Source organism: Puntigrus tetrazona, chromosome 5 (assembly GCF_018831695.1).
Source record: "Puntigrus tetrazona isolate hp1 chromosome 5, ASM1883169v1, whole genome shotgun sequence".
Classification (NCBI taxonomy): domain Eukaryota; kingdom Metazoa; phylum Chordata; class Actinopteri; order Cypriniformes; family Cyprinidae; genus Puntigrus; species Puntigrus tetrazona.
The window spans coordinates 26,810,833-26,881,712 of NC_056703.1; the positions used below are offsets into that span (position 1 = coordinate 26,810,833).

The window sequence follows — 70,880 nt, forward strand, 5'->3', positions numbered from 1 at the left end:
CATGCTTGTGGACTTTTTGATTTGGCCATCAGCATCCAATAAAGGCATTGTATCTACATCATCTTCATCATCCTCAAAGGCTCTCCGTCCTCTGCTGATATCCATACATGATTGTGAGTGCTTTGGACGTTGAATAGCTCGCTTGGACTTAGTAGGGGCATTTTCCAGACTGGTTTCAGATGACCATGAAGAACGGGAACCGGAAGAAGAGGAAGAAGAAAAGCTAGAATTGGAGAAATATGATTTGGAGGAAGAAGATGAAGAGGAACTAGAGGAGGAATCAGAAGAAGAGGAATCAGAACTGGATGAACTTGATGAAGACTTTGACATAGAACTAGAGGAAGACCCAGAAGAGTTTGAGGAAGTGACTGAAGCTTTAGAGTGAGTTTTCTTTTTTGCTGTGTGATGTTTATCCTTATGTTTATCCTGATGTTGTGGATAATGATGATGATGGCTATCAGTTTGGGGGTGATAATGGTTATAGTGCTCATGAATATGATGACGACCATTGCTGGCATCTGAAGCGCTACAGATAAAAGTGAAAAAAAAAATAAATTAGTGGATCTTACTAAGGTAATAATTATTACTACTACTACTTACTAAAACTACATTATTTATTAATGTATAAATCATCCCACATTCAATTACATATACTGTAGATGTAAAACTCATTTCTTTAATTTCAAAAGGGGCACTAGCAACTAACACTAGAGGGCCGTCTTTGTGCCTCTGTTGGCGAGCCCGCCTCCCTTGCTGGAAACTACAGTTGAAATCCCACAAGTAGAACCAGAGGGGTTATGTTGGTGCCGTGACTTGGACGGAGGTGAGGTTTAAGGGTGTGAGTGTAAAAGAGGCCAGCTAGTAAGAGCTGTGCAGGCAAACTTCAACTCCTCTGATCTCGAAAGCACAGTAACAACTAATGCTAGAGCTTGTGATCTTCACCAACCTTAGTAGTATGCAAACCTCCCATGCTGGAAAAGCCATCTTGAATGCTACTTAGTGTGTTGCGAACAGAGGTTAAGTAGGCATGTATAATACATAAAATCCATGTGTTTTCTTTTGATTTAAGTTAGTCAACAATTACTCAGGAGACTCTAGCAACAACCTAACAAAGCCCAAAGAAACTACCTATATAACAGCATGGCAACCACCCTGAATACCCAAGCAACTGTTTAGCAACAGCACTCACATTTTCTTAAAGCTGCAGTCCATATGTTTTGCCTGTTTGTCACCATGTTTGAAACCTGTAGTTGTAGATATTAACGGAATTATCTTTATGTGGGTTGTATCGGCACGGCTCCTCAGCACAGAAGAATGTAATGTTTTGAGGTTTATGTGAGGTCTGTCAGTCAACTCATCAGTGTGGATAATCACTGTACTGGAAATGTCTGCCAGTTTTGTTCTGACCAACAGGACAGAAAAATGTGCTACCAATGGTGCAGTCAGATCTACCAAGCAGATCACTCTTATTATTGTTATACTTTGTCCTCAAATTGTAAAAGTTAACAACATAAGCCTTGTGTGATTACATATATTTAGTGTGTTATAGTGTTATCTGTAGATTTCATTTTCTGTCATCAAAAGAAATTATTAATTTTACCAAAAAAGGAATGTGAAAGTTCCTTAAAACTTATTCTCTAATGTCAAGTTTCATTATTCTAGCTGCTGTAAGAAGAGGCTACAAATGATCTACCACCTGCAGCATTCACAAATCCAGTATAGCCTACTAGTGGGAACTCTTTCTTTTTATATACTCTATATAAACTTTTTTTTATTTACAAATATAGATTTTTATTACCTTTTATCCTCATGTTCCTCTGGCAGGTGTCCGCCATGATGGTGATGATGGTGACGATGAGATGAGTGGCGATGCTGATGATGAGGATGATGATGGTGTTGATGTATCTGATGATGAGCCATTGTCTATATTCTTGCTTCTCCTCAGAAAGACTATTTAATTCAGTTAAATTGTTCTTGCTTAGTAAAACTGTTTGTTTCCTGAGCAACAAATCATCCAAAAGTGTTATGGAAAATTCTGTGGGAATACATAATAGATACGGTTTAAAATGTAAAAATATGTTCTGCCAGTTACAAAGCAACAAACATTAGAATTAATGCATTAGAATATCTGACTGAATTACAGACATTTTATGAACTGGCATTTAGATTTTAAATCTAACAAATGGTTTTATACAATATACAGTATACTTGATCTAAGAAAAGTAAACAAGCGTTATGAGAAAATACTCACTAAATATTTAAAAATCCATTCCTCATTTTTAAAATAACATAAAATAAAAACTGTTACAGGTTTGCGATGTAATATTGCAGTATCTTACCGTAAAATGTTTCAAAAATGCCAACAGAGAAAAGACGCCAGAGTTCCTCAGAGGATTAAAATACAGTAAATATTGTGTAAAATCAATTTAAAAGCACAATTCCAATTCTTAATTATAAACAAACACAACTTTGAGCCAACAAATGTTGCTCCCCCGAAAGCTTCAAGAGAGATGATGAGAGCTCTGGCATTTTCACAACTTTTCTATCCGTGTCTGTCCAGCCCCTTTATCTGACATGGCTGATTTTCCAACAGTCATCAGCACAGTGTGAGCACCAAATGTCAATAATTCCTATCTCATTGTCTGAAGTGCCCAAGGCAAATTTGTGCAGCAATGACAATAACATCAATTCACAGCTAAAATAACGTTTGAAGGGGAGATTATTTTCCATGGTTTTCTAGGGATTATTTTCCCTCTTTTAATTTTGAGGACCATCAGATAAAACAACCTGCATGCGTGATGTTGCTCGATGATTCTTTTAGGTTTTTAGAAATCATTTTAGAAATCATTTATAAGTATAAATATAAACACTTGGTGAAAAATCCACAAATGACAGTCTCATCTTTTAATGTGACCTTACACAAATTTGTCATTTTAATAAAACTGATAAATTAGTAAACTAATTTCACTATGGTTTAGTTTCCTTTGCTTCAGGCCTGGATTTATATCTGTCATCACTATTGATGCATATGTTAATGCAACAGGGATGATGATTCAATCTGAGAACAGAATCATTGAGAATCAATTTGAATTTACAACATTAATCATAATACACGTTCACAGGCACATGTTTCCCTTACCATCCATGCCACCATTTAACAATGTGAAACATCCTAAAAAATGATATAAAAGCTGAATAGCAGAATATACTTCTGATTAAAGTTAACAAATATTTTTGGCATTTTGTAATTGGGTTGATTTCCATTGCATTACACTTTCTTGTGCTATACTGATATTGAGTACATTCTTAATTCTAATAAGTAAAATATTACTGTGCTTCTAGAGTTAGGGTTAATAAAAAAATATTCCAAATCTTTAACTGACAAGAATACTAGAATTCTAAAAGCTAACCGCATGAAACCGTGAGTATAAATACACGTTAACAAAGAAAGTATGTTGGCAAATATTCACCATTGTAAAGTCCACTGCTTGATATTCTTATATTTCATGAGGATCTTTCTCTGCAAGCTAGTAAGATCAAATATGGATATGTTCATCTCAGAGCAGTCATCTGGCATCCCTAAATAATCTGGAATAATCTGTAAGCCCACTCATCCATGCTATAATACCTAAAAAAATGTATCTGGAAGCCTTCAGTGTAACTGCTTTGACCTGACTGCAACGTATCTGAACGGCCATCTTTCTAAAGTTTCGTTACACTATGGCACCAAAAAACAATTAGAATATTTATGATTTGTTTTGTTCATAACGATAGGGACCACGTGTTGTGTCTAACGACCCTTTTGCTTAAATAATGCACATGAGGTTGTTTTCAAGTTAGACGAAAGAAAATATTTAACTGTGAAGCAGTTGTGATTATTATTCATAAAATTCACTTTTTGCTTAACTAAGCCATTACACGAGAAACACTTATATTGGGGGATAAAACGGGAAATTACTGTTAGAACTGTAGGGGTATCTCCAGGGTCTGTGGGTAGGTATGTATTTGTTCATTCCATTCCATGCTAGAAACCATCAATGATCAATTATGTAACACTGGCAAGGCACCCAAATGAAATCAATACCGTACTGGAATGAAGTTTGACCTTCAGAAAAAGAACAAATATGCACAGAGCCAATCACAGCTGAGTCCTAAATTAACAGCCATGCAAGGACGACCATTTCCTATCAACTTCCTCTTGTTATATAATAGCAGAATTCACACAGGGACATTACAGTATGTGAAATCACTGGCAACGTGTCTTCAGGATCCATTCACCCCTCATTGATTATTGTTGTACTGCTGTGCTGTAGTGCCATACTGGATTTGAGAAGTAAAATAAAAACGAAGTACAAAACTTATAAAGAAACTGATTTACCCCATCATTGTTTAACAACCTCTGCTATAGGTGACGTTTGCAGGCAAAATAACTGACACAACTTCCTACCTAAACAAGATGCATGCGCAAGTGAATCATGTTTAGTTACGTATAAGATATCTTTGTCATGGTCTAAACTATAAAATCAGATCATATAAAGACAAATTTTATATAAAATGTTCAAATGAAAAATGGGTTAAAGCCATCACTTGCATTCATCTGCCGCCAATCATGAAGAAACATACAGAATAGTAAAACCATTTAAATGATTGGCAAAGCAGCAGACACGCAGAACATGGCATGACTATGCCTCAACAAAGAGGGCTGACAAGGAAGCATGGCTGTGGACAGATGATGTCAAGGAGAAAATCCGCAAGGAATGTCTCTACTGCTCTTTTCTTGTTGTTAAGAACCATGAAATCTGTCAGAAGTATCACAAAGCTGAAAGCATAGATGGAGCAAAGATGGTCCAGAGGAGCTGGAGCAGAGAAAAGAATGAAGCTGGGTAAAGTAACTGAATCAAGGGATCTGGTTAAGACGTGGAATATACAGTGCTGCTATTTAGTTAAAGGCTAGCAATTTTCATCAACCAGATCTTATTCAGACAATTCAGCACAACCATGCCAATCTGGAAAAAAATGGCCAACCCCGCTGATAGTGTCAACTACCAAGAAATTTGATCGCTTTTATACCTTGTCTTTGAAGGGTCTTTGGATGGGTCCTGGATAAGAACATTTACAACGTTGTGCACCTCACAGACAACCAAGTCAGATTCATGAGGAACTGCCTTTCAATCCAGATCCTGTTTGAGAAGAATCAAGAGAAATGCTTGCCGCCTTTCTCAACCTCATAAAAAAATGGTTTGTCCACGTTCCCCATAAGGCCATCTGCCACCCGCTAAGAATCTGGTCCTGAGGAACTCAAGCTGCTACGCAAGGAACCAAAAACCTGAGTGCAGGTTTCGGCTTGGCTGAAGTGGCACATAACAACCAGCTTCACCTGCGATAAGAAGACCAGTGAAGACCGCATCAAGTCGCAGATCTGCCACATTGTCATCCCATGGTCCTTTATGGAGTGTTGGCCCATGAAGAGTTTAGAATGTCATCTCTATCATGATAATGGAAAAGCTGTGTAGGACCTCATGCACCACACACTTTAATTACATCTATAATGATATCTGACACGCAGCGTAAAGACCAGTATCTGGTGGTATGGCTATGTGCTCGACTCTCAAAACTGGCCTCCAGCTGGAAGTCAGGAGAAAGGGATGACCAAAACAATGGATGGCTTGCCATACTGCACAAGAACCACAAGCTCACCATCTTACACCAAGATCAAGCCGCCAACTACATTGAATGGTGCCAGCGATCCAACAAGGCAGACCCTGTCACCATGCAGAACAAACTACTGCATGGTTGTACACAGACATTAATATTGATACATTGAAGATTTATAAACAAAAAATGTGTTTTGTTTTTTCTTTTTCATTATATTTACTCTCAATACATTCAACTTATTTCATATTATTTCTGACAATTACTTCACGTCGGGCTTTACAGGGTTAATTTTACATTCCGGAAAACAGCTAAACATTTCTCAAGTTATTGCGTTTGCTGGATTAATCAGGAAACCGGGAAGCGCTTTAAATGAATGAAAAACAAAAATGACAAATTCCCTCACAAGACAATCAATCGAGAGAAGAGACCATGTTAAATAAGGCAAAATGCATTTATTTATTTTAGAAATATGGAGAGCAGCAAAGCTCAGATCAGCTGCAGCAGGCCTCTCAGACGCCTCGGCATGCACTGCACTCAGGTTCTGTTAGATTATTGATGGATGGATTGACATTGACATGCTGAACACACCGCATACCACAAAAAACGTTCAGGAACCATGTTGGAACAGAGTAAACAATAGATGCACTTAGGAGTACTGTGATAATCAAGTGCTCACTCTAGTGGTGAAGCACAGTATAATCACGTCATGCAGCGACGCTTGCTCTACATACTGAGCTCACTTCCCACTTAAAAGAACTAAAGCTCAACTAAGCTAAAAAGACCTAGGCAGACAGAATTTATGAATATAAAAAGGTGGAGAATTACATATTGTAACAGTGATCTTCCTGTCTGCCGCCATTTAATCCTAGAAAAAAATACTTTTAACAACAGGATTCACTTTCAACTCTGACAGGCCACTACCGCAAATGCTATTTATTAAAATAACAAGAGTTAACAAAACCCATTCAACAAATACGAAAATATAAACAAGGAATAAAAACCTTGTCATTCAGGGATTTACTGATGATTGTGGCACTGTGAAAAATGATCAGAACAACAAAACTGATCTCTTAAAGCATGCTTTTAGTTAAGATTTTGCAGGAGGAAACAGAGAAAAGAAATGAACAATTACAAAAGTGATGAGTTGGAAAGTATCCCACGTCCTGAAAGTGTCCTGCGTGTGTGTGTGTGTGTGTGTGTGTGTGTGTGTGTGTGTGGGGATCATTCAACAACCAGGTCAAAACTTTCAGCTTCCTCAAACTCAGCATTCATCTTTGCAGCAAGAACGTCCAACTCTGACATCTGAAAGAACAGGGAAAAAATACAACACTAATCAAAGGTAAAGGAGGCAACCCTGTTAGAAAATATAGTATAGTCTTAAAAAGCATTCATGGAATCTTTTTATTAAACAAAAGGCTCTTTCAATTGTTAAAACGTTCTTCACGTTAAAAAAAAACAAAACACACACAACACTCTTTTAAGAAATGTTCACGGAAAAGCTCTTTTTTGGTTCTTCGTGGCATCACTGCAAAAACTCCCTTTTCAAAACATTACTTTTTTAAAAGAATTTCTAAAAGTACTTTAAAAAATGGCATTCACTCGGTTTCAGCCCGTCCGGCTTGTAGATGGGATTTAGAGAGATTCTGCATGTCAGCAGAAAATAGGTGGTCAAAATGTCAATTTAAAGCTGATAAAAACATCAAAATAATCCACACCAATCCAGTCCACCAACTAAAACATTGTGAGGTAAAAACGGGCATGTTTGCACAAACTTGTGCAAAAGCTTTTATCATGGTATTATCACGACACTGAAAATCAGTTGTTATCCTCATTATACAACATACAGCAGGTATAACACCCTATTTTTCTTATAACAAAAAATATAAACATTTAAATACATTAAAGCAAGGCACAAAAAGTATAGTCAAGTTAAACATTTGGGCAAAAGACTTAAAACATCAAGTTATCACTTTATATCATTAATGCACTAACATTATCAGTGAACAAAAGATACATTTGCTACATAAGTTATTAATCTTTGTAAAAAAAATACAACTTAGTTTATGTTAGCTGAAGTTCGTTAAAACAAGCAGTTTACAATTAATGTTTGATGTTATTAAATATTTGAATGATCCAAGATTAATGATGTTTAGAAAAATGTTTGATTGGGAGTTCGTCCGTCTGCATCTTTATCAGAAGGGCATGCACGAGGTGAATGCTGAGAGCAGTAGTAGGTGCTGATAATCGATGGACTGTGTGGATTGTGCATTATTATGATTTTTGTTTTTTTGAATAAACCGATCTGATGAAAAACCAACTCATCTACATCTTCAATGACCTGAGATCGAGTACATTTTTAGCAAATTTCCACCTTCAATATCAAGATATCCTGACTCACGCTCACCTTTATCTGTTGCACGCGCTTCCGCCTGCTCGTCTTCTTCCCCAGACACACACCTGGGATGTTTAGATCAATTTCCAGGGGGTTTGACGCGCTTTCATCAGCAGCGGAAACGTTGAAAGAACCCAGCGAGACGGACATAGAGCCCAGAGGAGCTGCTCTAGATCCCTCAGCTTTACGCATCACCTCTGGAGTCTGAAGCCTCTCAAAACCAAACAGGGTCTCTCGGTTGTTGGGAGAAGTGGAAGGCGCAGGATGGGATTTGGGGCTTTCAAAGGACTTGTCCCCTATACTCAAGCGACTGTAAGAGCGTCGTACTTTTTGGGACCAAACGGGGTCCTGCTCCGATTCTTTGGGCTCAGCGGATGGAGATGAAGGAGGCAGGATGGGCGAGAGCACAGACGTCTTGGGTATTGTCACTACAGCTGGAGACGATGTCAAGACTCGAGACAGCTTTTTCGGCACTTCAGATAATCTTTCTACATTCTCCTTGTTACTGTCAGACAGGGCCTAGAGGGACATTTTTAAATGACAACATTGTTTTTTTTTTATAGAGTCCAAAAAAGACAAAAAAAACTAAACATGAACCGTATATTGTTTGTTAGAAATACCTGAGTTTTCCTGGGTGCAATTTTCCTAACAGTGATTGACCGCTTCACAACCACAGGTGGAGCCTTAAAAGTCAAAGACATCATAATATTACACATATATTATAAAAAAAAACCATTCCAATATATATATATACTCACACACAGACACATATATATGGAGCTGCTAGCAAAATAGGTTTAATTTCATGATATGAACAATAGAAAGGTACCATTTCATGAACATTATGGCCTCACACATTACCTCTAATATCTTCAGAACACAACTGTACACAATATGCATTAACATATACAGTTTTTAGCCATAATATATCAAAGTAATTAAACAGTTTTAGATCTATACGTGATCTATTTCAGCTGTTCGGTTTTAACAGTGAGCCAAAAATAACTAAACTGCATCAATTTTGTACAGACGTGATGAGCAACACAACCTTACTTGACATCTGACAACAGAATTCAGCTTGGCTTTTCATTCAGAGCGGCGAATGCCTCTTATTTCATTCATTCCTATCACTTCAGCAAACTCACCAGAACTCTCGAGGCCAGGCTTTGGTCATTTGCAGACAGCCTGCAGGACCTCCTTCGCGGTGGACTCTTTCCACTTGACTCTGGGTACAAACAATACACTTTTATAGAAAAACACAGCCGACACCAAATAGAACATACTTTAGCGCTAAAAAGCCATTTTAGCTGTCATTTTTTATTTATTATTCTTTCGTAATTCGCTAGCATAACAGCTAACGTTATTAGCCTTGCTATCAGCCTCATGTCATATCGTGCTCACAGTAATAACACTCACTTCTGACTTCATCGCTGCTTCTCCTCGACAGTGACCGTGTGCTTTTGTTGCTCATCTTGAAGGGAATAGATCCAGAATCTGTGAACAGCCGCTGGACGGGAGATGAAGCTAACACGACGAACACACGACAAACTAACGGAGCATGTATGCTAAAAGAGCTGGGTCTTCGTTTTACTTACACTGTCCAATCCGTTATATATTCGCTTGTGTTGATTTGTATAAACCAAGTAATACAAATAATTATGTCATTCAGACGGAAACGTATACGCTCTTCTTTCAAATTCGCCCGCCTTCCCATGCAGTAGCAGGAAATGGCGGATGCAGGGGTGGAGCTAAACCGACTACTTCCGGCGTGGTACACGTGTTTTCCTTTGGGCGGCGCTTCAAGGCTCAGAGAGACAGATCTACCGCTGAAACCTATTCAAAATACAGCACTCGAAATACAGTATTTCAAAGAATTAAATGTTTTCATTAAGTATAATATATTAAAATGGAATAGCGTATAACCCGTTTCTCACTCATTCATAGTTCTCGTTTTTATTCTTTTATTATTATATTATTTATTAAAAGGGCTTGGCAATCAGGCGAATTTAGTGACAAAACTAATGTTTTAATATACTGAATCTAAATCATAAAGCCTGAGATCAGATGTAATCAGTGTTAACTTAGCAAACGAGTTATGTGATACTTTTACTTTAGTTATTCATAGGCAATAACAGGCGTATGTAATAGCAGCCTGAACACAAGACGATTTCGTATTTTATCTTATAATATAACAAACAACGATTTTAAGATGTAATAAGGAAGCTATAAATATTTTGATACGTGGTTATAATTATTTAGGAGGAAATATGATGCAATTTTCATATTGTTCACGTCAGCCTCTCTCAACTGCCAACTGCAATTTAGTTTAAATTATGTTTTTTTTTTTTATTCCACAAGAGAAAAAAAATCAAACACAGTGGATGGTTATGATTGATTGACCAGGACCACATCAAACAATTTAAAAGGTATTTGAAAACAATGTTTATTGTAACTCACTGCTTCATTTGTCAGGCAGCTTCATCGTCAAAAAAACAGCGTCCGGCTCGCACAAGAGCCAAATAGCCCTATGTTTTCCTCAGACAGCTCGGGATGCTCTTTAGGGCCAGTCACACATAATTTTTTTTAGAGCAGCACATTGGCATTAACATACAACACAACAAAGAATATTTTTTTGCACTTGAAAGATATTTCTAGACGTTTATTTTCGAAAAAAAAAAAAAGTCCCCCTTTGATATTTGTACAAATAAATGTCTCACAAACAACCTGGGAAGCGTACGCTGACTTTGAAGTAACAAAAACAGCAAGATGGCGGTTCTTTTTTTTTTTCTCTCCGTTTCTCCAATTTTCCTAACAGTCGTTCTTAAAGATAACAAACGATCGCAGCACGCTTATGTGTTCTTTGTATATAAATCTTGATATTTTCACAATTCTAGAATAACTTACTCTTTATATTAATACTTCTCTCTCGGCATCCAAACTCGTTGATATGTGAAAGGCTGCTGAGAAGTCGAGCCTCCCTTCCACCGGAGGTCAGCACTGAAGTTCAAAGATCTGAAACCTTTCGAGAATATAAGAGAACCGTGGAATCTCCACCACCGTAGAAAGAATGAACATTCACTACAAGGTTCTTCCGAAGCGAACTTAAAACCCTCTTTCCACCTAACAGTCATTCAGTGCAATAAAGGCAGGTAAAATTGCCACTGAGTAAACTACGGATGCTTGCTTTAAAGTGACTGAAAGGTTTAGGCTTATACGGTGGTAAACACACAAGTGAAAAACCACACAAACTTACAATAGTCTTTTGTGCACTGTTTGATTCAAGGCATAGTATTGCGAGGACGAATGTTGAGGGATCGCGGGGAGCAGGAACCTTAGAAAGTTTGATCGTCGTTGCAGGACTCCGTCCAATGGCCGAAGACCTCACAGATGTCACAGTAAGGTCGTTCATCGTTGGGACTGCCGTGATAGGCGGTGTGCGGCGGGGAATCTAGCATCTGGTCCTGGGTGGGACAGTCCTCCGTGTCGTGTAGGTCGAAGCAGTCACATATGTCACAGAAGAGACGTGGAGGGGGTTTCTTTTTAATCGTCGGCTCGGCGTGACTAGGCAGAAAAGACACGGGCGTGAGATTCGGTTTTCACAGTTTTGCATTTCAACATCATAAAATGATGGATGAATTGATCTAATTCCAAGCAATACATTTTATGTATTATGTATTTTATGTACATTTTCAAGTTGAATATCTGGCAACCGCGCACATGAAAGCTCGTGAAGTAAATCAGCCTGCAATAACATTTTAGTCTCGTCTTTTTCTGTCAACAAAATTTAATCTTGATAACAGATATTTCATTTAGTGAACTTATTGCTGTCTTGTCTGCATCTCGTCTTAGTCGTAAAAAAATTAAAATAAACAGTCGATAAAATTTAGGTTTGTCAGTTTTCATTAACGAAACACTACTTGGGATTAAGTAGATACTTTTCTATATTTTAATGCACACAGAATGACAATGTTGTTTGAAGAACTGATCACAATCGATACGTCTACCCAAAATCAACTAATATAAAACCCTGTAGAGTAACATTTATGTTTGAAGAATAAATGTCAAGAAATAGCGTGATTTAATAAGAAAGCACCTGTTTTGGCTGTCCATTTCCGTTGCACCGTTTCCATTGATCGCTGCTTCAGCCATCTTCTCTAATTTTGCTTTTAGGTCTTCGTTCTTCCGCTGAAGATCCACAATAACCGAGTTCAGGAATTCAACCTTACCAAAAAAAAAAAAGGAGTTAATCAGCAAGTGTTTCTAATGTGCAGTTCATAAATGTGTGATCTCGTGAACCATTTGAGAAACAAATGAAAACAAAAAAATAACAAATGAAAAACAATAAATAAAAGGGTAAATTAAAACTAAATCTAGTCTCACTTAAAGGAATAGTTCACCCAAAAATTTTAATTTCCCCCTATTTTACTCATCCGAAGCCATGCCAGGGGTATATGACTTTCTTCTTTCAGATGAACATTGTGGGAGTTTTTTAACAATTTGTCCTGGCTCTGCCAAGCTTGGTAATGCTTGTGGATAGCGACCATTATTTACAACCTCCATAATTCGGATATAAAACCTAAAACTCACCTGTCACATATTTATCACATATCATCTGAAGCAGATCAATGGGTTTCTGTAACAAAAATATTTTAAAATTATAGCATAAACGACCGGCTGACTTCTGACTCGATGTACGACGTATGATGTAAGTTGTGTCATATATTGAGTCCGAAGTCAGTTATTTACATTATAATTTTTAAATTATAAATATTTTTGTTACAAAAATCCATCGATCTGCTTCAGAAGACATGTTTTAAACCCCCGAAGGCATATAGGTTAGTTTTACAGTGCAGTACTTGCAGATATATCTGATTTACAGAGCTTCAAAATAATGGCCACTATCTACGAACATTACCAAGCTTGGATTAGCCAGGATACATTTTTAAAAACCTCTGTCTGTGTTCATCTGAAAGAAGAAAGTCATACACACCCAGGATGGCTTTGGGGTGAGTAAAATATGAGGTAAGTTTCATTTTTAGGTGTACTATTCCATTAATAAGAGTCGACTGAAAAGTAAAGAGCCCAAAATAAGTTCAAGACAAATCAAAATACGTTTCAGAGATAATGGAGTCTGGTATAGGGGGTAAACAGGAAGATGATTACCCATTGACAAAAACCTGTGAGTGAGATAAGAACATAAAAGCCCCAAGGACCAGAGTCCATCTAACATCTCCACAAATGCTGGCTGTTCTTATTTAAAGGATGCCAGGGTTTGAAGATATGATTATTATTCATAGCTTTCATGTCACGTGACCGGTTTGAAGACCTGGAGGGCAAAACACTATAGAACTGCAGCACAAGCGAGGCAATTTTTCATCTGGTTCAACGCTTAAAACACTTAAAGTGTCTTAATATATTTAAAACAGTAACTATTAAATCGCTGTATTAATGATAGCTTACACAGGAAAGATGATGTGTGAATCTTTGCACCATGTGTTTTTATTCTGGCTTTATTTGCTTCCCTGTACAAAATATACATCATCAATAATGTTCACTGAATTTCACCTGTTAATATCTGCATTTTACTACATTACTTAATGCAGTCAGTGCAGCAAATCTATGCTGGGGAATTTGTATTCCACGTTGTTGCTGGTTAACCACAAACTCGTATGAAGCAAGGGCTCCAGATTAGAGATGAAAAAATTAGGGACCAAAATGAGTGTGGTTATCCATTGTATTTTTGGAAAATATAATAGAAATATTAAAAAAAACTACTCATACATGCACTGAAATGCACGTTTTATGTCACACATGAAAACATTGTCAAACACAAATAAGCTATTGGTTGGGTGACAATGTACCTTATCTACTAACATGTACTAGATGTTCAAACAAAATGAAGATAAAATTAAGTTATGAACTATGAATCTCACAATTCAGACTTTACATGATTATAAATTATAGGCATTTTATCTGTTCCATAAAAGTCTGCGTAGGCTACCTTATTATCAGCAGTTTTTTTTTTTTACAATGCACATTAACGTCTAAGATTTTCAATAAAAATGTGCTCTAACAAAACTGGCAGACAGGCTGAAAGAAAATAGTATCTCCATAACCAATATCTCTTATGGAAAAGCAGAAACAGAGCAGTTTCCTCAGTAACCTTCGTAAACAAAGCGCTGTTTAGCAGCTGAAAAGAAGAAGTTCATTCATCCTCACATTATTTCCTAGAATTTCTCTTTCAGCACTTTAATGAGACTTAAAATATGAATCAGTAATTCTGACCAGTCTTACTATGCATTCATGGTTATGGTTATTCATATACAGTATTGTACAGTATTTTTCTGTTCAGAATTTGCTAGTGGTGATCAATAATGGCTTCTGCTAGTTGTTAAAAATATATTTCAATTTGAAGGAATTCTGTTACACATACAAATATCGGTAAATGTGTTAAAAAGCCAGGTTTAATCATGGATGATTAAAGGTTCTAACAAAAATATCCTACACATTGGAATACAAATAATTATTGCATTTAATTGTGCAACTTTTAATTAGGCAAACCTGCAGACAATTTAAACCAAAAATGTTCAGTTTGTTAAATGCCTAGAAACTCAAAAAAATAATAAATTATATAAAAAAAACCTTTTTGTTTATAAAAAGGAAAAAAAATGGTTATAGCTTAACCGATTGTTTAGGGTTATTTAAATGAACAGATTTGAGTTTTTACACTAATTGTTGGAGTTGTGTATTGACATTATGCAACTTTGACCCTTCAGTTTCAGCTTCCATCTGGTATAACACGTCTTGTTCTAGGTCATGACATGACATGGCCTCTATATAATATCTTAGACTGGTATGGGCGCCGGGAGAATCTGAAGGAATGAAGATTCTGACGCACAAAAGATATGTGGCTAGTGATAACGTATGTGACAAACATGTCTGAAGTCTTTGTTTTCCTTGTTGCTTTTACTCATCTTGCCCTGTCCTTTCCTCTATAAATAAAGTGACTTGCGATCTGAGCTTCAGAGGCAAAGGGAGGCAAAAGAGAGAAACCTGCTTTTCTCCCGCTTGCAACCGACAGCGCAATCCTTGCAAGCTAAAAATCCCAAAAACTTGTCTTGTGTTTTATTTCGCCTTGAGTTGATCCTTCCTGGTAAAGAGCCGTTCGAGTGAAATAGTCTCAACACTAATAGTGCAATCTGTTGTATATGATGTTGTAGGACAAAATACAACAATATGCCATTAAAATGATGGACATTATTATAACTTGACACTCTGCATACCTGCCGTTCAGCATTTTCCTTTGCCTCCTTCCACACTTGTAAAGCAGAATCATCTGGTTGGAACATAAAATACACAAACTGTTCATGTAAATTAAACACAAACACAACACACTTATACGTTTAAGATTTAGACCAGTTTAAGGTAAGAGTTACAGTATATAGGTATTTCTAAGCATAGTTTGATCCCGAAATGCAACAGCAGAAAACACTATGCATACATTTTTTTTAATGCAACTTTATTAATTCCTCTATGTTGTTGTGGTGTGTAGAGCTGTACCTGAGGCATCATCTCCTTTGCTGGTGATCTGAGAGTCAGCTAAACTCGTCTCCAGATTCTTCACTCGCTCCTGCAACAAAGTATTCTCACTCTTGTGAGATTTCAGATTGGACTGCAGCACCTGCGTCGAATCGCGCAGACCTGATATCTGCTTGCAAGAACCACAAAAGAAAAAAACTAAAATCAAGCAAAACCGAAATAGCGCACACACGGCCTCGTTCAAACAGACGTTACCTCATTTCTCAGAGAGTCTAATTCCTTTTCCTTCTCCGAGATCAAGGCACTCTGTGTTTGGAGGGACTGCTGAAGTGCTGCTTTCTCTTTTTCGGTTTCTTTCGTTAAAGTGCTTTCCCTGCGCAGAACACATTCACTAATGCAGCAGAGTCAAGAATGTTTGTATTAAAACAAGAAAGCAAAAACCTCTACACACGGTACAGTCAAAATTGTATTAAATTTCTCACCTCATTTTTATCTTCTTTAACTGACTATTGAGGCTGTCGCACTCCTTTTTGAACTGGATTAAGAAAGAATATTTATGCAGAAGTGAATATAAATACATTTCCAAAATACAGCCTCCGGGCCATTTTACCGTGCTTCCCAATTTATTTATTTTGGATGTTAGCATTTTCTCAAACTGAGATAGTAACATCTACTCAAATATCCCACGAAAGTGTTACATAAGCGGCCACCCTACCTCATTTCTCAGAGAGTCTAATTCTTTGTCCTTTTCTGAGATCAAGGCACTCTGTGTTTGGAGAGACTGCTGAAGTGCTGATTTCTCCTTTTCTGATTCGCTTGTTAAAGTGCTTTCCCTGCGCAGGAGACAGATTGCAGGATGCGTGCATTATGCTTTCGTTCATTTGGGATTGCAGGTTTAGCACAACTACAGCTAGCTGAAATATTCAAACTTAATGCATTTTTTGTTGTTCCTTACCTCGTTTTCATCTCCTTCAATTGATCATTAAGGTTGTCACACTCCTTTTTGAGCTGTAGGGTGAGGGTGAAACAAATTTACCTCTCAGATCGATGCATTAATCATCACAAGATTGCATGTTTTGGCAAAAAAAATTGAAATTGCACAACATAGATCAGTTTCTTTCTTTAGCATTTAAAAATGACTGCTTTCGAATTTTTTAACAGGAATGAATTTAGCGTGAAGATCTAGATACTGGGTTATCATACATTTAGCAGAATGTTACTGTCTTTGTGGCTGTTGGCAAGGTCCACGGTTAGCTTCTCCTTCTCATTTTTCAGAGCCTCGACTGCCTGGGCTTTTTCGACAGCAGCTTGTTTCAGCTCCTCACTGAAGCACACGACAAGCGTTTATTCAAACAACATGGAGAGATTAAAAAAATAAAAAATAAATAAAAATCACAATGGATTCCCTTTCCACTTCTTAAAACAATTAATAATATGTAAATAAATCTCATACTACAGGTTTGATGACAGCAATTTACTTTACAATTTACTTGTGGGTGTCACAAAGGCATTATATAGTATATAGTACTAAAAAGGGGAGCATGTAAATATCAAGAGTTAATTTGCAAAAGCCAGCAACCGATTTTATTTTATTTTTTCAGAAATTTTTTTCAATTGCAGATTTCAAGTTATATCAATCAAACTGCAGTTAGGTTGTTTTGATTAAATAATAATAGCCTAAAGCTGCAGTCCATGAGCTTTGCCTCTTTGTGGTATCTACATTTGAGAACCTGGTATCACAGATCCTTGGGCAGTTCTATCCTCCGCAAAAGCAGATAAAGCCACCTTTCATGTTTTAGAGTAAAAATGAACATCTTTGTAAAGTCTTCAGTTGACAATGTAGATGCCTGTAGTTGTTGTTGTGATTATAGTTTATATGGATATGACAACATGCGATACAGTGGGCTTTTCCTTCACCATTGTAACACGCTGCTTTTACAAACTTCTGTGAAAACGTTTCAGCTTTCATCTTTTTAGGCATTAAGAACATCTCACAGGTTCATCAAGTTCATCGAAATTATCCATCCTCAATCACTTTTAGTCAGCTCTGATGAAACTCCTCTCCTTCTCAAAGTGAAGACATGCTTTTTTTTGTAAGTGCGTTTATCATTTTTTGCAAATTCATTCTTCATATATACATACACCCACATTTCAAAGTACACATTCAAAAGGATAGTTCACCCAGAAATGAAAATTCGGTCATCTTTAACTCATTTTGAAGAATGTGGTTAATACTGGTAGCCACTGACTTCCACAGTATGGAAGAAAATACTACGCAAGTTAATGGGGGTCCAGAAACTGTTTGGTTATCCAACATTCCTCAAAATATCTTGAGTGTGTGTGTGTGTCTGAGAGAGAGTTCAAGGACGAGAGGGGGAATAAATGATGACATTTTTATTACAGGGTGAACTATACCTTTAAGTTTTCCTTCCCTAGTATTACACATGGTTGAAGTACATAGTAAATTAAATATCATTAGGAGATCGAGACAAGATTTTAAACTGAGTGGAAGTATATCATGAATATAAAATCTAATACAAAAAAGAAATTACTTAAATTTCACAAAACAAAGAATAGCAATGTGGGAGAACGGCTGAAGACACTCACATCTCTTTACTGAGGCTGCTGATCTTCTGACTGTCAGAACTCAGGTTCTCTTGATACTCTGAGCTCTGCTGCTTCAAAGCATCCAGCTACGACAAATACAGAGAAAACCATTTAGAAACATCTCCTGATAGTCTAAATATATACACGTTATAGGACAAGGACCACCTGAAGGGGGCACTAAAAAATATGTTAAATTCTGCAACGCATCTAACAAGAGATCTGCTAGCTCCTGTTTTTAGGTAACAGACACAAAGACAAAATATAACTACATTTAGGATTAGTATGCACTTATATCACATTAGTCACATGTAACCATGTATATTGGTTAAGTTTTGTGCTATACCTTCAGTACAGTATGTAGTATACAGTCAAAATGTAATTGATTGTCTTTTTATTCTAAGTGATTATAAAGTTATTTGTCCATTATCCATAACTGCTTAATTATTTATTTTTTAGCTGTTACCTCATTCCTCAGAGAGTCTAATTCTTTGTCCTTTTCTGAGATCAAGGCACTCTGTGTTTGAAGAGACTGCTGAAGTGCTGATTTCTCCTTTTCTGATTCACTTTTGAAAGTGCTTTCCCTGCGCAGGAGACAGATTGCAGGATAAGTGCATTCTGCATGCAAAGAACTCATTTAACTTAAGTCATCATTTATTCGCCGTCAAGCCGCGCACTTTAGTGGAATGTTCACACTGCTGCTTTCTATGAAGTAAAAAGCATTTCAAATGACATATTCCTGCACCAACCGAATAACTGGAGATGAACAGGAATGCCACCGCATAACTTCTGAAGACACGATAGGCCAATTTTTGGGATACATTTAAAATCTTCTCTTTATACTCTCGTTGTATGGGAAAAAAGCAACTTGAACATTCTCCTAAGCATCTCTTTTTTGGTTCCACAGAAGAAAAAAATGTTTGTTATGAGGGGAGAGTAGATGGTGACACTATTCCTATATAATTTGAGGTTGTGGTAGGCCAATAACAGCATGGAACTAAAACTCAGACCTAAGTCTGTAAGACCAGGTTACTTACATACACACACACACACACACATACACATACATATACACATACATATACATATACATACATATACACATACATATACATATATATACACACATATATATATATACACATACATATACATATATATACACATACATATACATATATATACACATATATATATATATATATATATATATATATATATATATATATATATGTATAAAAAGCATTAATAAATTGTTATAGTAAAGATCAGTTATTAAGCACCATCACTGTCTGTACTGCCATCTTCATGATTTTGTAACAAATTCTCCACTGTACATACATTTCTTTTTTGTAAAAGTTAATTACCTCCTTTTCACCTCCTTCAGTTGGTCGTTGAGACTGTCACACTCCTTTTTGAACTGCATTAAAGTAACAGTCAAGAGAATTCAGGATATTAACAGAAAACAACACATAAATGAGAAAAAGATAATATTCAAATAAATAAAAAGTTCACTAGTTTAAGCAGCTGGATTTTGAGTACTTTCTGGTGTAAAATAAAACGGCAAAATATTAGACATTTTGCTGAACATACATTTAGCAGAATGTTACTGTCTTTATGGCTGCTGGCAAGATCCAGGGTTAGCTTTTCCTTATCGTTTTTCAGAGCCTCGACTGCCCGGGCTTTTTCAGTGTCTGCTTCTTTCAACTCCTCACTGTAATACACAAAATTATTATTTATGTTTATCAGTGCCTCTTTCCACTCTTTTAAACTGCAGAAGAACCACTGTTTTACCTTTTACTGTTTACTTTTATTGTGCGTTCGCAATTTTTTTTTTTTTTTTTGCGTCTGTGTCAATACCCTCAATTAATATTTACTATAACGATAGCCAAAAAATATGAGGAGAAAAAAAAAAAAAACGACAACAGATGCTGTTTTAACTGTGTCAATTATTTGTAACATGCTTGTTAACCGGCAGTTATTAAATCTCAGAAATGAACACTTTATCCCAACCCTAATAATAATTTGAATGAATAAACCATAGAATACAGAACTGCATCGTATACACTCACATCTCTTTACTGAGGCTGCTGATCTTCTGACTGTCAGAATTCAGGTTCTCTTGATACTCTGAGTTCTGCTGCTTCAAAGCATCCAGCTACGACAAGCAAAGAAAAAACAATGAGCAGCCTGAAGAAGACACTAGTAAATAGAAATTGTTCTACAGATATCTGAGAAGAAATAGCCTATATGCAGGATTTAAAAAGAAATGTGCATTAATTTGCATTTACACAAATTATTTAAAATGACCCAAACTGTACATTTGTATAAATTGTGACCAACTTTCCCAGGAAGCAAAATGTACAGTTCTTCCTCTCAGTGAACAGTACTTTAAGGATAGGTACAACGCATTTCTTTTTTTTTGTAGCGCTACACACTCGTCTGCTAAGCTTCCATTTTGTAATAAATACATTACTAATGTACTTCTCAATGCAATGACATTTAAAAAAAAAAAAAAAAAAAAACTAAAATAAAAAATAAAATTAACAGTAAACCTGTTTAATGAAAATTATTTTTTACCCCCAAAAATATTAAGCAGATTTTACAGGGCTATAAAATGTAATTTTTGTTAAACCTTTAACAAACTGTTGTTAGGTTTCATGATTTCAATTGATTACAGCTGCTTTTTGATTAACAAAATGTAATTTAACCGTTAAAAGGGAATCCAGAAATTTGGTAAATCTTGATACCAAAAACTAGAAATCTCAGATATAACAAGACTCTTCATCCCTTTTGTCCTCATTATGACAAAGGTGTAAAAAGCAACCTTGGAATAACTGTTCCCTAACCTCAGCATGCATTTACCTTGCTATGCATTTCTTGAATTGAGTTCTTGTGCTGCGTCACCAGAGCCTCAGCCTCAGACTTGTCTTTCTGAAGTTGTTGGTTCTCCTCGGTCAGTCTCTGCACTGCGGCCTGTGCAGTCTGTTCTGCTTTCTCTGAGATCTAGGTGGAAATTAACAGAAGGGCTAGAGTCTGAGATCACTCATTTGATTCTAATCAAGCATCAGGAGACATCAAGGAATAGTTTAGATGTTTTTAATTCAAATGGCTTTTATAATCTGTCAATTGATACTACTAATCATAACTAATCGTTTGACAAAATGAACCCCACACTCGTTCACAACTGAAGTCTTACTGTAGCTTTTTCTTTGAAGGTCTTCAACTCCTCAATCTGTTTTCTCAGCTCCAGGCTTTCATTTTGAGACACTTGAAGCTCCTGTTGCACTTTTTCAAACTTGCCGTTTAGTTCCTGCATTTCTTTTGTATGCTTTTCCGCAGCATCTGCGAGAGCTTTCTCTCCCGAAGAAAGCAAGTCTTTGGCTTTAGCCTGATTGTCCTCAGCACCTTTCTCCTGAGATGGCAATGGGGAAATGTCAATTTTCAAGTCGTAGAAAAGTGCACTTGATAAGCAGAACGTAAAGGAGGGGAAATTACCACAACTGGTAGAAAGGTTTGAATCAATTCAAATTGGATCAGAAATTTTAATAAATGTTAGAAGTGGGATAGTTAATCAAACTATGAAAATTTTGGACTTTGGTTAATCTTTGAAACAATACATATAAAGATATTTTAATGAAATCAGATAGGTTTGTAATGGCACTTTTCCACTGCATGGCACAGTACGGTTCATTTTGGGGGGTTTTCCACTGGGAAACGGTACCCCCCGGTTGGCCGGAGAGAATCACTTTGAACTAGCATGAGACAAACACAGAACCACTAGATTTAAATCAGCACAGCCATTCGCGATCATTTAGAACGAGAGCATCTTCTTTTAACAACCAAAAATGTAGTACAGATGTTCCTCCCATTGACAGCTGGGCAGCGGATCGAGCGAGACCTTTGATGGGATGAAAGCGTTTTCCAGGAGTCACGGCATTAGAGGTGGCGTGACTGTAACGACACGCGGTACTATACTGCAGTGGAAACACAAACTGAACAAAGCTTTGCCGAGCGGAGTCGAGCTGTACCACACAGTGGAAAAGCACCATTAGACAACTTAAAATGACTTTAAAAAGCTAAATCTGTCCAACACATCAAGTAATCGCATCTCTTTAAAAGACTAGGAGTAAACTGCTTGATTCATATGGATTCATTTTACCTTTGGGATCTTCTAAATTTTGATTACCTGGACCTTTAAATTCTCAGGTTTCATTAAAAAATTCTTACTTTGAGTTTTGAAGATGAACCGTGTGATTGGAACGACATGCGGGTGAAGAAATTCTGATCATTTGAATTTCTGGGTGAACTATCCATTAAAATCATTACACATTAAACTCCATAATCAGACAGTGTTGGGAACAAGAAGTATGTGACGGGTGAAGTTCAACAGTTCTCACCAAAAGCTTGATCCTCTCCTGCAGGCTGGAAAGCTCTGCTTGGTGTCTCTTCTCAAGGCTTTGGGCCTCATTCTCAGCCTGGACTTGCGCATGAGACTGTTTCTCCTCAGCCAGAGCTGCCTTCTCCCTCTCCTCTTCAAGCTGGTTCTGAAGTTCGTCTAGTCTCCTGAAATTAGACAGGATTTTAGAATCCGTTATTGATTTACAAGATTACATTTTTCTCTACTAAAATATAAGGCCCGAGAAACTAAATCAATCCAATACGTAAACCGAGGTAAGTATTTATTTTTACTTTCTGCATGGTTTTGTTTTTAGGCATTTTAATCAAGCATATTAAAGCAGACCTTTCTTTCTGCTTGATATCCTCATTCAGCTTTGTTATCAGAGTAGAACTGTCTCCCGAAGACTTTGTCATGTCCATAATGTCATTCTCAAGTTTAGTCTTGTCTTTGGTCAGCAGCACTATCCTTTCTTCGTTTGCTTTCAAATTTCTCTGTAAACCTTAAGATGGAATAACATGCCAATCATACATAATAACATTCGAATTAGTCTGTAATTCACTGATTTATATTTCATTGATGAGCTTGGTACTGACCAGCACACTGACTCTTCATATCCTTTAATTCAGCAGAGAGGGATGTGCATTTTTCCTCTTTATTCCTGAGCTCATCACATAACTCTGAAATAGGCAGAAAATCAGTCAGTTTAATAGGCTCTAAAAATATTACATATTTCTAGTCAGAACTGTGTAGTATGTGCACACACGTACCTTGATTAGTCTGAGCAGATTTGGCTTGATCGTTAGATGTTTTTTCAAGATTCTGTTTCTAGAAAATTAAGAATGTCAATGAGGATTATGGCTGAAACCTGGCTTGTATTTGCTTTCTTATTTTGTTGTGTTGTGCATCAGAGGATCTTGAGCTTCACCCCACCATCATCCCTGACACTAAATGATACCTCTTCACACTCACTTACCAGCTCACTAACTTCTTGCTCCAGAGAGATCTTTTCCTGCAACAGGCCATTCAGCTCTTGCTGTTTAGCCTCTAGTACAGAGTTTAACCCAGTGGCCTAAAGCAAGGGTGTAGCACCATAATGGAGGGAAATGACAGGGGGAAAAACATGAGGAATACCGCACACATTCATACCATGCCAGTCATACGCATTGGAACTTAAATGTGAAGGACTAAAACATCATGGAAAATAAAATCTCAGAACACTCGTAAATACAATGTTACCATGAATGTATAGGGCTACATGATATGGAGAAGAAAAAAAAAAACAATTTGCAAAAAAGTTTGTAATTGTATATGAAAAAGGCAATAAAACTACATTAATTATAAGAATTATTACTACCAAATAACAAAATTGAAAATGCCAAAAAAATAAATGTTCTTCATTTACAAAAGGTTTTTCATTTACAACATTAAAATTACAATACTAATATTTCTGGCTGTTTTAATTTCAATCCAACTTTTCATTTGAGTTCATTCTGAAACACGGCACATATATTTACTTAAATCACAGCTGACAATTTCACAATTGCAATACTGAATTTTTTTTTTTTCAATAAATCATGCAGCCCTATTATGCAGAAAGCACAAATGACATGATAAGACAATTGCAAACAATAGGAATGAATAACAATGAATGACTGAATGAATGAATGACCTGCAGTTTTAACTGTAAAATCATTGTCATGGAAAACCACTGATTTAAAATTTTGCACATTGCGCCGTCAATGTGTCCGATGAGATTTGACAAAATGATTCCTGTCTGTTTCTTATATGAAGCTATCATATGGCTTCAGAACAGCTGAAATGATTCTGGAATTCTTTTATAAAAGGCTTTTGTCACTAAGCTCCAGTTTCCATGCATTTATGTTGAGTAGAAAATGGCAACTTAGACATTTAATAAAATTAATTTTGTGTGTTTTGTAATTGCTAACCTAACTATTATTTCATCACAAAATGTCTTGGAAAATCTAAAAATAAAAGGAGTTTGCACTCCAAAGAACATAGCATTTGTGCCAAGTCTTTGGCAACTGCTGTCGATTCTTCATTATCAGCCTTTTTTAGATTCCTTTTTACGCAGGTTCTACATAAAATTGGATATTAAGGCCTACCTTTTCTTCCTGAGATCTGGATTGGCTTTTTGCCTCCTCTATTTGGGTCAATAACCTTTGCATCTCTTGGTTCCCTTGACTTTGCTGTGACTGCAGAGTCTGAAGGGCTGTTTTTTGCTCCATAGCTTCTTGTGACTTTTCATGCAACTGCTGACCTAACTTATCTCCTGTGTCCTCTAGCTCTTTTACCCTGAGCTCAGCACTGTGAAGTTTTCCCAAGACCTCCTCCATCTCCACCAGGTGCTGCTCCTCTACCTTCTCCAAATTGGTGCGTAGCGTTTCTACGAGCCGTTCTTTCTCTTCGGTGACCTTCAGGAGCTGTGCCTTGTGCTCTTTGGCTTCACCCGTCCACCCCACGGTTTCAGAAGCATGTCTGTTAGCAAGGTCTTCGAGATCCAGTTTTTGTTTCAATTTCAACTGTTCCAGAGCATTGTGTACATCCAGCAGCTCAGATTTGCTTGCCTCATGCGAGGTTTTGAGCTCCTCCAAGGCTTGCAGGTGTGAGGCCTCGACTGATGCTAGTTTAGCACACCACTCCTCGATGATATTTGAATTCTCCTCCTTTGATTTTGCCAACTGACCTAAAAGCTGCTCGTTATCCTTCGATAAGCGACCTGAGGATGACTGGAGCTGTGACAGAGATTCACCGTGTTCTTTTTCTCGAGTCGCAAGAATCTGACGCAAGGAAGACAGCTCTGCTTGGTGACTGTCACTTTGAGCGACCAGCTGTTTACGGAGGGAACAGAGTTCCTCCTGGAGTATTGCCATGGTGGAGTCAGTAACCCCATCCTGACCTGATAAAGCTTCCAGTGACTTATGAAGTGAAGCTACCTCCTTGTCTCTTAACGAAAGATCCCGCTCCAACTCCAGTATACGGGACTTCTCAGAGACTGTGGCCACCTAAAAGAAAAAAAAAGGTCTTTTATTTAACTGGTGTATGTGTGCTACATGGATAAGTGAGAAGTAATTTGAAGGTATGGATATGGTCATCTTTTCAGGTTAAAGTGGATCATTTTAAATATCTTTTTATAGAAATGTAGTTCATTTCAATATAGGAGCAGTGTTACCTAAGCCAAGTTTAAAAAAAGCCTGAGACATATTTTGGAGGATTATTTTCACTTTACTAGAAAGTGAACTACCACCAACCTCAAAACTGATCTAACTGGGTTCCCACACTTAAATAGATTATCATGATCTTGTCCGTAAATTGTTCATAGAAACTGTTGGGCAGCCAGTTTGTTTGTTTAAAGAGTTCGTTCACCCCAAAATGAAAATTACGTCATTAATTACTCACTCATGTCGTTCCAAATCCGTAATTCATTCATCTTTGAAAGACAAATTAAGATATTTTTGATGATATCTGACGTGGCTTAACTTGTGGTTTTGTGACACTACAAAATTTTTTATTTTTTTTTTTTGCACAAAGTAAACAAAAATAACAGTTTACTCTCTCGAGTTACATCTTCCACAATTTTAAGGAGTATCACATCGCACACTTTCCCTAGACATCAACAACGTTTATTACATTCATCGCAGCATTACTAAATGTCACTGTTTCACACTGATATAATTACCTGGGAACATTTCATTTGTGTGTGTGCGCTGTCTATGAAAGGTCAGAAAACACTCTGATTTCATTCAAAATATCTTAATTTGTGTTTTTGTGTTACGAGTTTGGAACTACATAAGGGTGAGTAATTAATGACAGATGAGGGTGAATTTGGGGTGAATTAAACCTTTAATCAGATTTAAATTTTAATAAAATTCAACCCTCTGCTTTACACAACCTTTCCCTAACAGACTGTGAGCGCTGATCTTGTTGACTGACAGTGTATGCTTGACTCGAAGTCAATTTAAAAAAAAAAAAAAAGAATCGTGATTTACAGCGAAGTCCTTTTGAACCTGGTGAAAAAAAAAGTACATCACCCATGATGTTCTAAAGAAAATGAAATTATTTTGTAATAAACATAAAAATATATTTTGTCTATATACACAGAAGTGGCCTGATGAAAAACACAAGTAAGCAGTAATGATACAATGCAAGAACTAAAAACAACTACTTGTTGTCTTTTAAACTCTAGCAGAGGAATATCCTCTCAAGACTTCAGTTTTGGCCACTGCATATACATATAAATTCATTTTTAATTAATTGTATTTCATAATACTTTGTTGAAGCCATTAAGCACACTGTCTTTACCTTTGTCTTTAAGATTTTTAAATACTTTTGCGCTTCAAATAAAAGTTAAAACATGTAAAGTTATCCTTCACTTTATAGCTGGTGGTTTTGTTCATAGCTTAAAACGCTTTAAAAAAAAAAAAAAAAAAAAAAAAAAAACACGTTTTAAAATCCCTATAAAAAACAATGAATGTAAAAAAGGCTTGCAGAACCAACCAATATACTCTAATATATATAAAGCCTTTATTTCCTATAGAACGTCCTAAGTTTTTATGGATTTTCTATAGGACTGAGGGTTCTCTATGACTGTGGGAACCCTGTTAAAAAACACATTCGTGTTCTTCTACACCTATATGTATATTAAGGCACCACAATGATATTACAGCAATTAGAAATTTAGTGTGTTAGTAATCATTCCTCAAATTTGTTATTAATTAGAATAATTGAACAACATGCAGTGAAGACCCCTTTACTGATGCCCTGACACAAAAAAAAAAAAAAAAAAAAAAATAGCTGGGGCATTGTATCATGTCTTCAGTGATCCTTGACCCACAGCCCAGGTGAAGATCCATTACCCTAGAGTCTTCTAACTCCCTCTGAAGTTTGTCAGCTTTGGTCTTTTCAAAGAGAAGACTCTGTTCAAGCTCCTTAAGAAGGGCATGCTCCAGCTGCGTCTGCGTCTGTTAGTACAGAAAGGGGAGAGGAAGAAACACAACCAGTGCCACCATCACATGCCAGCCTGATGCAGAAAGACGAGGGGGTGAGGAGGACAGTTGTGGAAATGTAACGCGGAAAATAAGGAGCAGGAAGATGTTGTGATGAATGCAAGTCAAATCAATGCCACAGCTGAGAAAAGTGTGAAGAAATATTGGAACGGAATATCGGTCGATGCTTATAGACATGCTGATGATGGCCAAACAAAACAAAACGGCAGACATTGCCAAACGCCATGCAGCATTAAAGTGAATGGGGTTAGGAACAGTAACAAAAACAGTACTTTGACCACAACAAAGAGAATGGGAATACTGAAGTTTGTGTAGATCTTCATGTAGGTTAGTGACTTGTTACAGCATTACAGATTAATTATGTGTTACCCTACCGAATAAAAAAATCCAAAAATATTTAAAGTCATGCTGTACATCGTGCGGGCTGGATGACCAACTTGACAAACGATCTTGAAGGTCGATAATGTAGTATCTGTTTTACACGGAAATTCACTTGTAAAACTACTGGCCTTGTTGACTTAGTATTGCTACGACTAAGCAAGTATTTAAAGCATCTCCACAAGAATTCATTGTCTAGGTTGCTGATTTGCATGTTTTATAACCTAAAATCATTAGCCAGCACTTTCATGAATTTGAATGGATGAAAATAACATGAGTTATTTTTGAAGTAGGTCGAGACATGAAAACAACTCAAATGTGCGATAATGAAGGCTGAAAACGATCAGTGAACCTATCAAGAGCGCTCGATTCATGAACAGGACAAGAGAACACAACACCAGAAAATATGAACTAACAGAAATATTACGGCACTTTCAATTTTCATTTAGCAGATGATTCATTCGGATATATTGAACTCAAAGTAGTGTGACTAAGTCGTGTGTAATATTTGAAAATGCTTATGTTTCAAGTTCTGCTTAATGGATACATAGTAACGTCATAGTTTGGTCAACAAAACACTAGCAGACCTTGCTCAATGTGGTAAAACTGGATCTTTATTTGGCTCAAAATTGAAATGAGGGAGTAGTAAATGTGAATATGATGCCACAACCCTGCTGCAGGACAGCACCCATCCTGCAGACTTCTGCTCCACACCTGCCTGTAATTATTAGTTATGCTGAACGCCTTGATGATCTGGTTCAGGTGTGTTTGACTAGGCTTGGAGCTGAATTCTGCAGAGGAGCAGCTCTCCAGGAGCAGCGTTGAAGGCTCCTTTCTTAGGGCTTCCGTTTTAAACAAGCAAGATGTAAATAACAGACACGGATAACATTGAAAATGTGAAAAATATACAATGTACTCATATACCTGCAGCTTTGAAGTCTGTGTTAGCGGTCAATCTGTGCTATTTAGAACCTCTATTGGTCAAGAATCTAGCCGTGTAAATTCAGTGAATGGATCGAAGTCTAGTGTGACCACAACTATGAGCCTGAATGTTATATCAGAACAAAACTTTTCAAATACCTCCAAATCCCCTTTGGTAATGCAAGCTTCCTCCACCCGAAACTGCAGGTCCTCCACCCTCCTGTTTGAGACAATAAAACTTTATCATTGTCAGTAATTACTTTCATTTTACATTCTTATTCCTTCATCAGCTGTGTTGTAAGAATCCTATTTTATATGTATTTATATTTTTTATTTGCCAGGCATGAGGCATAGAAATACACACACACACATATATACACATGTATTAATAATGTAATAAATATAGAAACTATAACTTAACTTAAAAGCGAGTACATGTCAGCTGTAAGTAACTCTAAAATGGATGTAAATGCTATTTTATGAAATTGCCAGAAAGAGAGAATTCAGAAATGCTGTTAAGAAAAATGCAAGCCCCCTCTGAACTCTTCATATGCCCCTGCATCAACAATATCTATATTAATTATCAGTGACCACTGTGTCCACTAGCTCTAAGGTTAATTATATGTCTTTTTTTAAACCGTTTCAGACGCTTTAATACGAAATCTTAAATCGATTTATTAATACTACACCTCTTCTCCTCCTCCAGCTGGTTGAGCAGTTCCACCTTCTCTCTGTCCGCAGCCTCCACAAGCGCTCGCAGCTGGTCCATTTTGGCATCAACCTCCAACACATACTACATAAACCATTCAAACCAATTACATTCACATAATTCACTTAAACCTATTAACTTGCATTAAAAATGTACTGAACTGATTAAATGAATAGCTTATTGCGCTAATAATATATAATATTTTACCCCTATCCCTTAAAAATCTCTTTCAAGAGGAATAGATAGGTGAAGGGGTATAAAATAAAAAGATGATTTTGCCTTACCGTCATCCACAATTACCCTGAGAAATATCTAGAGATATAGGTATAACATTATGGAAGTGCTGCTGTATTAGTAAATTCTGTAATCAATCCCATGCCAGTATATAAAGGCAGCACACTGATAGATAAAAGTGTATGACGTTCATGAATTAATTTTACAGCCACTACTTCTGAAACAGAAAGAAGGGGAAGAAAGGCTTTTATTAGAACCTCAGAGCTTTAGCACTGACGTAAATGAGCACTCGTTCTTCCTCATCATTAGCTTATAAAGGCTATAATACTTTTCATATGCTATAAAAGTGGAGTTTTTAGTATTTGAATATCTAATAAACATTTCATTCCACAAACAGAACTTTACCAAAAGCAGTTAAATCTTCTAAACTGTGCATTGAACTCTAGTTAAAACATGCATACTGCGTGCAAGATATCTGCAAATGATCCGAGTGGTGCGAACTGTACACCCACAAACTATTTCTATAACTGTAAGTTATCGTGGTGTAGTTCCCCACCTCACAGTATATTGATATAAATTAGGAATGTACAGTGAACATCGTCCGATAAGCCGGTTCTGTAATCAGAATTGTTCACTGACAAGCTGCACAAATCCACATTCATTATCAGCGTGTTTTTGCCCAGCTCGTCAGTAAACATTGGTTCTGTGTAGTAAATGCTGCTCATAAATAGAGCTGGCTTCACTGACAAAATGCACATTACATATCTGTTTATCGTGCATCCCCAAAATAATGTTTGTGATTAGTTGACTAACTGCTCATTTAGTTATAACTAGAAGAACATGCTCGTGTTTATATAATGCATATAAAAGTTAGTGACAAAATGTGTCTTTATAAACGTTCAGTGTTGTTACAGATTAAACGTAATGCGGATAACATTAATTAAACTTGCCAACGCAAGTCATAACTTGTAAACAGCTTAAGCAACCGACAATTAGTTTACTTATTTGTGAAAAATATTAGCAAAATGTTTATTTTTAGTTCATTTCATTTTTCAACATTAGGTAAAATGAAGCTAAATGAGGTAAAATGCATGCTTTCCAAAATATCGGATTTGCATGAGACATCAGTTTTTTGATTGATCACCGTTCATGAATTAGTCTTGCGTTCCAAAACAAATCCATAAACAATTTTATGTTATGCCTTGCTAATATTATCTCAAACATGGAGGGGGGCTGATGTTAATGATCTCCATTTATATTGTAATTGTCTGAAAAAATGGTCACCTCACTAATATTAATGCATTCCCAGAACTCTAACATCAATATCAGCTGTCCAAACTCTTCTGTTTCACACTCAAAAGTATCTACAGCTTGAGCACATTTGGCCAAAGATCATTTCCGGATGCAATTCAGAAAAGTACTCAGAATGGACGCACCTGATGAGCTCACTTTCTAAAGGCTGGTATACTCTACACAGCGTTTGCCTAGATTCTGAGTCTATTGAAGATGATGTTAGTTGCTGAAAGTCAAAGGCAATCTGCAGATTTGAGTTGACAAATGTCATAGAAAATGGCATTGTGTCACAGTTTGATTTGTTTGAATACTTCAGATCAGAGGATATCAAACGTGTTATATATTTTGGGCTGGTTTGGGCTGTTTTCATTGGTTTGACATTGATTTTAAAAGACGTGCAGTGTATTACAGAAATAAACTGCTAATTATATTTCAACAATGTATAAATAATCTGTACTTAGTAACTACAAGTACAAAAAAAATTACATGTAAAAAAACAAATTAAATGTAAAGCAGAAAGACAAAAAAAGGACCACATGACATTTCTAGAGCATTTTGCTAAATTTAAACCTGAAAAACGTCTTGAGGTGTGGTAACTGACAGCAGGCTGATTAAGAAAATTATTAAAAAATAACAGGAAAAAACACCCTCTTTGTGTTGCGCATTACCACGCAATATTTTTCTCTAATTCAATGGCCTGCCATCCATTGTTCCTTACTTGATGCGGAATAAATAAGCAGACAAAAGACATAGCTAGGTCTAACCTGCTCCTGGCCTTCTCTCAATATCGTAAGCTCCTGCTCCACTTCGCCCACATGGCTGGTTGCCTTGGCAACCTCGGCTCTCTCCAGGTCACGTTCTGCGAGGAGTTGCTCGATGTGTTGCTGTTTCTCCTTCAGGGCTTCCTGAAGTGCTGTCGTGCCAGAGATCTTCCTCGCATACCTCGTAGACGTCTCAGTCAACTTCAGAGAAAAAAAAATCATTCAGGATATTTAAGACTACAGATACACACACCGTCTTGAAGTGGGTGTTTAGGTCATATTACCAGCGCAGGCAGCAGTACAGCTTCTACATATTATGCTGTTGTCACCTACCTAATATAAAACACTTCGCAGACATAACCGACTGTGGTTTTCTTGTTGTTGTTTTTTTACATAAACTTTTGACAGTTTAAGCACAATAAGACATGAATGAGAACTTAACTGAGTGCTCACATGCTCATGTGCGCCAAGAAAACGGCGCATTTCTGCTTCCATTTAAAATAATAGAAATATATAACATAAATGATCTGTGGATTATTCCGAGCTGAAACATTCTGGGGAATTACATCTTGTAAAAAGGGGCGTAACAGCTGTCCTTTAAAAGCCATTTTTTTTCAATTATTTAATAAAATCACTTGAAACAATATTTTTACATTAAAAAAGCATCCATCAACTAGAAATATGGACATTTTCTAACTTTGACCCTCTGTTTTGAACACTCCGTACACAGTTTAAAGTACACAGCTCCTGCTATAATTTTGGTAACATCTTTACATATGAAATAAGTATTATGCGGCCAATCTGTTCAATCATTTACACAGATTTTAAAACATGAGTAGCAATAAACCTCGAAAGAACCAACAGCCCATGTGAAGAATTGGTAATGCATGTATTATATATATCTTAAAATACTGTGTGTTTTTACTGCAAAGTAAACAACATCGACTCTACAACGATAAAAAAAACCCTTCATTAAACTACAGATTTTTCTTTGGATTTTGGGAACATGAGATACATTTAGCATGCTATTAGAAAAGGATTAGATTTATAGAAACAACCAGTCTGATGTTAGCACAGATAAAGTGGAAAAACTAATTTTAGAAATCCAGATTTTATAACAAGCCTAATTTTGGTAGAGAGCAGGTATTTGTCTAGGCAAGTCATTTGTAAGCTGGTTTTCCTGAAACGCTGCACACTAAAACAGGGCAACATGTCATTGAATTTGTTCGTGTGATTCTGCTATCAAACATTGCTCTATTTGTCTGAGACCTGGCTTGACAACTCGCTCAATGTTTGCCAAAAAAAATTGCTGATAAAAACCCCCACAGTATTGGAAATGATTTTGCAGTTTTGGTGCTGCTAATATCCCAGAAAAGACCGATTTTGCTCTGTTACCAAAGACACGCCTGCGCATGAGGACGGCTGTAACTCACCAGTCCTGTTCGGCTTGGCTTGCAGCTCGCAGATGAAGCCACGGAGCTCATGGAGCTGATGGAGGAGGCGCTGGGGCTGCGTTTCAGTCCTGACGGTGTGGCCGCTGTCTTCCGCACGGTGGTCTTTGCCTTGGCGGGGGTAGTGGAGGGAAAACCTATACGGGTCACCTTGTGCACTGGGGCAAACAGACCGTACTTGGGCTGGCACTGGAAATACCTAATGATGCATAAATCCATTCATGAAAGACGTTCTGATATAATTCTGATCATTTACCTCTTTGTAAGAAGAGGCCACAGTACCTGGTTCCAGCCACAGCACCATCATTCTTTCCCAAGGGCTCGTCCAGCTCAACTCCACACCACTCACCCTTGGCAAAATCGGTTTCGCCTAAGAAACGCACTACACCAGCTTTTGTGCCAGCAACCTAAAATATGTGAAAGAAACAAATGCATTCCATTACACAGGATTTCTAAACGGTTGAATAGTTGTGACAGCCTGAAAATTCACCGGTACAACGTTTCTCAGTACAAAGTTTATAAATATATCCAATATATGCGGTATACAGCATTTCAGCTGTTATTATGCATACATACAAAGAAACAAAAATATATATATATTTTGAATGCTTTGATGTTAAACTATGCTATAGGGCTACACAGCCAAAATATATATTATGATTATTTCACATATATTGCTATTTGAACTTTGAAATTCCATTTTATAGTTGAATGTATCATATTTCTACAGCTGAGACAATTATAACACAAATATTTATCTTGAATGGTTCGGTTTCAAACGTTCAAAATTTGAAGGTTTAAACATGTCAGTTTTTAAGCTTATACACTGACGGCCAACAGGTTTTTAAATGGCTTTTATAAAGAAATCCCTCAATATTGAAAACAACCGCATGCCTGATATTTTTGGAAAAAGAACCACAATTATTTTACATAGGAAATTTTTTTTAAACTTTACTGTCATTTCAGAATAATAATAATAATAAATAATAAAGTAATAATAAATAATACATAATAAATAATAATAATAATAATAATAATAAAGTAAAGCAAAGCAAAAAGAAAAAGAAAAAGGAGAAAAAGATCCTTGGTGTGCATATCTTTCAAAAACATAAAAAAAAAAAAAAATACAAAACTGCAATCTTTTGACCAGAAGCGTAAGAGCTTGAGGATGTGAATATGTACAACTGAAAGATTCAAGATAAATTTACTGTAGCTTGTAAGGTTAGATTGAAAAACTCTTGATACAACAAAACATTTTATATGGAATTATGAATGCGATATAATGCTTTAAAAACATCATTTAAATGCATTATAATACTGTAAATAATGCTTTAAAGGTGTCATGAGATCAAAGTTCCCTTGATATTTTGATTTCGAAGTCTAAAAACAGCTGATACTGAAGCCAGTCTGTCAAAAAGGTCGTGGAATGTGCTATTTTATGATGTAATATTGCTGCTAAACACCACCACAGGAGATGATGGGCGCCTGTTTCCTGTCTGTTTAGCCCCACTCACCTATTTTTGCACATAGTAGGCAAATAAAACTATGCCCGAAATCAAACGACAAACTTTACTGAAGTTCCAGATTGCACCAGTAAGAACACGGCCCTTGGTTTACTTCATTTTAGCACTGAAAATATCTGTTTACAGATAAGGCAGGATTAGACGCAGGACGTTCAGAAAGACTGAACCTAAAAGTTGATGCTGTGTGCAGACTACACTGGATCTGACGTTGCACCACGCAGTTTTTAACCGTTTTTTCTTGACTGCTGCTTTGTTTGTTATTACAGATTGCTTGATATGTACGGTGCATGTGTGCGATTGTAACCTAAAACACGCCAGCACCCATCTGTGAAGGACAGACGCAACCGACAGCCAATCGTAGCAGTGGGCGTTCACCTCCCAGTCTACAAACTGCCACAGCATACAAACAGAGCGTTTTTGATGAGGGTGGTCAAAACAGGACAGAAAATAGCGTATTACTAATAAATGATGGTGTTTTTTGATGCAAAAATCTTTATACAGAAACCTCCACAGAACTGCAGCACGAGCGTGTCAATCTTCCATCTGATTCGCAGACGTGAATATTTAGATCACCTCTCAAAACTAGAAGTTTTGGCCGTTTACAATTCCTTATCAAGCATCAGCGGCAATATTTCACTCATTAAACAGCATTGTAGGAACACTTAAATTGCCTTGATATTAAAATATCAATTATTGATGCGTAGTTTACATAGAACAGCAGATTGAGGCCGGAATACGAATGGTTTTCCTTTTAAGCTTTTTCTATGGAAAACACAACACAATGCGTTTATATTACGGCTTCATTTGCTTGCCTGTACAAAATATAGCTGTTCGCTGAATTTCACCTCATTTAATATTTAATACGTGCATTTTACTACTTAATGCAGACCGCTTAAAAATAACTGGCGGTCAGCGAAACTATCAATAACGCTCATCACTTTAGCACCACAACATTCTCACCAGCACTCGGTCGTTGATCTTCAGTTCCCGATCACCTTTCTTGACCGAGCCGGTCTCCGACAGATTGGACACCGACTCGCTCTTCGACCGCACCAGCTCCGAGGCCGGCGTAGAGGTTTTAGTGGGTGAAGCTGGTTTCTTGGTTGAAGCGGACACCGATGCAGTGGAGGGTGTGGGTGACGCAGCACGGGACGGGGGAGCCGTCGTCGTTCCATCCGGCTCACCTTCTGTGCGTGAAAGCTTGGACGGCCGCGTGAAAATACCTTTCAGCGGTTCGCACTGAAAATAGCGCACACCTGACACAGAACCGTCGTTTTTCCCAATCGGCTCGTCAAGTACAATTCCAGCCCACTGGCCCGGGGCAAACTGGGTCTCTCCTAAAAACTGAATGACGCCCGGCTTGTTGCCGTTAACCCAGACACGATCCCCAATCTTGAACTGTTCTCCTGCATCCTGGGCTTCGGCTGACGATTTGTCACCTTGAGTAGATTTAGCAGCACCTGTTCCAAAGAAAGGAAAGAAATTGTTCAAAATAACTACCACAACGGCGTATTAACTTTTCAAAGAAACTCAAAAGTTCTCAGAGGCTTTTAAACAGCCGAAAGAAACTGTTCAGATTTGAAATGAACAAATAAAATGAACCTTAAAGGGTTAGTTCACCCAAAAACGTATAAACAATTTAATTAAATGGTTTTTATTTTACGTATGAACTACTGAGCTACTTTGGAAAGAATATTATCGATACTTTATATTAAATATACAGCCTACAGTAAAAAGAGATGGCTCTTACCTGCAGAAGGAGACGTCTTTGTTACCCCGGCATTGGCTGATCGGCCAATTTTGCTGGGCGCTTTGAGTCCACTGGGTTTTGATGTGCTCATTGTTGCTCTGAAATAGCCCGTCTATATTTGCACGTCTCCTCGCCAACAAACATTGACTGTTGAGTTCGGAGCAACGGTGTAGAAAAAAAAAAAGTTACAAAACAAAATTAAATTAAAAAAAAAAAAAAAAAAAAAAAAAAAAAAAGTGAGGGAGAAAGGAGTGCAGCAGCGTCTGTGCAGAGAAGGAAAAGAGAAATATATGAGCGTGCGCGACATACGCAAGGATGTGTCTTGATTGTGCCGTTTTCACGCAGCCCAACACATCGTTTCATTGCTATGTTGGTGGTGTGTAAAGTGTAAAGACTATTTCACGCTGCACACATAAGCAATACGTAACAGCAAACTTCCTATGCGCTGACTGCACTGTCACAACAAAGCCAACTCTATCCGGTCATACACTCAAGCACTAATATTGAGTAAAGGGCTTTATGTATTAAAAAGTTTGAGAATTAGATATCAGCAAAGTACGTAGTGAGCTTGGGCTGAAATAAAGTGAGTGGCATTAATTCAAAGAATTAGAGGATTCGAGATTTGATACCCTCAAAGAAAATCCCCTCCTCTTATAAAAGCCCGTTTTATTTTATCTTTCACGCTTCATTTCAATAAACAACTGCAGCCCTTCTTTAACACTGACCGTTGTATAATGATGTCACTGTTGGCGTTTCTCAAATATTCACATTATACCACACATATTGCCCATCACTTGATCTAATGAGGTTTCTGATCCCGCAAACAACATATGACCGACAGATATCTATTAGCCACATTCAAATGCGGAAGTGAATTCTGAGAGTTGAAACTGCTTGCTAATGGTGTCGCTGGCGCATAGTTGAAACGTTTGACCCTTGTTGTAGAACGCACTGTATTCCACTTCAAACTCTAACACGCCATTTCCAACGTGATAACTGTCTTGCGCGGTTGCCTTTCGCAAGCATTTGTGACACCAAGCGAAATGTCAGCTGAAAAAAACAACCTGCAAAAAGTCAAATGGCAATTTAAAAACTATTCAAATCTTCTTTTCTATTTAAAACATAAAAACAAACATCATTTTTCTTTTATCAGACTCGAAATGCTTGACAATAACGTTCAAGTAACCTCTACCAGACCGCTCTGCCATAAACCGACCCGTAAATGCTACATAGGCAGATTATCGTGGTTTACATTTGCTCAAAAAAATAACAACATGCTGAAATAATCTCGGCGATAACTTGGCTCCACGCACTCCTGGTCACACACGCTGCACATGTGATTGAGATCATCTGAAAAGAGAAATGCTGCATGTACTTAGAGACTAATTCTCTCACGAACGCAAATAAATCACAACTAATCATGCGGGAACTTCCACGGATGAACCAAATTATAAAGCGTTTTATAATAAAATAACATTTTATACTAAAATTGTAATAAGTTCATTTTTCCCAGCTACTGGTAATAATAAATAACTGGTAATAATAATAATAACTGGAATAATATCGTGATACGTCGTGCATCTCTTGTGTGCAAAATAACAGAAGTCTGTGAATACATATGTGAATAATATTTCATTTGCTGCTACGCGGTTTGAGTTGCTTACAATACAGTCCACTGGGAAAAGCAACAAGTGCCAAACTTTCTTTATTTTCACACTTGCAGACCATTTCATTTGAAATAAAAGCATTTATAAATCTATAAATTAGATTAAACGCAACATATTAAATAAAAAACTAAAAATCAGCATGTGAATATCGCTGCAATCAATAAAGTGGTACGAGTCCAAACCACTACTGTATATTTCAGTAAAATAATTGGACAGTTTAATCAATTTGGGTGTTCTTCATCTTAACTCAGACAATTTAATACTGGGATTTATCAACATTCAGTCATTTTATCCCTTTACTTGGATGTGAACAAATGTTGAACTGAATTATTGATTCTATTGCCTTCTGTAGATCTGCTTTACAGCTGAACTGAACTTGTTTCATAACTCACGATCTATATTGTATAAAGTGCTATTATAAATAAAAGTGGCTTGGCGCTGTTTGCGATCTGATGTTTTTGCTGAGTGCAGAAAAGCATAGGCTCTCCTTAATACTCACTTCTTAAAGAACTTGGAGGAACAGTTCACCCAAAGCAATCTGCTGTTAATTTACTTCACCATCAAGCCGTGCAAGATGTAGATGACTTCCTTTCTTTTCGACTCTCAAAGTGATAGCACTCCTCGACTTGCATGATATTAATCACCAAGGACCGTGGATTTAATCACTACCGAGGAAAGAAAGTCACCTACATCTTGGATGGCCAGAGGGTTTACCAGAAAAAAAACCATGTCAATAAAAGTGCACTGAAATGATCAACACATGCTGCCTGTAACTACTGCTAGTCTTTAAAACGTAGCATTTGAAACAACCGTGTACACGCCAATCATTGAGGTATTTAAAATACCTTCATGTCATTACACATGTAATTAATCAATAACTACACTGTTGATGCCACCCTGACATTTTAACCCACCCTTAAAGCTAACTAAACCACCAAACCCCCAACATCTCCCACCTCTACAACATGAGCAAGTATAGCACAGTCATGTTTTTAAAAACACAAGGTAGTTAAAGACGACTAAAAAAAATAGGTAAAATGTAACAGACACCAACAGAAGGAACTTTTAGCAAACCCCAACAACTGGCTCAGTCAAATACTCCATTCGCGTACGCAATCAAAAATAGGAAAGCTACTCAAAAGTTGAATCTTGTCCTAGAATTATTTTTTTCTGGCATAAAATCTAGTGCAGCATTATAATCAAGCGCCACATCTGGGGCTTCCAAATCTGAGCCGATTTACCTCACAGCTTGACCAATGCGAGCCCGGTTTAGGATTTCAACCAAAACAACGAGCCAATATGAAGAACGGGATATCATTTACAAAACCTTTAAATAAACTATAGCTTTCACGACGACTACTTAGGTAGTTTTGACCTTAAAGACCAAACGAGTGAGTTAGCCTTGACAAGTTAACTCACGTTAGTTTTCCGGTAACATTTTCCGGAGTTGAGAGGAAGTTTAAAGAATTCCACACGAAACGACGAACCGCGTCACAAAACCTGAACTGACATATTTTGGCGCCACAGGACTTTCCCCTTCAAGCGCAAGCGAGTTTCGATACGCGACGAACATGGAGAAAGTTCACAAGTCCTCACGACGACTTTCCGCAATGTCACATCTAGACGAACCAAAATAGAGCCGCAGTCAATAAAGCCGCAGGCGCTGCTCGCCGCATGCCTCTCGCCAGCGCGTTTACCTCAGCCTCTATTTACAAGGAAGAACGGCTCATGACAAAGCTGAGGAATCTGAGGTTAGCGAGTGCTGACCGAGGGCCGAGGAGCAACCTGTATCAGATGGGAAATTCCGACTTAGCAACTTCCGATGGAAAACGCGGCGATCTCGTCGCCACCTTCTCATCTGAGCGCTTCGCCCAGCGATCGCCCGCTCACCTGCTGGCTTCGGGCCGCGTAGCGCTACCGAACACGGATCGAGCCGGGATCCTCTTCTATCTACTTAGCTTGACGCCCGCGTTGCTTGAGGATTTAACCTGCTGCGTTCAAGCGCCCACTTCGCTGGTGACACGGGTGGCGTAATGACGTGTCCTCGCTCCGCTCCGCCCAGGCCAACGGGAACCCCGAAGAGGAAAAAGCGAACGGGATCGGACGTAACCGAAGCGGACTGAGACGAGTCACCGTAGAAGAAGACGCGTGTTCAAAACAGTGTATAGATCATCAACGGAGAGAGAGGCTTTGGTTTAGGCCAAACACACTACGCTAGTACTTGTGTAAGATACTTAAATAATTAAACGGGAGAAAGTCAGAATCATTGGTATCATTTATGTACGCTATTATTTGTATTATTAGTATTATTAATGGTTATTTAAAATTAAGATTTTTGTTTGTTCTCACTTTCATTTTAGCTGAAGTGTTGGTAATGCTGTGTTTTAGTATTTTTTTGTTGTTGTTATTATTATTATATTTATGTCCATAGTTTTTAGTTATACGTTTAGTGTTTAGTTTGTATTGGCTATTACCTCAATTTAAACTATGCTAAAAACATAACCTCCTTTTCTTTACTATGCTGCTCTGACCAGGCCTTTTCTTCTTGTGATCCAAATGTTGTTAGGAGGATTGTAAGGGCCGATTTCTAGAGATGTTATTTATAATACATTTTACTCTTCTCTATTTCAGTGTGTTTTATTTTCATTCACGTGAAGCCCTTAGAGGTGGAATTCTAAGGGGGCCATAAAATAATAAAATAAAGCTTATTATTATTATTAAGATGAAATAACATTGGGAAAGTTTATATATATATATATATATATATATATATATATATATATATATATATATATATATATATATATATTTTTTTTTTTTTTTTTTTTTTTTTTTTTTTTTTTTGTGTATTTTATTTCAAGCAACTACACTTTTTATGGTTTTAGTTGACGATAATAACCTGTAAAGGAGTAATTACATATTAGTTCTGACTGATTTTATTTAAAAAAAAATTGTTGTTGTTTTTTCTGTGCTTTATATTTATAAAGCAGCTTTACATAAAAAATCAGCGTTTCTCAAGTCCTCATTGATACGTTATACTGATTATTATTCATCTTTATGCCCCTGGTAATAAGCTAAGAGTGGCAAGGAATCCAATCCAACTGGTTATGGGGGAACAAAATAGAAAAAAAACAAGGCTTATAAATGAAAACAAACCGCTTAAAAAATGTAAAAATAAAGTAATAATATTTAGTTTCCTTGGAATTACAAGGTTCTATCTGACATTGTTTTGCAGCTTATTTGTCTTATGTGAAAGGGTTTTTTTCTAAATTGAATGCAAAAGCTTTGATGCTTTTTACATTTTTTTTAGAGTTTTCATTGAATCTCCATTACCTCTGTTCCATCCTGCTGTGAGATGAACGTCCATCTGACACCTTGTCATCCAACCGTCCCATACTCTGTCTTCCTCTCCCTGTACATCCATCTATGATCCCAAACACCACAAGCTCCTCCAGTCACTTGTATGCGGCTATGCTTGCTGTTCCACATTGTCTTGAACCCTTCCTTTAGTCTGGTTTCCCTCACTATTCTCCTCTTGATTCTCCTCTTGTTGCAATCATCGTCTCAGGTCAGTAACTACCCAGGTACACAAACTCTGACATCTGACTACGTCCTCTAGAGCAAACACCACTATCATTGTGTTTTCAGTGTTGATCTGTAACCCTGTGGCCTCCCCGGCTTCATTGATCTGATCTCCTTGTAGTTCATCCTCCTCCAGAAGTTTAGGTATATGGAGCTTTAAAATAAGGGCCACTGTACACCCACATTGCCCAGCTTGGAAGAGCCAGGAAGAAGAAAGTCATATACACATAGGACGGCTCAGTAAAATAGGGGGTAATTTTCATTTTTGGGTGAACTATTGATTTAAACCTCTGATTTCAGGAATTCCAAACTAAAACTAAAATAAAGTGGGTGTGTCATCTGAGGAAGAGACTGTTTGATTGGCTAGATAAAAATCTCTAAAACGGTTTCAGCATCGAGTCCCAAATAAACGCAGCTAAGACATTTATTCAGGCCAAAAGCAGTCTTTTCTATTGACAACCATTAAAAATCTACTACTTACCTACCTTACATCAAACAAACATAACTGAAGAATTAAGCAAATATTATAAGAATACATACACTACCAAATGTTTTTGAACAGTAAGATTTAAGGTTTTAAAAAACTCTCTTCTGCGCACCAGATCCAAAATACAACAAAAGTAGTATTATTGTGAAATATTTTGAATATATATATTTAACACACATCTTCAGAAATCATTCTAATTTGCTGTTCAAATTATTTTTTATTAACATTTTAAACAGCTGAGTACATTTTATTTAAGATATTTTCCAAGTATCAGCATTTATCTGAAATAAAAAGCTTTTGTAAAATTATACACTATCCCATCCAAACGTTTTTATTTAGCATGCATTCAGTTGATCAACAGGGATCATAAATACATTTCTAAATATGTTAAAAAAAAAAATCTATTTTAGATAAATGCTGTTTTTCTGAACTTCTATTCACCAAGAGACATTCTGAGCAGTTTTCTGAAGGATCATGTGACTGGAGTTAAAATGCTAAAAACTCTGCCTTGAAACCAAAGGAATAAAGTTTTTCTAAATGCATTCAAACAGAAAGCATTTATTTTTATTTCAGAATATTATCTTACTGTTCAAAAACTCTTCACTGGTAGAGTAAAACATATAAAAGAAAGCCAAAACCTTTCTCCATAGACGGTCATTGTAAAGTGTTACTGTTTTCCTGTGTTTAAAAAATGAGGGGAAAGAACAAATTTGGAAAATCTAGTAAACTGATGTCAACAACTACTAACATTCTAGTGATAAGGATAAAATTTAAGACAGTAGAAGGCCGAGCACAATTCTCAGAGTGCGTACAGAGTGCAACAATTTCATGTTACTTTCAAGTTAAAACTTTTAATTCGTTGAGAATTCTTAAGAAATTTAGGCTGAAAGATATTCACAATAAATTACACAGATCTATGGTGGCCATACAAGTCAGCATGCCGTGAGATAGCAATATCAAGTGTAATTACAGAAAAACAGAACGGGAAGAATTTAAAAAAAAAACTACACACAGAACAAGTACCCACAGTCAGTTAATATTCAGGTACAAACCAAATGTAACCTTTTTGTGTTTTTAAAAATCACACAATAGCAGTAAAAATATACAAAGCACCAAAGTAAAACTACATAGAAAAGGACTGTAATAAGAGAAAAAACATTGCTTGTTGTCCACAGGTGGGTAGTATAAAACGTATGACTTTGATTATTTCTTGTTCTTGGCCTGATTTCTTGGGGAGCCTTTCAATAAATCTCGAATCTTGAGGTAAACCCCCGTCGCTTCAGCAACCTCCGTAAACTCAGGCGTATCCTCAAAAGGAATTATTCCCTCAGCAAATCTGCTACGGTGTGGGACGAAAGTTACTTTATTTGCGACGGGTTCCTCCATGTCGTCGGCCACTTGCGCATTTGACTCCTGTGCGCTTATCTGAGGAGTGTCCGAAGTTCCATTTGTTGCATCATGATTAGGGTTTTCCTCGTAAACTTCATCCAGGACAATAATGTCGCTCACCTCCGCTTGCAAATCGATTGCTTTTTTAATAACTGAATGTTCTTCCTGTCCATCGGGTGTTTCATCTATCCTCTCGTCCTCGCATACGTGAGTTACTGGCTCAACGGGTGAAGTTGGTGTGCTTTTGACTTCATACGTATGACTCAAGTCTTCCATCTTTTCTCCGTCTTCCTCCGAGTCGAGTTTGAGTGAAGTGACGACACTAGGGGAACTTGGGACGGGGGTCTCAGAAGCTCCAGCTTCAGAATCACTGTTGGTTGCAGTATCTGCCTTCTCAAGGGCTGCCCAGAGAAGCCTTTGCTGCTCCTCCAGTTCCTCCAGGGTCAGACCGTCTTCTGACTCTTCCCCTTCAGTCAACCCTCTGGCTTGAGTGGACGGAGAGTAATTTGTGGGTGGAGTTGGGGGTGGAGTTCCCTTAGGGATTGGAGGCGTGGATGGAGGCGTTCCCAGTGGCAAAGGTGGAGCAATGCCAGGAGGAAGTGGTGGGTGGAACTGGAAACCATCAGATCTGATTTGAGACATGTCATGATCTGTAGGAGGACAAAAAAATCCAATAATTATATTCTTTTGTGATAATTAAGGTTTTTTTTTTTTTTCAGTGATGCACAAAATTTAAACAACTGATAATAATTGGCCGAAAACTCACTTTTTGGAGGTCAAACTCATTGAAAGACACTGTGACGTTTAAATACAACTTCTCAGACGGTGACATCTTTTTAACAGGTCTTAATTTTTAACAACCGACCTTTCAGTCTATGCTTTTCGTTGAACAAAATTTCACTAAACATTGTTCGTAGTATATTTACCATTCAATAATTAATCAGTTTTGAAGCCAGTTTTTGAACTATGTAAAGTAGTGTAAAGGCTCGTACGCATATAACGTGTGAATATCACTGACATTTAACGCCTCGTGATTAAACAAAGGGCGGCAATGTGAGTGTGCACACCGAAGAGCAAAATACGAAGCGTAGAAAACGTCATTATACCAAAAAAACAAACAAAAAAAGTCTCATTTTTTGGTTGCATTAAAAACTTGCCGGCCTAGAGCTGCTGGAGCGGCTTGGTGGTGCTCAAGCACAAAACGTTATTTCCGAGCACACGGAAGTAGATGAAGAAGATGCAACAAGGCAAGATGAATGACGCGCAAAAACAGTCCCGTATAAACGAGCTTTACATCACGGATACAACAGAAAAAAGGTGATTAGAGGACTTAGCAGTTGGTCAGCTGAAAGTTTATGCATTTCGGAAACACTCTACAATCATAGAACAAAAAAAACCTAGTAACGCTTGAGTTGTGTACCTGATTCTATCTCCATATCTGATTCGTTTTCTGAATTGGACTTCCATTTCTTTGTCTTCTGGGGTGTGGACTCAGCGTCATGACGCCTCTTGCTACAGCTGGCGCCCTGCTGAGCACATATGGATGCATAAACAAGGTCATTAATAGATTTGGAAATAAGGATTAAGGCAATAAATGAGAAAAACATTTTAAAAGATTTTTACCGTTGGAAAGTTACTGCTTAAAAAGGCAGCAAAATGTTGCTTCCAGTGCTGAGGCTGCATTGGAATAGAACCAAAAGACCGGTAATCCTGCCCAAACCAAAGAAATAAACATTACAACTTCTAGAGAAATCCAGACTTTCATTAATATGCATTAATCATTGGCTAGATAATCTTTCATTTCCGGCATACTCGCTTGAACATGGAGGTAAATTATATATGACCATGCAGTTTGTAGAAAGTCATTCAGTAAATTAACAAATTTCCTGAGAAAAATGTCAGTGGTAGGGATGAGGCGATATCTTTGTTTTGTTAAAAATTTTACTGAAGTATCACTATACCAAGTTGTACTGGAAGAATCGTTATTGCTAAAGGGATCTTTATTTTTTACAGTGCGCACAATTTATAACTAATGTATTATTATTTAACTCTGTGTCTTTGTTTCTTAACATCAACCCAGTGATTAAACCATTATTCAGTTAAACCATTAATTTCAAAGAAAACTGAAGACTTTGACCTCCAAAACTGAAATTACGTCTGCAGTAACAGAATTAACTAAAGCCATGCATTTAATAAAATTTGATTTTAATGCACATGTCGTCAGTAAAGCCTGTTCCTTAAAAAACGAGTTTGATTAAACCCACAGCCCTAACGACAAATAAAACCGAAACCCTCTAGAATCCACCAAACGTTTACCATGAAATTATTTCCATGTCCCTTCTCAATGTAGCAGGGCTTGGATAATCCATGCATTGTTTTGTATCAAATAGATGTGCATGTACACTTACATCTCGTACGTTGGGGGGTATAATCACATTGAAGCCAGGAAAATCCACCAGCTTTGAGACGTCGTAAGATATCTTTTGGCTGTGGTTGTTTTCATCTTCATCGTTTGATCCTTATAAGAAGTTTAATGTTAATCGTGCTTTATGACAGGTCATTTGGCCAGCTGCAACAAACCCTTTACGTATGTTTTTTAAATTGAGGGCTTTAACCTGACCATAGCAAAATACAAAACACAACCTTACCATCATAGAGCATCAGGCCTGAGTTTTCCATTTCTGCCTCTTTTAACCAACCAGGTGGGTAGCCCAGCTCTCTCATGCGATAGATGAATGGAGGAAGGGTTTTCGTATTAATCCCAAGCGCATCAAGGAGCTCTTGACTATACAAAGAAAAAACGTCTTCAAACGCACACAACATAGGGTGATATAAAATATGCTATCGATTCAGTTAAAACTAGACCGGTAAAGTTGGCAAGGCAAATTTTGACGTGGGATATCATTAGAAGCATCTTCTTTTGGTTGATGAACAAAACTGGGTTTAGAATGAATGCAAAAATGCAGAACCACTGAGTGGCAATAAACGCAAAGCTGCAAAAATGACACCTATTCGTTTGTTAAAAACATACTGTGAGCTTCACAGGTCTGGCCTGATATTTTTTTACTTTCCCACCGACCTCAAGTTCCCTGGCTTGTACTTCGCAAATCGCTCTTCGACCTCTTCTGCGTGGTAGCGTTGGTTGCTCTGACTGTTGTTCTGTGAAAACTCTTTCCTCTTTTCATTGATACGAGCCATATCTTTGGGCTTAAAGAGTGAAAAAGAGTGATTTCTAACTGATGTTGATATCAAAACATGTTGTAACTGTATGTATGAATACAGCATTAGCGGATGCTTTATCTATAAGCAAAGAGAAACACCTCTGGACAGTCTCGCAGCTGATGGTCCTCAGAACAGCAGTTAAAACAGCATGGTCTCGGTCTGTAAACACAACACAAGCTGATTTCAGAATCGAGGAGAAAAGCAAATGAGATGCAAAACAGAAATTAATCAATCTTTGCAAGCAATCCAGTAAGACGAACAATCGCGTGAAGTCTAGTAAGAAGAAAAGCGTTTTTGTAAAGACAAGCATTAGTCTTATAATACCATAAGCACATCAATATCTACTATAAAGTCTCGCCATACCTTTTCTCCTTTATCTGCACTTCTTGGCCCTCAAGGGCAATGATTTGGCCAAAGATCTGCTGGTATCTTTACAAAAGTGATTCAGGAGCAGTGATGCATATAGACATGATTCAAATAGACTAATAGCAACGTTTAACTGAATAAGAGCACAGCGACCATAAGTGCACATCTAGCTTTAAATGTTTAGGATACTTTGGAACCTCCCATCCATCGGTCAGCTGGGGGTTTTCATTCAGCAACGGCTGGCCGAGTTTATCAACGCAGAAATTGGTGAAGTATAAAACACTCCCTATCACCTACAAACACGAAACAAGAAGTACCCGTTTCATTTGTGGATATTTGGCAGTCGAATAAGAATAACGCGAGTTACGTCTTCGGTTGTTCAGAACTCACGCTGAAAGCATTTTTTATGTGTTTGAAGTCACTGGAAGTCTTCACTTTGTAGCTTTCCTCCATAACAAAACTTGAATGCTGCAAACATAAAAAAACAGCAATTTAGCTTACCGATGAAGACCAGCGTATGAAACGTCCAGCGAGATTAAAGGCATACATGCGGCTTGACATGGAGAGCAGAGCTTTCTGGGTTATTCTGACACTCTTGTAGGGTCTTCTGGACAAGACTGAAGAGGAAGTCCTCCATTTCTTTCCGACACTGCCTGAACACACACAAGTGCATCTCTCATTAAAACCGTCCTTTTGGAAAAGCTGATAGCACGATAGCAAACACAGAAAACACCTACTTTGAAACAATGTTGTTTCCATAGTTAATTTGACAAAGAGGCCCGTCCATTTTGGAATCTTCTATTCTTATACCCCTAGAATAAAAATGACCGTAATCAATCACTCAACAATGAAAATGCCAGTTTAACTTGATTTTGAAATAAATTCATTCTTTACTCACGTCGGACGACTTAATATGTTTAACTTTCTCTTCAGTTCTTCATGTGGATTACAGTTAAGGTACGTATTTTGACTCGGTTTAAAGACAAGCAGTGATAAAAACCAAAACAGAGGGCGGGAGAACGTTAGAAGAACCATATGTCGGTGACCATGTAATATATAATCAGTCAGTTTTGGTGTTTTTTCATTCGGGGTTGTTAGAAACATCTTACATTACTTTTTATTGATGCATGTCGTTTGCAGAACGTCGATTTAAGTTTCAGTGTGCTTTGTTTTACGTATTTTTTTTAATTCCAAAACAGCACGAGAGGTATAATGTCGATTACAAGACTAAAACCAAAGCGATTTCGATCGTATTTTCAACTAAACGCATACAAACATCCCACATGTTTTCTCTTCAATCCTATGCACAAAGTTAGCTAACCGTCATGCCTTTTAAGCTAAAACGAAAGCTCCGGCAGTCTCCCAGGACAGAAAGCCGTAAGGATATTCTCCGCGTTCAGGCGCTCTATCGTGTCTTCACACGCTTCTAACGTCCGCCGAAGCTCGCGCAGTCGACCCGAGCTCTCGCCCTCTCCGTCGCCGACTTCGTGAACGACACGGTCGCGCTCTGGCGCGTTCTCCTCGAACTGATCGAATAACTCGCTGTCCCCGAACTCCACCGCAGCCATGTTTGATGACCACAACGCACGACGCGTCCCACGGTTCAAAGGGCAAGGCCTACGCCGCGCCGACGCGGGGCTGCCGATTGGCTCGGAGGCCGCAGACAGGAAGCAGCACACGTTTAAACTCTTCACAGCCGAAGCGTTCTGTTTACAGTCGCTGAAGGCGAGCTGGCGCTTTTCACCGCGCCGAAGTAGATTTTTTTTGGCATGCAGGGTTTTTGCAGTAAAAAAAGCTTAGTTTTTCTGTATGCACTGAATCATGGCGTCTGGAGGAGTTTCTCTCATTAATATGTCGTTTTGGGAGTGCGGTAAAAAGAAGATGCGATTCTTATATCTTACGAGTAATAACGCGTTTCATGTTACTAAACCAAGCACAAACGAGGTAGGTGTGACTAACAAAAAGTACATTAATACGTGCTTAATATTCATTACCCGCTGAAAGAAAACAGAACCAGCCAATAAGCTTTTTTGCCTAAGTGTGTTCTTATTTTTATTTTTTTCTTCTTCATGGAGTATTTGCTTTACCTTCATTAATAATGAATTACATTTGTTAATATGTATTAATGTCTATATTTAAATAATGCCGTGGTTTATTGTTGTTCACAATCAGGGTTTTTTTTTGTAAAGTTGTACAACCGGACCATTCTTAAATAAATCAATTAATGGTCAGATTAGTCTTCAAGTTAATGCAATTTCAGTTAATATATTTATGTATTTTTTCACTTCATATTGTAGGATCAGATGATCCCTCTCTTTCTTGGAGCTGATCTGTTCTCAGACACCGACGTTCGCAGTGAAAACCAACCCAGATACCATGCTAAATTCTCTAAACGAGGATTGGCGACCAAACTGGTTTTCCCACCAGGTGCGTGGTTCTTCTCTTCTGACCTGGTCGATTTTCACCAGAGGTTAATATTTGTATGATTGATCTCCAGACTACAGATTCCAAGGCCTGCGACTCCCTTATTCCAACAACAGTCTGTGGTTCTACAGCGTTCATGGAGTTTTTCGAGTGGCTTTTGAACTGTATAGCAAACAAGATCAGCTCTCAGTCATGGAGTCGTTTCAGGTAACGGGAATTTGTCGTTTTATGATTTTTATTTTGTCGAAATTTCTAATAAATGATCTGCTTCAAATAATTGTGTTCACAAGGATCTATGGAAATCTCGAATAAATGACGACAACTTGAACGTGACCTATCATCTTGATGCCCAGTACGTTCAACCCCAAAATGATCAAGAGGCTCGAACAATTTCGGAAAATAATAATAATACATGTTCATCATACCAAGTCCATCGACGGTCTGGCGAAGTGGAAACCAACTTCTTTCCAATAGTCGCAGATCAGTCAGATATTTCATCGTCCGACCATGACTACTGTTCCTCGGAGCAGACCAGCTTAAGTCAGTGTCCTTTACTTTTACAGAAACTTCAAAGCCTAGGGGAACAAGTGAAGTTATTTACAGGTGTTGAAACAGAACTTTTAAAGACTGCCGCAAAGGTCGTGGACTGTGTCGAATGTTGTATCACTGGGAGGATTGAGGAGGAAAAACTGCTGGACGCCGTGATGGCCCTGTTTCACTTTCAGAGCTACTCCATCTACTCGAGCAGTCTCCTGAAGGCTGTGGCAGGCTGGCTCGGCCAGCAGTTCAACGCGGCCAACGGCACCATTAGCCACCGGGTTGAAGGTTTTAAGGCCCAACACATTGAGCACATTACAAACTTGCCGCCTCCAGAGGAGCTGGCAGCTGAACTTTTCCCGGAGGCCATGCGAAATCTTCTCGCACACTGGATGGGTCTGAGCGACGAGGCAGAAACCTGGAAAAGACACAGCGAATACCCGATTTTGTTACTTATTCTAGAATTTGCTAATCACAATCTCATCACAGGAGTAGCTCATGTCTTGTATTCCAGTCTAATATGCAAATGAGCATACTTGCGTATCGTTGGATCGCAGTTTTGTGATTCTATGATTCTTTCTTTAAAAGTCAAATATTTATGTCCTTTTTACAGCTAGCTGTCCTAAATGGAACAGTGATGAACATGAAAACATTTCGCTTGCACTGTTTACATGAGCTTTCCCGTATTGTAAAGAATGTTTAAAATCAACTCTGAAGTAAATCTAATACAAACATATTCAGACTGAAAGTTTGAATCCAAACACAAGAGGGCAGCCTCATCACTGAAAAATAAAACGCCTGAATATCAAAACTTTTCCTAATTTAATTTAGTTTGCAATTCACTTCCATAACATCATAATGATAAATCATATAGTATACACGTTCACCAGTGGATTATATAGACGATACAGTGATCAAATTGCTATGTATCTGTTTAAATAATGTGCTTTTATACATGTTATACTATATATTTTTTAAGAGACAAATAATAACGCATTTTAAATTCCGTAATGTCTGGCAACTGACAAATACATATTTTATTAGCATATATGTAATAAATATTTTTAAATATTAATCAAACTTCTAAGTTCTACAAACACATTTCTATGCCGTTTTGGGGGTGAAGATATTCAACCATGTACACTTCTACCTGAAAGTGCTTTCTTATCGTGTGGAAAACAGTCTTCTTCTGTCATTTATATATGTGTGATACAAATTCTTTGGTTTGAATTTATCCCACCATCTCAGTTGCCTGGTCTCTTTATGAATTATTGGCAAAAATACAAATAGGGTTCTAATACACTGTTTGGATTCCTAACAGAAAAGAGTAGAATATCTAAATGAAATAAAATGGAGGATTCAGCAGCTTTCTTGATGGAAGAGTCGTGAAGAGTCTTTAATGAAAGTTTTCACGTGGATCTCCAGTCTCTTGACTCCACAATGAGCCTCCAGCCTTCTGGCTTGATCAGAGACCCTTATCCTTCTGAATCGACCATGGGCTGTAGGTCCCTTTTCACTCTGGTATGGTCATCCACTCCATTTAGCTGAAGGACGTCTATCAATCATAGACTCCGATGTGTTCATATTTATAAAGGAAGGGCTCCTATTATGGACCGGTGCTTCAAGATCCTTCAAAATGATATCTGCCAAAATAGTTTGAACTGCCTCCATACAGAAACTCTTTGGTAGTCCCACAGAACCCTTCATTATCTTCAATGAGCAGCTGACATTCTGCTAGAACACACGTGACGGCTATTTCTTATTTTAGTACACTTATTTTTTCCAAGTAGTTTAATTAGAAGTAGCTCCGCCTCAACCTAACTCATTAAAATCCACATAATCTCAAGTAACCCGCAGCAAGCTAGTACAAAGACTAGGCAAATAGTAGTTTCAGGGTTTTTTTTTGGTGTACTAAAGAATCAAAAACGTATGATTTTAATGAATGATGAAATGTATTTTGTATGTTAAATTATTTTATTGGTTCTGTGAAATTGTCTCCCCCGCCCCAACTCAAACTGATGACCGTTTTATGCTAATTCGTATTTGATATATTCATGTAGTAACCATTTCATAAAAAGCCGTGAAGCACTCACAATAAATCATAGCCCCAGGTACTCAATGGTCACTAATCTATATATCAGGAATCGCCCGCTTCAGACAGTGTCGATACAAACACGGTAAAATATACAATCACATTCCCCTCCCAAAGTTAAAAAAACAAAAGCTTTACATTAAACAATCTTCAGAGACCAAGCAACGATATATGTTTGAGCAATCAACTGTATTTACAAGTGAACTTCCAAAATGAATAAAACAACAGACCTGATGAATCATACATGCAGGCTAATGCACCAGCATTCTCTACAAGCACATACAAACCAGCTTTACAGTGGCGGCGTCAGCCAGAATTTACAGAAACGAGAAGCACAAATACAGAATGTTCAGACAGCATCCATGCCCCTTGAAGAAAACGAGGAGGAGAAGCCAAGGCCCATCCCCCTCTGCGTGTGTGTCTGTGAGCGGGCCATCTCGTACTGGACGTCCAGGTTACGGAACATCTCTTCCTGCTGCTGCAAGGTTTTAAGACCTTCTTCATTACCAGCTCCTGACGAACTACCTTCTTCTTCACCCTACAGTGAACACAGTAGTGTTATTATCAAACAAACTCAAAATACTAAGAAAGCCTATGACAGTATAAAAATAATAAACTATTCAAACGATTTGTGTATTAGAAACCTCTTCATTAAGAACATTCCGAATAAAAAGTCTGAGAAATGAAAAGACAATATTTAACATAGGAGAACACTTACTTTGATGCCCATTAGTTTGCGAAATTTTACATTTTGGTCTTTATTGCCAAAATTCAGCTTCTCCCAAAGCTCAGCTGTTTGTGACTTGTCCTACAACATAAACAAATATTAATACTGAACATCTCAAGACTAGAATTTAAGGATGGCAACAGTAGTGTTACTAGAATCAGAGGCAATATGTACAATATGTTGCAAAAATCAAATCATTTAAATCTTTACTGCAATGATCACATTTTCAGGGTTTTTTAATAACAAAAAAAATTAACTCTAGATTGAACGAAATGCAAATGTTGGTAACGCTACAGGTTGTGGGAAAGAAAATGAATGTTTAAACTATCCTGTGTCTACCAAATACAATTACTTCACCATAAACTGTTCTATGGGCTACCGTAGACTCCGAATTGGAGAAATATATACAACAAATAGAGAAACTGTGTATTACGTAAAACTTATAAACAACAATCAATGCAAACAATGTAAGTGGTATCAACAACCCTATAATCCGATATATCTACGCAGTGGCTTTCTTGGCCTCACCCCATCTTTTTTTCCCTGCCACAACATTTTCCTCTTCTTTTCCTGCTCTGCAAACTTCATTGGGTTCACCGCTGAGGGGTTGTAGTAGCTTGGCACAGCAATGCCAGTCTCCGCCAGCGTTTTGGCCTGAAGAGCTGCCATCTGAGCAGCCATTGCGATCTGAGGAGTGACCTGTGTGCCGGAGGCCAGCAGTGCTGCAACGTTCAGGCCTGAACTGGGTGCTGCAGTGGCCGTGTCGCACAACAGTGGAGCTGCTGTTGTTAGGAAACAACCAACAACAGATCAGATATGAAGTCACTGCACTAATACAGGCGGATCATTTACTGCAGTTACTCACCTGTTGCCATCTCTTGCTGTTGCCGTTTTTCTAACAACTCCTTTTCCTTCTGTTCTTGAAGCTTCTTTGCTCTCTCCAACCTAAAATTGAGGAGAGAGTGCATTTTGTGTGCAATTCAAACATCTAGTCAGATACTTTAGGTGGTTTTGGAGTCCAGAAGAACTTACTTAAACAACAGCTTGACATCCATTCAAGTTTAAAAAACACTTTCATTTTCATATATGAAATAAGAATGTAGACAACCAAACAGTTGCTGGTCCAGAGTGACTTCCATGGTATTTTTTCTACTATCACTGTAGAAAGCAAGCAACTGTTTTTTTTTTTTTTTTGTAATTAGCAATTAATTGACATTAAACATTGATATTTGCAAAAATAGCTGCCGAAATATCAATCTTGGTAATATGTGGGTCAACCACTACTCATCGTGCAATATTTTGATATTTAATATGATATTTAGTTGAATAAAACTTTTATAATGGAAATGCTAAAATCTGGAAATGGCTAAAATAGTGGTCACCAAGTTGGGTCCTGCAGAGTTTAGGTACAACCCTAATCAAATCACACCTAAATCAAGGTTTTACTAGGTAAACTTCGCAGGACACCAGAACTCCAGGATCAAGTTTGATGACCCATTGGGCTAAAAAAAAAAAAAAAAAAAAAAAAGGTAAAAATTTGCTGCCAAAATAACCTCAGTTCGGTTATATACCATAAACAAAATCCAAAATTTGCACATTGGAGAAAAAAAAGGGCAAAACTTTACCTTCTGGCCAATGCCTCCTGAGCATCCATGGCTGTGTTTCTACCCCTGAAGGTCACAGGGCTAGCTGACCGACTGCGACTATGACTTTTTCTCCGTGCTTTCTCTGACCTCTTCTTCTTCTCCCTAGATAAAATTGGACCATCTCATATTTTTAGTACAAATACAGTTCCACGCTTAAAAAAAGCAACACACAATCTTTACCCTACCTGCTCTTGCTTCGGCTCCTGCTGCGATGTCTGTGCTTGCTTCTGGAGTTTGATCGAGACCTGGCCCTTCTCTTCTTGTCACGACTTCTTGATCTCCTTTCACCGCTCCGTGAGCGAGATCTTCTTTTGTCCCAGTTTCGATTATGATGTCGTCTTCAATAAAACATTCATTAACATCCAAGCACACTAAACCTTATTTACTCCTTGCAAAAAATGTTTGCTTCAACCAAACCAATTTGTCAAATGGAAATACCTTTCCTTTGAACGTGATCTTGACAGGCTTCTTGGTCTGGAGGACTTCTTGTCTTTTCTGCGATGTCGCTCCTCCGTGTCTTCAGACAGCCTGTCACGGCCTTTATCTGACATCTCCAGCTGCTCCTCTGATACGCTCTGACATTTCAGAGCTTTCTCAGAGTCCTTCTTCCGTGCCTGTTTTAAGAAGAATTGGTCTCTTTCAGGAAAATAGTGCAATAAAGAGAGTTAGTAAGTTGTTTTAAGAACAAACTTGCCAAAATAATTTTGACAAGAAAAACAGTTTTTAAAATTACAATATCCCTATGCCAACTTCCACCACCATCCGAGTGCAGCACATACAATTACATGTAACACAAATGAGTGCACTTAACCTGCACAGTTCAGCGCCAAGAGAAAAGCAGGGGTGATCATTTTTGCAAGAAATGTACACAGATTTCGCACTGGCATTTTCCTGTCTTGTATGCAATGTTTTTTTTACTATATAAACATAAAAGTCAACATGAAATCAAAATGAACCCCATTTAGTTCAAACCTGGTCTTACTCTACTTAACTTCTTGGTTCGTTTTTAATCTTGTCAATCTTTCTTCTAGTCAAATCTAGTTTTTGCTTTGTCAGGAACCTGACCCAGCCATCATCTTGGTTTCCATTAGGTAGAGGCTCAAAATATAGAAGATCTGCATATTTCTGATGCCAAACTTGCGTTCAGTTCTGGCCCCATTCATGAAAACAACACCCAAATCAAGACAAAAATGTTCTTATTATTACAGTTATTATTTTAATTACTGGGTAAAAATTGCTGGGTTTGGTTTCATGTTGACTTTAAAGGGCATTTTACATGATACAAGAAAGCTTTTCTTGCAATTTTGCCAAGTCCTGTGTGTACAGGCACATTTCTATTAACACAAAAAGTGCTATTGCGAAATTATCCTATGTCTGAAGCGAGTGCTGCTTAAATATTGTGAGAGCTAAATTACAGTTTAGGTAGGAATTACTTAAGTGTGGATTTTCTTTGAGAAATGCAAAGTGATGCTGCTATACAAAGGCAAAACACAGTAACTCCGCCAAACGAAAATGAAGCTTTAAAATGGCACATACACTGTGTTAAGGCTTTGCAGGGCACTAAAATACATATTAAATATTATAGTATGTATAAAACACTCTTGATGGGTTCATACACAACACGATTCATGAACGAGCCCATACTAACCATCCTTCTCTCCCACAAAAAAATAAAATTGCTGAAAACTCAGGGTCACGTTGTACAGCGTAAAATGCCCTTATGACCTTCAATCCGATTATGACCAAACAAATATATATGAATCATCTTAATGTGCGTAACTTTACCGTTTTAAGAACTATTTATATACTGTGCAAATCTGCATGCATTCACACTGGGAAGGGCCACTCATTTTTTTTTTTATATTGCAATTCTGCTGGTGTCTACAAAAAAAGGCAGTAACTGGGGTTGTGAGACAAAAAGATATCGTTTAATAGGCAAATAAGTTTAAATGACTGATAGTTACCTGTCCAGGTAGTAGGCATATAATTTTGCTATCTGTCAGCAGCGTCTTCTGTTCAGAGTGTCTCTTCGTGCATTAGCACGCTGAGTATAATTTATTATAGAAATGTTATCATATGATCTAAAATACAGGACGTTAAAAAAGCTCCCAAACAGACATTTCTCTCCATCTGTAATCAATATTAATAAAATTTAAGATTACATGCACTTGTGATTACATCTCAGTGCTTTTCTTCTCAGTCTGGCATTTCATTCCTTCTGTCTAAGCTGCATACTTACCCTGGACTAAAACTAGAATGCCAGCTGTAAAACTACTGATGATGTGACCAGTTTAATTTAGGTCTACATGACATCAATGGACTAAAATTAGTTACCTCTTTGCTTTTGCTGTGGCTTCGCCTGTGCCGCTTATCTCCTAAAAGACAAAAAGATACAAATGACCTGTTGTCGGAAGGACACTGACGGATTTAGCAAAGCATTTCATTTTTAAAAGGTACGTCTTTTTTTTCAGGAGAATACCGTGATTGGGAAAAAACCTTTTAGTTTTAAACGTAAAATTTAATAGTAGCGTTAAATAATTTAATTATGAAAACATACATGTGTAAGAAGCCCATAAAATAGGGATCTTGTTTTTTTTTTAAATGATTGTATGCAGAGTTTCTGCAGGTTTGAGAAGGATAAATTTAAGACCTGTTAAAGGCCACGTAAAGAACATTTCGAGGGAATAAATTAAAGAAACAAAACGTGGTTGAGCTTCTTTTTTTCTGGTCACACAGCAAAAAAACTTTTTCTTCAGTTCTTTGTTTTTCAGTACAGAGAGATCAGTACAATATCCTTAAATTGCAAGTATTGTTAGAAACGGGTCAAGTAGCCCCTCTTGCCAATAAATTCATGTTAAAGTTGATGATTTTGCATGTAATTGTACCTTGATTTCAAGGACTAGATCAGCCAAACATTTCACTTCTGTCATCATTTGCTCACCCTCAAGTAGTTTTAAATCTGTAAGAATTTTTGTTCTGCTAAACACAAAGGATTATACTTTTTTTTTTTTTTTAAACCAAGCTGTTTCGGGTCACTATTGACTTCCATAGTACAGTCTGGTTACAAACCTTTTCAAAATATCATCCTTTGAGTTTGGCAGAACAAAGAAATGTACACAGGACAGAAACTACTTGAGGACGAATGATGACAGTTTAATTTTTGAGTGAACTTTTCCTTGAAGGACGTTTGGACATTTTTGCTGGCAAACAAAGCACCGAGAAAGACTCTTTTGGCAATGTTTTTTTTATGAGAATGTAATAACGACCGAAGCGGACCCATGGTTACCTGACTTGCGCTTCCGGTCCCCTGATCGTGATCTGGACCGCGAGCAGTGCTTCGAGCTCCGCTGACGGTCTTCATCTGTGTGAGATCTTCCGGACAGGGACTCGTGGTATTTGGCGTCATTTGCCTGATTGGAGGCAAACCACAAAGTCAAGATAAAGAAACTGTACAGCTTACAAAAGTATCCATTAGGAATATTTACATTTCTTAGTGCACTATCGGTGTTCTCCTGAGAAAGTTACTGAGAAGCATAAATTGCATCACGTTAGCGAATTAGCTAGCTAACCGCCCTGTTTATGTGCATGATGCTAAATTACAGCAAATTCTCCCAAAAATCTAACGATTTGTCATCTCCAATACACTTAAGTTTTTAACATAATACCTTGTCGTTTTAGTTTACATCATCGTTTTGTGCCTTAATTCTTTTCTACTTAGTTTAGAATAAGCTATCCGCCATTTTCCGAGCACAGAATGAAGCCCGGTGAATTGCTGTTTTATTAATTATATGCTTTACTCGAGTATAATCTCGCCCAAAACAACAATTAAAGAAATGTACTCACCGCCATGTTAACGAATAAAGAAAGGAATTAGCTGTTAATTAGTAGTTAATAGCAGAATGCGACAACCTCCTTCTATCATTCGTCTCTTTTGCGGTGGAACAATACCCGGATGTTTCTTTCTGCTTCTACTAATACTCGCAGAAAAGCTGGACACGCACAGCGCCCCTCGCGGCTGGACCTCGCACTCTCAGGGTTTTTGATAGAGCGATGCACAGGTGCATCTCAATACATTAGAATGTCCTGGAAAAGTTCATTCTTTTCGGTAATTCAACTCAAACTCGTGTATTAATTCACACAGACCGAAGTAGTTTAAGTCTTTGGTTCTTTTGATTGTGATTACTTCTGGCTCACAATTAACCAAAAAAGCCCACCAATTCACTATCTCAACAAACTAGAATATGGTGACATGCCAATCAGCTAATCATCTCAAAACAGAGAGCCTTCCTGAGCCTTTAAAATGGTGTCTCAGTTTGGTTCGCTGGGTTACACAATCATGAAGAAGACTGCTGATCTGATAGTTGTTCAGAAGACAATCAATGACACCCTTCACAAGGAGGGTAAGCCAGCATTCAATGCCAAAGAAGCTGGCTGTTCACAGTTTTACAGATGCTAGAAACATGGTTTTCGAAGGAAAGATTGCTGTCAAACAGCACACCTAGGTTCCTAACTGATGATGAAGAATTAACAGAGCAGCCATCAAGTGATAGGCTGTGTTCTAGATTATTATATGTGGGGTTTTTAGGTCCAATTATTAGCACCTCTGGTTTTTCAGAATTTAGCATTAGGAAGTTAGGAAGTTTTTTATATCGACTATGCATTCTGTTAGATTCTCTATGTGTCGTGTATCACCAGGCTGCGCTGAAATATAGAGCTGAGTATCATCAGCATAGCAGTGAAAGCTAACACCATGACTCCTGATAATATCTCCCAGAGGTAACATGTACAGGTTGAAAAGTAACGGTCCTAGCACTGAGCCTTGAGGAACTCCATATTTCACTTTTGATCGATATGATACCTCCTCATTTATTGCTACAAACTGATAGCGGTCAGATAGATATGATTTAAACCATGCTAAGGCGCTTCCTCTAATGCCAACATAGTTTTCTAGTCTATCCAATGTTGTGATCGATAGTATCGAATGCTGAGCTAAGATCTAATAGCACTAATAACGAGATAAAACCACGATCAGATGATAGAAGCAGGTCATTAGTAACTCTAATGAGAGCAGTCTCAGTACTATGGTACGGTCTAAAACCTGATTGGAAATCCTCACAGACACCATTTTTTTCTAGAAAGGAATACAGTTGTGAGGATACTACCTTTTCTAGTATTTTTGACAGAAAAAGGAGATTAGAGATTGGTCTGTAATTTACTAAGTCTTTGGGATCAAGATGTGGTTTCTTAATAAGAGGCTTAAGTATTTGGGAACATATCCTAATGACAATGATGAATTAATAACGGTCAGAATAGGATCTATGACTTTTGGAAGCAGATCTTTTAATAGTTTAGATGGAATAGGGTCTAACATACAGTTTATGCTAGTTTAGATGATTTAACAAGTTTGTACAATACTTCCTCTCGTATAATAGAGAATTATCTTTCACACTATCTGATGTGAAACTGTAGTTGACGTCTGCATAGTTACAATTTTATCTCTGATAGTATCAATCTTCGAAGTAAAGTATTCATGAGACAAAAAAATTGGATCTAGAAGTTTTTAATGCTTTTCTGTATGACAGGATACTCTCCCGCCAGGCAGTACGAAATACTTCTAATTTGGTTTTTCTCCACCTGCGCTCCATTTTCCGGGCTGCTCTCTTCAGGGTCCATGTGTTTTCATTATACCATGGAGTCAGATTGTTTTCTTTCATCTTTATTAAGCGTAAAGGAGCAACTGTATCTAAAGTGCTAGAAAAAAAGAGAGTGCATAGTTTCTGTTACATCATCAAGTTTTTGCATCATATTGGATGTGCTAAGGAATTGAGATAAGTCAGGAAGGTTACTTAGAAAGCTATCTTTTGTGGTGGAAGTGATGGTTCTACCATACTTGTAATAAGGTGCAGAGTTTACAGGTTTAACTATACAGAGTTCACACAAGACTAGATAGTGATCTGAAATGTCATCACTTTGCTGCAAAATTTTAACACCATTAACATCCATTCCATGTGACAGTATCAGATCTAGAGTATGATTTCGACAAAGAGTAGGTCCTGACACGTGTTGTCTAACCCCACCAGAGCTGAAACTGATTAACAATGTCCTCTGTTAATTAACTAATCAGATCAATATTCCCAGGAGTTTAATTGACTTCATGCTATACTCTGGTTAAAAAGTGTTCCTTTTTTATTTTTTGAGCCGTGTGTTTACAACACTAATGAAAGCTCAGTATCAGATTTGAATGAGACTGTTACATGTGTGACATATTTGGAGCAGGCTATTATTACTCTAGCCTTAAGAAAAAAATGTGTGTTTGATGTGAACATTTTAATCCAAAAATGTAGAATTGACCATCTCTCTACACCTAAACCTAACATTACCTATAAGTAGCTAATGCCTGAAATCAGAGGAAATATTAGATGAATGACACTGATGTGCAAGCACCAAATACTGATTGTAAAAAACAAACAAACTATAAACTGGTTCTTCACCATATTCCAGTGAATAACCTCTATTTATTAATCCTGTTTATTAGAATATCTATTTCTCTCTTTCGTAATTTTATATTCGTTAGCTTCTGTGTTAGTTAGAGAGACAGAACGCAGATGATTAGCATCAATACTGATTAATGGATCTGCAGAGAATTGTATTTCTGTCATCAATCCAATGAGAGAGAAAGCAGCATGCAGTGGTTAAAAGCACAATTGTCACACGTGGACTCCTTTGTGTTGTTGTTTTTGTCGCGTGTCATGGGTTCAGTTCTGTTTGTCCGTTCTCGTCCATGTTGGAACGTGGTTTGGTTTATCTGCCTCCTTCACGCTAAACCACACCGTGACAATAATACATCATTAAATGGAGTTATGCAAAGAAATACGAAGCAAACTTATAAGCACAGTAGAGTATTTCTCCAAACGTGTGCACTTTTGAACTAAAAGCCCGGGTGTTGTGCAGCAAAGCCCCATAATCAAAAATAAACGAGAAGGGGAAAAAAAAAGTGTTTCTAAAGAATATAGAGTGATTTTGCACACTGGGCATGATCTTCTGTAGATTATAATCTAATACAGCATACAGCGATGAAAAAAAGTGAATCATCATGTGAAAATGGAAATCTACTCGGGTGTCAGCATAGAGATTGCAAAATTCTCTGAAGGTCTTCCCCAAGTCATACTCAGATCTAGATTAGATGGGAAATCCCCAGCTCTGTCATTATGTGCAGTTATCATGTAGAGGAATGCAGCCAGCCGTGATGCAGAGATGACATAGTGATAGTTTTCTGTACTGTTGCAATAAACCGCCCTTAAAGAGAATCGTTCTGTATGTCCACAAAAGACAGTAAATGGAGTAAATAGTTTTAACTTCAATGTTTGATATAAAATTTCCAAACAAAATAGTTGAGAATCAAAATTCTAGAGGCAAAATAATTCCAGCGGCATGAAAGGAAAATCTTAGAAAGGTCATCTTAGAAAGCTCAAAGCATATCGAATCTTACTAATTAAAAGTCTCAGCAAACCACCGAGATGAGATAAGACTTGACCTGCATTCTTCTTGTATTCTTCTACATCAACCAAACCTGAGTTTGATGTGTGTAATAAGATGATAAGAGATATCAGGAGAAGAGCGTTCTCATTACATCAGCTCGTTAGGGTGCTCTGAATCACAAACTGTTGCGTCAAGGTTTCTAGTTTTAAAATTCCACTTAAAAATTTTTTGCACTGACCTATTGACAAAGATCTTGTGTCATGGAAGCATGTGCCATTTACCACTTTCACCTTACTGGGTATAATTTACCCTCTGATTAATGAAACAAACTACGCACAGTGTGTTCCTTCACTGCTAATATTCTTAAAGTGACCATTTTTGCAGTTTTTACAGTGTGTGGTGAAACATTTACATAGAGCTTCAAGTCATTTATTCTCTCTTTAATACCTCGCGCAGAGAATGTTTGAAAAGAAGAAAACCGAGCATCCTGTCATTGATCACCTCGCGTCGTTCCAAACCCATAAAAGTTTTTTTAATGAAAACCGTGAGGCTTGACTGCCTTGTAAAGTCCGGAAAAGTACGAAAGACATTGTCGGAAAAAGTCCACCCATCCATCAGTGGTTCAAACTAACGACACCTATTCAACGATTTGTCATTTTTAAACTGGGGTTCCCTGGAAACTTTATTAAGAGTAATAAAGGTTTCGCAAAATAGACGTTTCAGTGCTGTCGATTTAATGTAAAGTAAAAAACAAACAAACATAAAGCGAGGAGGACTGGACAGCTGAGAATGTCATCCCAGAAGGAGGCACTCACAAATGTCCTATACAGTATAGGCTGCTCATTGTTTCATGCCCTATGATCCTTGCTCAGTACCAGCTTTCTGCTGCAGAGCACAGCTGCGATGATTGTGATCTTCACCCGCTTGTGTCATTTCAATCACCCCATAATCCTCACATGTCCCACAGATGTTAACAAGAGAGGAGATTTCCCACCCGTACCTCGTTCGGTCTGCTCCCCCCGAACTTCCACAAACACAATCGAAAACACTGAACGCTTGCCGACTGTTCGCTCGCCGTTTCTTGATCCGGATAGGGCCGGGAAGAGCGTTCGGCCCCCGAAGAACAGTAAATGATAATATCCTGGAATCTGATTTTGTGGCTGTCTGCGATGGTCCCGCGAGGCTTCACTCAGTCGCCGAATGCCGGCTTCCGGAGGAGATATAAATTCGTAAGAGGGAGCGGAGGTAGGATGGCGGGGAGCGTGTGGCTGTAGGTAAATATTTGAAACTGATTCCTGTTCTGCTCATCTTGGTAAGTAATGCGCAACGCCGAGCGTGAAAAAAGTTCAAAGGCTTGGAACTAATTAAAACAGACACCTGTCTAAGAACAAACAGAGAGGTTTGGCTTTTAACCCCATGCATCCTGATAAAATTCCTCTCCCTCTTCTAAATGCATATCAGCTCAGAGAGGCGTTTATTTCAAATGAACATTCGTTTTGAAAAGTGAACATTAACAGGCATATAACCGTTACATAATTATAATAAACTAAATCATATGCACTAAATATTTATATGCATGTATTTACTCACTAGTTTTGTTTTTGTGTATTTAGTTCAATTGTTCCATTTCAAAAATGCATACGTGTACATTATGGAGTATCAAATCAAATGTTGTTTAATGTTTCTAGCATTATTTGACGTCATTTTGTTTTGCCTCTGTTGCCTATAAAAGCATCATTCAGCACATGAATATTTTACTTCTATTTTACCACCACAGATGTCTGTACAGCACAGCATTATTACGACTGTACGTTATATGGAGCGTTTCAATATATGTAAAACTATTTACAGTTGGTGATGAAAACGTGTTTGGATTTGTGTGAATCAGAGGTGCTTTGCAACATCATTGTAAAATCCCCAGTAGTATTTTTTTTTTAAAACCACTGATTAATTGATAACGCAATGAGCAACTGGAGAGCTTAAATATGGCTAAACGCATCTACACACATCAACAAAGTGTCTCAACATGGCATGCAGAATGCAGCTTTGCACCACTGGTAAGTCTGCTTTCAAATTTAGACTTCATTTGTGAGCAAAGAGACAGTATTACAAGAGTTTTTCTTTAAGAAAATCTAGAGTTCGCGTACTGTAGCGCATCCTAAGTCTCTCAACTTCTACAAATTCCATTTTTTTAGATCAAATCCACTCACCTATGTTGTTTTTTGTATTATTTTAGGACTTTTAATGTTTCTCTTGTATTTGTAGGTTTGCTCCTGCTGCTGTCTCTACTGCACACCAATCAGTCTGCGCATATTGTGGCTTTGCAAAAAATGGCAACGCTGGGAGAAGATGCGCTTGCATATCTGGTGGGTTTTCAAAAACCTGTTTCTACCGTGTAAACGTTATAAACGTTAGCTCTAGTCGAGCAGTCACCTATAGCGGGGTTGACGAAGAACACGGTCTGAGACTTAGCGAAGAAATATTACCATCCGTGAGCCAGAAAAATGGCCCAGAACATAACTATTCTGTGGTATTCTTAACACTTTATTTCACTACGATGGCGTTAGACTGACCGGTTGCTTCTTTTTAAAGGAAAAGGCAGCTGCTTTGGCCCTGAGGAATCACACAGGGTCCCACGCAGTTGGATGCATCAGGGAGGCGAAGAAGAATGAACGCCTCGACTGCGGCCTCATCTCTACATTCAACTCTTACTTGCAGGAGGCAGCCGATCTAAAGGGTCTCAACAGAGGCCTGCGCAACAAGCTGAAAGATATTACGCAGAATGTCAAGGATCTGGAAAACATAAAGTGTAACGGACATTTAACTACCTGTGAGGCAGCCTTTCAAGGCAGTAAGGAAGCTTATAAGAATGTAGAAAAGCTGAGAAGCCTGCTTGTGCTTTTTAAACACTGGATTGTTAAACCACTGGAATGATGGTCCCGCTAAACACTCCAGCATTTTTACTATTTATTGTTATTGGTTCAATAATTTGAAAAAAAAGAAAAGAAAAAAATATATATATAGTCTGTTTTATTTATTTATTTATTTATTTATATATGATCGCATTTTTGTAGCAGCAAACTCAAAACTGCTCATTTCTGCACGTCAAGGAGAAACTGATGAAATGTTTAAAGATTTCAGATCTGTATCTTTATGCTTGTTTTCAAGCAGTGACATCATGTAATCGTGTTGAATATTATATATTTTGAATATATATATATATTGAATAGACATACATCATCTGCTTATTTGAAATAAACTTCTTCCTTTCGGTGGAAATCATTGTCTGTTGTGTATTCCTTGTTTGTTTAGAAACATAATCTGTGATGAACGCAATCATTTTTACACTTTATAATAGCAACTGTGTAAAGCTGTGTAATCCATGAAATATACCTGATGAAAGGAGAAATTTTAAGCACTACAAGATAAATAAAATATAAAAAAAAAATCAATGGAGAGAGAGAGAGAGAGAGAGAGAGAGAGAGAGAGAGAGAGAGAGACATAGTGTAATGGAAATTATTTTAATTGATTACATTTAATGTTTTATTATTTACTTTAACACTGAATTAAACTAACTTCACTGAAAGATAGATTAAGCAATATAATATATATATATATATATATATTCGTAACACCATTGTACTGACCATGAACACGAATGTGTAAACAGAGAACTGGGATGCTAGAGGCATGGGAAAGTAATGTATGCGTGACAACGGTTAAACCACCTCATCTGGGTATAGAACACCTTACCTGTGTTAAAGACGGGAGGAAAACTGAGAACAACCAGACACAGTAAGCACGAGATGGGTGACGTGACTTTGAACTGTTTCAATTGGTTCAAGATGGATTTGAGCAACCTTGGAATGTATACTTTTGCCTATAAAACCTCTAGCCTGTGAGCACACTGTTATCTCTTTGCTCACAGACTCCACTGTGTGTAAACCAGATCATTTTTTGTTTCTTTGCAGAGAAATAAAAAGCAAGGCAAAGACAGATTTGTTTGATTCTTCATTCTCAGTCTTCACATTATTTTGAATTGAAAATACCAAGACAATCTTGACGACGAGGATGGGATCCGACAGCTGATCGTCCGGGACTTGAAAGGCGTTGGTAGGCTGATCACCCTAAGCCCACAAAGGGTCTTAGCCCTGTACCCCTAAAGGTTTCAGGGAAGAGGGAACTGACGTCTGAGGGCCCAGTGGACCGTCACTGCTGGATTCCTTAAAAGAACCAGAAAAGCGTGTGCTGAAAACGGTGAGACTGATTTTGAGACACGGATTTGTCTTTGTCTTAAATTGAGGGTTTTTGGTTGGTAACACTGAGAAGGGTATATATTTTCTTTCATCTTGGTCTGACAAAAACAACGAGCAGTTTGATATTCCTACATTCGCGAACGCATGGCCGAGCCGCCCTATTAGGTTTCACGGGTTAGTGAAAAAGGCATTGTCTGCGAGTAAGCAGGACAGAAGGGTGAAAAAAGACTGTGCGGGTTAGTGCAGAGCCACACGGCAGTGACGAGGAAAAGCGGACGCGTTCCAGGTAAAGTCTTGGATTGCAAGTATGGGGTCTAGTAATGTCAAACCTGAAATCGATCTAGACGATTTGAACAGCCCAATTTATATTGATATGAGAAAGAAATATGGACAGAGAATTATGGAGGCGGTACCGATTTGGGTCAAATATCATGATTTTCCAAAAAGGGGCACGTTTAGTGTGACGACTCTAAACAGGGTGAAGGAAAGTTTGGAAAGACGTGAAAGTAAACTTAGGGATAAGAAAAAGTTGAAAAATAAACAAAAAGATATGTTTCAGAAACACAGACAATATCTGAATTATTGGCTAGAAGAGGCCGAACGCCGAGAGAAACGGCAAGCCCTGAAAGAAATGCCTTATAAAAATGTAAATTCGAAAACAAATGAAGTTAAAGGAACAGAGTATACTGCTCAGAATTCTTCTTCTTCTCTCTACCCCTATCTAGAACTACAATGCGCCAAAGTGGACTTTGATCTTGACTCCTGGCCTCACCCCTACCAACGAATGCCCCAGCTGCTTGCGCCACCACCGGTATCAGCAATTCCGCCACTACCACAACCTCCGTCTTACAGCGCTGCTGAGACGGCACCCGTACTCCCACCGCCCAGAGAGAAACCTGCCCAGATCGACGGCTTGCGGAGAGAGGGACTGCCGCCCGCCTTTCCTACCGCTCCAACAGCACCTGCACCATCCCAGCCTTCCACATCAAGCGACGGAGTTCGAAAAGTGAGATACTCCATGACCGGCGCTAGAACCAGGTCCGGGTCGCTTGAAAGACTGACACTAGAGCCGGACTGTGTGGATGAGGACGACGGTGAGGGAAATGTGACATCTTTCCCCATACTTCGAGTGGCTGGCCCACAAGGAACCACGATGGTTTTTCGACCATGGAATGAGAAAGACTTAAGACTATGTTATGTCAAATCTGCCTAATCCCAGAGATTCGGGAGAGAAGTTTGCAAACCAAAAGCAGATTGACAACAGAGTGCGAAAAAGGAGGGGGGAGTCAAGAGCAAAATCTACGGCGGCCACACTCCAACAACAGATAAGTTTGACACACACACACCCACACCTGACTCAGCTAACTGCAATGAAGAAATGCTTGCTGCAAACTGCAATGAAGAAAAGCTTGCTCTCATACATGATTGCATTGCCAAAATAGAAAATGAGAAATCTTTCACACAAAGAAAATTAGGCACATATACTCATTTGAATGATTTAGCATATCAACAAATGCCACAAGTTAGCTTATGGATAGATGGAGTTGAAAAGGTGTTTTTAGCTGATTCGGGAGCCACAAGTTCGGTGTTAAGGATGAATGATTTTGTCTCTGCCCCTAAATTAAGTGGAAATTTTGTATGGTCAACTTCTGCATCTGGTCATACTGTTAAAGAGAATTTTACAGTCCCTCTGAGATGTGAGGATGAGAATGGCACAAGCTTTAAACACAGTTTCCTTTTGTCACAACACTGTCCTCAAAATCTGCTGGGGAGAGATTTATTGTGCAGACTGGGTATTTCTCTGTTATCTAGCCCAGAAGGTGTCAAAGCAGTTCAGTGTCAAATTCCAAACACCACTATACATTTATCAGTGGAAATTGCGAGATGATGAATTATGTGAAAGTCTTGTCAATGCTGCTAAGGACAGAGTTTCACCTGATTCTGATTTTATGCCATTCTCTGACTTGCATTGCTCAGCACATGTGTCTCTGGGTAGAGATGAATTGTTTGAACAAAAATGGTTTCCATGCATAGACGCATTACATTTGAATTGGCTAATTTGGACAGAAAATAAATGTGCTGCTACTGTTGCATTGAAAAATGAACAGCAGAAGCTTTTTGATGTTGTGGACTCTCTTCCCCATGTGTCATTGGGAAGACATTGGTCCTTTTACAAAAGCGTGTACTTTTCATGTCCCCAACCCATACACACTCCTATCACAAATACCAGGTGATGCTGAATGGTTTTCAGTTGTTGATCTTTCCAATGCCTTCTTTTCTGTGCCGGTTCATAAAGATAGCCAATTTTGGTTTGCTTTTAATTTTGATGGCAAACCTTACTCTTTTACTTGACTCTGCCAAGGATTCAAAAACTCACCTGTGTTGTTCGGTGAGGCACTGAAAAGGAGCTTGGAACCATTACAATTGACACCAGGGTCAGCTTTAATTCAATATGTTGACGATCTCTTAGTGACAGCTAGAGATGAAGAAACTTGTGTACAAGACACTGTGAAGCTGTTGAAACATTTGGCTGCTGAAGGCCAGTCTGTCAAAGTTGCAGTTTGCAAAAAGGGAGGTGACATTTCTAGGTCATATTATCAACATGCAGGGAAAATCTTTAACTCAAAAAAGAATAGAGGCAATTCAAAAGATTCCAAAGCCTCTGACAAAAAAAGCAGCTCCTGTCATTTTTGGGAATGTGCTCGTATTGTCGAACATTTATTCCCAACTATGCCATTGAAGAGTCACCTTTGAGCACTTTGGCTCATGGAAAAGGGTTGCAGCCACATGACAGACTGGCCTGGACTCCTGAAGCAGAGAAAGCGTTTGAAAGGTTGAAAATGTTGTTACAAACATTCCCAAGTCTGGGACTTCCAGACCCTGAGAGAAATTTTGTGCAGACTGTCGATGAAAAATGTCTTCTGTTCTGTTACAGGATCACGGGGGGAAGCTGAGACCGGTGGCGTATTTTTCAAGTAAACCCGATCCTGTGGCAGCAGGTCTACCAAATTGTCTGAGAGCTGTTGCAGCAGCAGAAAAAGCTATTTTAGCTTCAAGGGAAATTGTGGGGTATTCTGATGTAACACTGCTAGTGCCACACGCTGTCTTCATGATCCTGTTAGAACAGAAAACATCTAATTTGTCAACAGCCAGATGGCTCAGATATAATACCATTCTATTGGAAATGCCAAACATCACAATCAAACGGTGTACAGTGTTGAATCCTGCCACACTGCTCCCGACCGAGCAGGATGGCGAGGAACATAATTGTATCGCTGCATTGGAACAGGTGTGCACACCGCGACCAGATTTAAAAGAAACCCCCCTTGACAATGCAGATCTGGTCTTATTTGTTGATGGCTCAGCGTCTCGAGACCCAGAAACCGGTAAAAACAGAGTAGGCTACGCAGTAACCACCGCACATGAAACATTAGCAAGTGGAGCGCTCCCCGCGCATTGCTCTGCGCAAGCGGCCGAATTAGTAGCATTAACAGAGGCCTGTAAAATCGCCGAAGGAAAAACAGTCACCATCTACACAGACTCTCGTTATGCCTTTTCAACATGTCATGACTTTTCGGCTCTATGGCGATGTAGGAAATTTCTAAAATCCGATGGTAAACTCAGCCTCGCTAGAAGTGATTTTGCTTCCAAGGTCGATTGCTATTTGCAAGTGCGTCGCGCATTCCAAATTTAACGATTTTGTATCATTGGGAAACAAACGCGCTGATATCGATGCGAAGAACGCAACAAAGGGAACAGAACCTTCTCTAACATGTGTAACTGTTAACAATAATGAACCAACATTCCCTTCTGGTTCTCTTACAGCTATGCAGGTTTTTGCGACATCAGAGGAGAAAAAGCAATGGGTGAAGGCCGAGTGCAAACTGAAAGATGACATCTGGCTGAGTACCGAAGACAAGCCTTGTTTGCCAAAACACTTTTTCCCACACTATGCCAAATTAGTGCACGGTTTAGATCACATAAGCAAAATGGGAATGTTTGATATGATCAATCAATATTGGTTCACAAAAGGATTTACTTCCTTTGCAGAAAAATACTGTCAATCATGTATGATTTGTGCCACAAACAATGTAGGAAGAGGACAACAGGTCCCTTTGGCAGCACATCCACCACCAAGTCAACCTTTTGATCATATAATATTCGATTTCATTGAACTGACACCGTGCGAAGGCAAGAAATTCTGCCTTGTTTTGGTTGATATGTTCTCAAAGTGGTTGGAAGTCTTCCCCACATCTAAACAGAACGCTGGGGCTGCTGCAAAGGCATTAGTATCTGAAATTGTCCCAAGGTGGGGAATACCAAAAAAGATTAGCAGTGATAATGGCACATCTTTTGCTAACGAAGCAATC

General features: G+C 37.9%; 5 protein-coding genes across 16 annotated transcripts; 1 reads left to right on the forward strand and 4 right to left on the reverse strand.

The window, feature by feature from the left end:
* Positions 1-6,087: 6,087 nt before the first annotated feature.
* On the reverse strand, positions 6,088-9,805 carry cdca5 (cell division cycle associated 5). The gene is made up of 5 exons (XM_043238366.1): positions 9,464-9,805; positions 9,193-9,272; positions 8,668-8,730; positions 8,060-8,566; positions 6,088-6,957 (listed from the first exon to the last, which is right to left on the reverse strand). The coding sequence occupies exons 1-5, from the start codon at positions 9,516-9,518 to the stop codon at positions 6,877-6,879; spliced, it is 786 nt and encodes a 261-aa protein (XP_043094301.1). The 5' UTR covers positions 9,519-9,805; the 3' UTR covers positions 6,088-6,876.
* Positions 9,806-10,465: 660 nt separating this feature from the next.
* On the reverse strand, positions 10,466-41,016 carry clip1a (CAP-GLY domain containing linker protein 1a). 7 transcript variants are annotated; one of them, XM_043239154.1, is made up of 31 exons: positions 40,194-41,015; positions 36,637-36,899; positions 35,847-36,346; positions 33,646-33,770; positions 33,346-33,562; positions 31,916-32,113; positions 29,605-29,708; positions 29,075-29,135; positions 27,467-27,571; positions 24,716-25,615; positions 23,566-23,661; positions 23,360-23,417; positions 23,186-23,269; positions 22,935-23,091; positions 22,591-22,756; positions 21,390-21,605; positions 21,056-21,196; positions 20,263-20,348; positions 19,784-19,904; positions 19,558-19,610; positions 18,657-18,774; positions 18,194-18,279; positions 16,790-16,910; positions 16,542-16,594; positions 16,302-16,419; positions 16,069-16,121; positions 15,842-15,959; positions 15,608-15,755; positions 15,331-15,383; positions 12,141-12,268; positions 10,466-11,608 (listed from the first exon to the last, which is right to left on the reverse strand). In XM_043239154.1, the coding sequence occupies exons 2-31, from the start codon at positions 36,725-36,727 to the stop codon at positions 11,380-11,382; spliced, it is 4,704 nt and encodes a 1,567-aa protein (XP_043095089.1). In that variant the 5' UTR covers positions 36,728-36,899; positions 40,194-41,015; the 3' UTR covers positions 10,466-11,379. The 7 variants fall into 7 exon arrangements, with proteins under 7 accessions (XP_043095089.1, XP_043095087.1, XP_043095090.1 ...); XM_043239152.1 differs by having other exon boundaries at positions 15,842-15,977; XM_043239155.1 differs by lacking the exon at positions 27,467-27,571 and having other exon boundaries at positions 15,842-15,977.
* A 2,187-nt stretch (positions 41,017-43,203) lies between these two features.
* zcchc8 (zinc finger, CCHC domain containing 8) lies at positions 43,204-49,047 on the reverse strand. 2 transcript variants are annotated; one of them, XM_043238617.1, is made up of 14 exons: positions 48,737-49,047; positions 48,248-48,290; positions 48,087-48,161; positions 47,897-48,002; positions 47,740-47,817; positions 47,539-47,642; positions 47,347-47,412; positions 47,082-47,142; positions 46,841-46,968; positions 46,410-46,546; positions 46,170-46,279; positions 45,385-45,471; positions 45,182-45,287; positions 43,204-44,411 (listed from the first exon to the last, which is right to left on the reverse strand). In XM_043238617.1, exons 1-14 carry the CDS (start codon positions 48,915-48,917, stop codon positions 43,576-43,578), a joined length of 2,118 nt encoding a protein of 705 aa, XP_043094552.1. In that variant the 5' UTR covers positions 48,918-49,047; the 3' UTR covers positions 43,204-43,575. The 2 variants fall into 2 exon arrangements, with proteins under 2 accessions (XP_043094552.1, XP_043094551.1); XM_043238616.1 differs by having other exon boundaries at positions 45,182-45,290.
* Positions 49,048-49,153: 106 nt separating this feature from the next.
* On the forward strand, positions 49,154-51,076 carry si:ch211-110p13.9 (uncharacterized protein LOC562347 homolog). The gene is made up of 4 exons (XM_043238624.1): positions 49,154-49,293; positions 49,647-49,776; positions 49,847-49,980; positions 50,064-51,076. The coding sequence occupies exons 1-4, from the start codon at positions 49,171-49,173 to the stop codon at positions 50,838-50,840; spliced, it is 1,164 nt and encodes a 387-aa protein (XP_043094559.1). The 5' UTR covers positions 49,154-49,170; the 3' UTR covers positions 50,841-51,076.
* A 1,496-nt stretch (positions 51,077-52,572) lies between these two features.
* On the reverse strand, positions 52,573-58,762 carry rsrc2 (arginine/serine-rich coiled-coil 2). Of its 5 annotated transcripts, none has more exons than XM_043238619.1 (10): positions 58,619-58,762; positions 58,062-58,185; positions 57,110-57,150; positions 55,214-55,389; positions 54,961-55,113; positions 54,755-54,877; positions 53,995-54,074; positions 53,658-53,911; positions 53,121-53,210; positions 52,573-52,940 (listed from the first exon to the last, which is right to left on the reverse strand). In XM_043238619.1, exons 1-10 carry the CDS (start codon positions 58,622-58,624, stop codon positions 52,752-52,754), a joined length of 1,236 nt encoding a protein of 411 aa, XP_043094554.1. In that variant the 5' UTR covers positions 58,625-58,762; the 3' UTR covers positions 52,573-52,751. The 5 variants fall into 5 exon arrangements, with proteins under 5 accessions (XP_043094554.1, XP_043094553.1, XP_043094558.1 ...); XM_043238618.1 differs by having other exon boundaries at positions 55,214-55,411; XM_043238623.1 differs by lacking the exon at positions 58,619-58,762 and adding an exon at positions 56,740-56,819 and having other exon boundaries at positions 58,062-58,162.
* Between the last annotated feature and the right edge of the window lie 12,118 nt (positions 58,763-70,880).

Bases quoted from the DNA above. Each gene is read 5' to 3' on its own strand.
- cdca5 (XM_043238366.1), bottom strand. From the start codon at position 9,518: ATGAGCAACAAAAGCACACGGTCACTGTCGAGGAGAAGCAGCGATGAA. The intron at 9,273-9,463 runs GTGAGTGTTATT...GTTTGTACCCAG, and splicing joins AAGCAGCGATGAAGTCAGAA to AGTCAAGTGGAAAGAGTCCA. The intron at 6,958-8,059 runs GTGAGCGTGAGT...CTGTTCTTTCAG, and splicing joins AGCGCGTGCAACAGATAAAG to ATGTCAGAGTTGGACGTTCT.
- clip1a (XM_043239152.1), bottom strand. From the start codon at position 36,727: ATGAGCACATCAAAACCCAGTGGACTCAAAGCGCCCAGCAAAATTGGC. The intron at 18,775-19,557 runs GTAATTAACTTT...TCTCCTGCGCAG, and splicing joins CTGAAGGAGGTGAAAAGGAG to GGAAAGCACTTTCAAAAGTG. The intron at 12,269-15,330 runs GTATGCAGAGTG...TTTTTTGGTAAG, and splicing joins AGGAAAATGCTGAACGGCAG to GTTGAATTCCTGAACTCGGT.
- zcchc8 (XM_043238616.1), bottom strand. From the start codon at position 48,917: ATGGCTGCGGTGGAGTTCGGGGACAGCGAGTTATTCGATCAGTTCGAG. The intron at 48,003-48,086 runs GTAGGTGTTTTC...GTGTGTGTTCAG, and splicing joins GGAAACAACATTGTTTCAAA to GCAGTGTCGGAAAGAAATGG. The intron at 47,818-47,896 runs GTATGCCTTTAA...TTATGTTTGCAG, and splicing joins CTCTCCATGTCAAGCCGCAT to CATTCAAGTTTTGTTATGGA.
- si:ch211-110p13.9 (XM_043238624.1), top strand. From the start codon at position 49,171: ATGGCGTCTGGAGGAGTTTCTCTCATTAATATGTCGTTTTGGGAGTGC. The intron at 49,294-49,646 runs GTAGGTGTGACT...TTCATATTGTAG, and splicing joins CTAAACCAAGCACAAACGAG to GATCAGATGATCCCTCTCTT. The intron at 49,777-49,846 runs GTGCGTGGTTCT...ATTGATCTCCAG, and splicing joins CAAACTGGTTTTCCCACCAG to ACTACAGATTCCAAGGCCTG.
- rsrc2 (XM_043238618.1), bottom strand. From the start codon at position 58,181: ATGACGCCAAATACCACGAGTCCCTGTCCGGAAGATCTCACACAGATG. The intron at 53,211-53,657 runs GTGAGGCCAAGA...TTTATGTTGTAG, and splicing joins GGCAGGGAAAAAAAGATGGG to GACAAGTCACAAACAGCTGA. The intron at 52,941-53,120 runs GTAAGTGTTCTC...TGTTCACTGTAG, and splicing joins GCAAACTAATGGGCATCAAA to GGTGAAGAAGAAGGTAGTTC.